This window comes from Apium graveolens, chromosome 10 (genome assembly GCF_009905375.1).
Source record: "Apium graveolens cultivar Ventura chromosome 10, ASM990537v1, whole genome shotgun sequence".
NCBI lineage: Eukaryota > Viridiplantae > Streptophyta > Magnoliopsida > Apiales > Apiaceae > Apium > Apium graveolens.
Genome location: NC_133656.1, coordinates 238,892,164 through 238,953,111, shown reverse-complemented (window position 1 = coordinate 238,953,111; position 60,948 = coordinate 238,892,164). Strand labels below are relative to the sequence as shown.

At 35.0% G+C, this 60,948-nt stretch overlaps 4 protein-coding genes, 1 long non-coding RNA gene and 1 pseudogene across 6 annotated transcripts; 4 read left to right on the top strand and 2 right to left on the bottom strand.

Moving 5' to 3' along the window:
* Nucleotides 1-318: 318 nt before the first annotated feature.
* LOC141691633 (uncharacterized) lies at nucleotides 319-3,176 on the bottom strand. The gene is made up of 2 exons (XR_012562780.1): nucleotides 1,612-3,176; nucleotides 319-1,264 (listed from the first exon to the last, which is right to left on the bottom strand). It is a non-coding gene; the product is annotated as an uncharacterized LOC141691633 (long non-coding RNA).
* Nucleotides 3,177-5,141: 1,965 nt separating this feature from the next.
* LOC141691611 (uncharacterized) lies at nucleotides 5,142-6,740 on the top strand. The gene is made up of 3 exons (XM_074496381.1): nucleotides 5,142-5,250; nucleotides 5,340-5,458; nucleotides 6,199-6,740. Exons 1-3 carry the CDS (start codon nucleotides 5,233-5,235, stop codon nucleotides 6,449-6,451), a joined length of 390 nt encoding a protein of 129 aa, XP_074352482.1. The 5' UTR covers nucleotides 5,142-5,232; the 3' UTR covers nucleotides 6,452-6,740.
* Nucleotides 6,741-7,608: 868 nt separating this feature from the next.
* On the top strand, nucleotides 7,609-16,349 carry LOC141691566 (RAF-like serine/threonine-protein kinase 20). 2 transcript variants are annotated; one of them, XM_074496297.1, is made up of 10 exons: nucleotides 7,610-7,787; nucleotides 8,523-8,579; nucleotides 8,876-11,364; nucleotides 11,432-11,503; nucleotides 12,533-12,685; nucleotides 13,616-13,779; nucleotides 13,989-14,136; nucleotides 14,284-14,406; nucleotides 14,791-14,878; nucleotides 16,037-16,349. In XM_074496297.1, the coding sequence occupies exons 3-10, from the start codon at nucleotides 8,980-8,982 to the stop codon at nucleotides 16,225-16,227; spliced, it is 3,324 nt and encodes a 1,107-aa protein (XP_074352398.1). In that variant the 5' UTR covers nucleotides 7,610-7,787; nucleotides 8,523-8,579; nucleotides 8,876-8,979; the 3' UTR covers nucleotides 16,228-16,349. The 2 variants fall into 2 exon arrangements, with proteins under 2 accessions (XP_074352397.1, XP_074352398.1); XM_074496296.1 differs by having other exon boundaries at nucleotides 7,609-7,787; nucleotides 8,523-11,364.
* A 481-nt stretch (nucleotides 16,350-16,830) lies between these two features.
* Nucleotides 16,831-19,041, bottom strand: LOC141691591 (GRAS family protein RAD1-like). Its single transcript, XM_074496361.1, has 2 exons — nucleotides 17,174-19,041; nucleotides 16,831-17,134 (listed from the first exon to the last, which is right to left on the bottom strand). The coding sequence occupies exon 1, from the start codon at nucleotides 18,941-18,943 to the stop codon at nucleotides 17,321-17,323; it is 1,623 nt and encodes a 540-aa protein (XP_074352462.1). The 5' UTR covers nucleotides 18,944-19,041; the 3' UTR covers nucleotides 16,831-17,134; nucleotides 17,174-17,320.
* A 29,083-nt stretch (nucleotides 19,042-48,124) lies between these two features.
* Nucleotides 48,125-49,315, top strand: LOC141691596 (uncharacterized). Its single transcript, XM_074496364.1, has one exon. It carries the CDS (start codon nucleotides 48,125-48,127, stop codon nucleotides 49,313-49,315), a length of 1,191 nt encoding a protein of 396 aa, XP_074352465.1.
* An 804-nt stretch (nucleotides 49,316-50,119) lies between these two features.
* LOC141691606 (nuclear transcription factor Y subunit C-2-like) lies at nucleotides 50,120-51,272 on the top strand (annotated as a pseudogene).
* Nucleotides 51,273-60,948: the final 9,676 nt, after the last annotated feature.

Here is a 60,948-nt window from a genome sequence, read left to right as displayed (position 1 = left end):
ACAGAACAAATCTGTGTAATTTGAATTAGAAGTAAAAGGATGAACATATTGATCAAGGTAATATGGAGGTTTAGAGATCCTGGTTGACTTTCTAACAAATGGTATGTTTGATGGTTGATTATTTGCAGAAAAAGTTTATTTACAGGAGACTGAGGAATACGAGAACGGGAAGTGGAGGAATCATGTATGACTGTATGATTATGATTATTGTCTAAAGAAGACATGTCAGAAACAGGTAATAGAAAGAATTGTGAAGATGAGATGTGAACAAAAGGAAAAATTTGTTCATGGAAAATTACATCCCTAGAGTAGCATATCTATTTAGTGATTAAATTCAGAAACTTGTAAGCCTTCTTACCAAAAGGATAACCTATAAACACACAAGGAACAACTCTTGGAGAAAATTTGTCTCTATGTGGTTTAGGTGTAGAGATGTAACTTAAGCAACCAAAAGCTCTTAAGTGAGAATATTGAGGTTTTGTATCAAACAACAATTCAAAAGGAGATTTGTAGTTTAGAAGTTTGGATGTATATCTATTGATAAGGTAAGTTGCTGTAAGTACACATTCACCCCAAAATTTTTTAGGCAAATTGGACTGGAATAATAAAGCCCTGGATGTTTCTAATAAGTGTTTATGCTTCCTCTCCACAACACCATTTTGTTGTGGAGTATAAGCACGTGATGTTTGATGTAAAATCCCTTTAGTTGAGAAGAAAACAGAAGCATCATTGCTAAAACCTAACTCAAGTGCATTATCTGTTCTTACTGATTTAACAGAACAATTAAATTGATTTTCCACCATGTGAATGAAAGTTTTGAGAAAAGTAAAGGCATTACTCTTATGAGTTAGAAGGTGTGTCCATGTAGCCCTAGTAAAATCATCCACTATAGTTAAAAAATATTTGTAATGATTGTAAGTGGATGTAGAATAAGGACCCAGATGTCTACATGTAAAAGTTGAAACTTATCAGTACTATGAATAGTACTATGAGGAAATGGCAAGTTGTGTTGCCTAGCTTTGGCACAAACAGTACAAGGAATGTCTTTAGCAGAATCATTACAGAGATTTAATGTTTTCAATTTGTGGAAAGGTAAATGCCCTATTCTGGCATGCCAAGACAAAACAGAAAGATTACATGAAGAAAAAGCAACATCAGAAGCATTGGAAGATGCTACAAAAAAAGTTGAGACAACTTGATCATGAGTTAGGTAAAGACCTATTTGTCCTTTACCAAGAACCAGTGGCCTCTTCAGAGATGAGCCCTGCAGACAACAAGTGTCATGAGTAAATTGTATAGTACAATTCAACTGAAGTGCTAATTTGCTAACAGAGAGCATATTGTAATTGAAGTTTGGTACATATAGAACATTTTCCAAAACAATTTGATCTGAAATAGGTACTGTACCCATTGATGATATAGGAATGACATTTCCATTTGGAAGGGAGATGTTAAGAGGTTGAGAAAGATTTTTGAAAGCAGTGAATAAGGACTTATTGTGACACATGTGATCATTTGCTCCACTATCTATAATCCAGACATTATCACTTAATTTTGATAAGGATGCAGCGGAATAAGCCATAATAATGCTAGTGTCATTAGAAAAATTACCAGCAAAGTTGGCTGATGAAGTGGAGGTAGATGGATCGGTCTGGTTTGTGGTCCTCAGTAAGTTCACAAGCTGGTTGTACATTTTTGGAGTCAAAACAGGAGAGACGGATCCTGTAAGCCGGGGCTGAGTTGTTGAGGGAGTATAATGCTGGGAAGAGACATTATTTTGGGAGAGCTCTACATTTGCTGCAAATCTTTTGCCTTTAGTAAACTTAAAATCACTTGGAAAACCATGAAGCCTATAGCACTTATCTACAAGATGGCCAGATTACTTGCAATAAGTGCATTGAAGACCAGATTTCTGTCTAACACTGAATTGCCTAGGCTTATACTGTGCAACTTGAGACTTATTGACATGGACATTCATTGATGTTGCATCAGTCATAAAGTGAGACGGTGCAGAGTGAATCTCTCTTTGAGTTTCTTCTTAAAGAAGGAGATTGTACACATGTCCTATAGTAGGCAGAGGAGAGTGCATCAAGATAGAGCCTCAAATAACTCCATAAGAATCATTTAAACCCATGAGAAATTGCAAGACACGTTGATTTTGCTGAAAATTTGACAGTTTTTGTGCAGCCCACAAGTACAGTTGCACGAACAAACTGGAACCAGACACAATGAATCTATGTCATCCCAAAGCATTTTCAGCTTTGTGAAATAATCTGCAATATTGCTATTGCCTTGATTGATTTCACCGAGTTCTTTGTGAAGGCCAAACAGTTGTACACTATTCGATACACGATAACGTTCCTCCAGTTCTTTTCCTCCAGTTCTTTCCGCATCTGATGAGCTAAGTTCGAGTAAATCACACTTCGACCAATCTGTTTAGAGAGAGCACCGAGTATCCAGGAGATCACCATATCGTTACATCATGACCACCTCTTGAAGGACGGTGAATTAGGTGCTGGTTTGACAATCGCGCCATCGACAAAACCAAGCTTATTGCGAGCAGATAGTGCTATGGTCATAGACCGCTTCCAATTACTAAAGCCAGTACCGTCAAAACAATCATTCACTAATTTCATATCAGGACTATCTGAGTTTTGCAAATAGAGAGGATTATCTTGATCAAAACGCACCAATTGTGACGTTTGATCTTGTTCTTCCGCTTGATTTTCAGTTGACATTGTAGAGATTGTAATCACAGAGTTGATATAAGAGAATTCGTATTGTACGCAATTTGTCAAACAGGTTGTAAGCAAAAGAACATTCTACACAGTGTCTTGATTCTACAAACTGAATGATTAGTTTGACCGAATAAAAGAAGAAGATACTTGATGTTTGCAGACGATGCTCGAAAAATCAACAAAAACACCGAATCTTGATGAAAAACACGCCGGAATCTTGATGAAAAACTCACCGGATTTAATCTCCGGTGAAATACGCCGTAAGCACATAATCGCCGATGAACACTCCATAAAATTGAAGAATATTTACAAAAAGATGATGCGAAAATGAAGAATACACTAATCGTCTTACTCCGATACCATGTTAATCTTGATCAAATAAAGAAGATGAACTATTGAAAGAGAGCTCACAAGTAAATACTGCCTCCGTCCCCGTACACGTTTCCTTTCGTACCGTTCACAGTAAGCAATTGAGTATTAATTTACGTCTAATCTATAATATCAAACATAGTCATGATTGATCTCGTTGAATTCGTATTTATCAGTACTTTAGTACAGTAAAATTTTTATATTTAATACTAATACGAATTTAAAGATATTACCGATCAAAAATATGCATTCGCAAACGTGTTCAACACAAAGAGAAAACGTTTTTAGGGACGGAGGGAGTAATAAAAAAATAATCAAAACTATTTACAAGCTGATTTATATACTTGGCTCTGTACATTCTGTTATATCCTAACTAACTTGCTTAGCTGGAAAAACTTAGCTGGAAATTAAATAAATAATTAGGTAATTCCAACAAACTACCATATTCATCACTTTTTTTAAATAATGAATTTTTTGCAATTAATAAATTATGACATAAAAATTGTCTTAAATTAGAAACAAACTACCATTAAAAGTATAGTTATTATGGCCTTTAACCACTTTCAATTATTTCATCAAATTTCAATAATTTTTTAAATAAAAAATTGTGTCACTTCATTTTTAATTTGATAAATAAAAATTGTAATTATATATAATAAATAATGAAATAAATTATGCATTTATATTATTTTAAATAATAGTTTTCTATGGGAACTCTGTCTAAGAAAACTTCATGGATTGTTACCCTAGTTATCATTACATTACAGACAGGCCCTTTTCTTAACTTCAATAATTTTCGATTGTAAAATACAGAAATTACGACGATATTTAACTTGAGATATTGTTACTTGTGATGAAACTGTTATTTATTATGACAAAGTTGATTCTCGTGAAATGAAAAATTGTACCTAAAGTTTGAGTAAAATAGAAAAAAAAATCCGTCATAATTTTTCAACATAAAAAATTACGTCAGAAACGGTTAAAAAATTACGTCAGAAACGGTCAATTTTATTCTCTCTTTTTTAGTTAGTCATACACTTCCTGAATCATCACAATTAAAAATTGTGTACTTGTAAAACTGATTAAATTTTAATTATAAAATTTTTAATGCACGCAAATTATTCAATTATTCATCATATATATTGTATTGACTATTTCTTCATGATCCGTTAAAGATTAATTTTGAGCGCGTTCATTTCAATTTTTTGTGCTAACATTTTAACTATTTGAATAATACCTTGAAATTATTTGACTCCAAAAAATTATTAAAGGCCAAAAGAGTAAAACATATAATTATGTTATCTTTAGTTGTGTTTTGCATATTTGTAAAGATAAAGTAATACAAAAATTAAATATTAATTTTTAATTGACTATAAATACATAATTTCTGGTTCCTATTTTTTTCTTCTTTAGTATTTCCTCCGTCCCAAAATACAAGTTTTTTTTTGACTTTTTACGCCTACTTCAAGATATATGTGCTTTTTTCTAAAAAAAAAATTCTTGAATTAAAATTTAATATGTATACTTTTATTCAGAAAAAAAAATTGAAAAATTATTTATAAAATTATTATTTTTATTCCCGTTAATTTTTTTTCTTTTTTTCGACTAATTTGCCTTATATGCCTTACAATTGAGTATCTGTTCTAACAAAATCTCGGGGGTGAGCGAGAATCGAAATCTCGGGGGTGAGGGGGAATTGTCTCGGGGGTGAGCGAGAATCCAAATCTCGGGGGTGAGCGAGAATCGAACCGAGAATCTGGGACGACAAGAGATAAGCCCTTAATCACTTGAACTATCTCATCGCGCTCTTATTCCCGTTAAAAATAAGTAATGCATGGAGTTGTATAATTAGTATTTTGGTAATAACTCCTTGCATGAGAGACAAATGCACTTCCTATAAACAAGGAGCCTCACTAATTCTAATGATTCTTAATAGCCCTTCTTCTTTTCCTATATACTAGCGTTATAAATCTTTCCTACATCTCCGTCCACCCAAATTATAGCCATCTTTTAATTTTTAGTATCTATAAATTGGTCATCTCTAGCTAGCTTTCATTTCATCTTGCCTGCTCTGACCATCAGATCCATAATAAATTTGTTCTCCAGTACACCCTAGAATAAAAACATGGCTTTCAGGGCAGCAGTAAGACATGCATGCATTGTTATTTTTATAACACACACATATGCAGTTGTTTTTATGGTTTGTTGTAATGTCTGAATGTGATTTTGCAGAGGTACTGGAGATCAGTGGTGGAACATGAGAATGCTAATAGGTTAATGATCCGCTCATTCGTCTCAACCGCTCCCAAAAACGCCAGCTCCGCCTCCACGGCTGTAAATAATGAACAAAAGTATGATAAAACCATCGTATTCGGGATTTATATTTTTCGTATATTGATATCTATAGTAAATTTAGCTACTCCGCCAAATTTTCCGTATATGTCCTTATTACCTTTTTCTCATATTTTGATATGAAACCGTCATCAATTTATATTTAGGGTTTATATTTTTTCATATATTGATATTTATTGTAAATTTGGCTCTTTCAACAAAATTTTCCTAAAAGTAGGGGTGACCCTGTCTATAGGCGAGCAAGACTTGCGCCTAGAATCCCAGAATCCCCGACACTCAAGGGCTTCAAAATTTTTTAAAGTAAATATATATAAATTTCAATGATATATGTATATTAGGACCCCATAAACTGATTTCGATTAGACCCCTCGAATCTCAGGGTCGGTCCTGCCTAAAAGACCTTATGTGTTATATCGTAAATGACCTTATTTGTTACGATATAAATATATTGATATGAATTCATCATCACTTTACACCCGGAGTTTATACTTTCTCTTATATTGATATTTATGTTAAATTTAGTCCATTTCTGCAAATATATCAGAAATGACCTTATTTGTTGCAATATACTATATATTTATGTGAAACCATCATTACTTCACAATTTGAGTTTATATTTTCTTGTATATTGATATCTATCATAAATTTGGCTCCTCCGTCAAATTTCTCTTAAACGAACTTATTTGTTGTATTTTAAATGACCAAATTTGTTGTATCGTAATTTTGTGATTGCACGCAGGAGCAAATGGAGCAGGTGGCTAACGCCGGAGATGGCGCCATTGGCAGCCATGATGGGAGTTGTAGGTCTTTTAGCGGGTCACACAGTATACAAAAACCTAGTTCATGCACCTTCTGTTAAACTGACAAAAACCAACAGAGGTTCTGTTTCTGAAGCTGATTATCCTGAAGAACAGACTACCTCCGGTGGCAAATTTGTCAGCACATCGTTTCTTCGCAAAGTCGGTCACATCCAGGATGCTAGCCGACACTGATCAGCAGCTGCGTGCATCTTGAGTAAATGATCATGATCATGATACCTCCATATATAATACAAAATATAAAAAAATATACATGAAATATAGTATGAAATTGTATAATACATGACTTGCATAGTTGTGCATTGTTTTGTTGATTTATCTTAATCTCTTAGGCTCTTGTTTGTGTAAGCTGGGGGCTTGTTATTGTCTTGTTGTAACAACATTGTTATAGGCAATATTTTTATGTACTTTGTATAAATGTACACTTCTTAATGAAACTTGTTGCTCCTACATCTTGTTTTCAGTTCTCTGTTTTCCCTCTGAATTGGAAAGTTCCCAGTGACTGTCTAAAGTTATTACTAAAACGCAATTATTAACACTATCCGGGTTAAGGCGACGAGATATATTGACTTATCTATTATTGTCGGTTTGATTGTCGCTCATTAACTCATGCAATTGATATTGTCTAAATTATTCCGCTAATATTGATGTACTCTGTGAACCCAAATTTCTCGATTTTTTTTATTATCCTTTTAGAATATTTTTAAAGTTTCCATCAATCTGAATATCTGATAAAGAAATCCACCACCAAACAATCAATAAATTTATCCAAGATCTTCCGTTGATTGTATAAGTTAAATTTACGATAAACATATTAATAAATTTTGGTAATGTTCAAAATCTATTTTTATTCTTATAGAAATAAAGATGCAAATGTCATGAAACTTTTAAAAGTCATGTGAGTATTTGAAAACATTTTAAATTAAGAAATGTTAGTATTCCTAAAAAAAGACACGTCAGTATTAAAAATTTATCACACAGTAAAAAAACTGTAAACCTAAATTTGAACTGAAATTGCTATAAAATAATAATATATGAATCATCCAAGTCCGAACCGTCTAAACTTTTGTTACCAATTTCAATTTTTCTCGTTTTCAAAATTTTTCGGACCGATAGCAAGTCAAAAAGAGTTTATTCAGTGCGCACCCAAAGATAACGGCTGCGGGTTATCTCCGATAAAAAAATAAAAAATAAATAAATAAAACGATAAAGTTTTGATACAGGAGTAATATAATTAAGCTGAAACAAGGGCAAAATTGGGTTTTCAAGAAATGCCAAAATTTGACTTCAAACCATGAGGTGATGAGGACACACTTGCAACTTGCAAGTTGTTGCAAACTCTCCAAATTCAAGTTTTTTACTGAAAACCAAACATAAGTGTAACAGTTTAACAAAGGAAGCTTCACTTAAACATACATAAGACATACTATATATTATAAACACATATACGTGTGTAATATTTATGAGATTCACTTGAGCAGATTTGACATTGGGAACTGCAACTGCTGTAGTAAGTCTTACTCTTCCCTCTACATTTTTTTTAATTTTTTGATATTTCTTAATGTGTTTATTTGATTATTTAATTGTGAAATTTATTAGATTATTACTGACTTAGATCTGTTTTTATTCATGTCTCATGGATTTTGCTCAGATTTTTAATTTTTATTTTGCTCAATGATAAATTACGTGTGTGTGTGTGTTAGTGTATTGCTTATGTTGTTCTATGATTTGGTAGTGTGAAGAGTGTTGAGGCTAGTGGTATGATGTTTGATAAGTTAGATTCGTTGCGATTTTGTTCAGTTTTGTTGTATATAGAGAGTATTATGATTATAAGGCTGTTGGATTTTTAAAAATGCTGTTGGATTTTTAAAAATGCTCTAGGTATGATAAGTTCGATTCGACGCAATTTTGTTCTGTTTTAATGTATACGAAGTACTAAATTTATACGACTACTGGAATTTTAAAAAAGCACTAGGTATGATAAGTTGGATTTGACGCAATTTTGTTCAATTTTTATGTACTGTATATAAAGTACAACAATGATAATAAGGCTATTGGATTTATAAAAATTCACTAGGTATTGACAAGCTAGGTATAGAGGTTTGTAAAAGAGTTTTAGAGTGAAAATATACAAAGAACTGGATGTTTGTTGATTAGCAAAGTGTGCAGCAGTCTGATACGATTTTGCTATCTTCGTAGTGTTACTGATTGCTGACATTGTTTTTTCTATGTCTATTTTGATTAGTTACACATGTTTTGAAGAGAGTTACTTGAAGATTGTGAACTCAAAGCAACTCTACAGGTCTGCGGATTATGATGTTGTTCTCTGTTTTCTTCTAGTCAGTAGCTTTGCCTTCAATTTATAGTTGTCACTGGCAATATTTTTTAATTATGCACTATAAATTCTAGTGACATCTTTAGATATGATAGCGCAATATCATGAGTAGGGTTTTTACATTTGTGGCCATTGACGTGGTGTGAGGTGTGTGTATGGTATGGAACATTCACAGAATTACAACCATGTTCCATACAATAACATGGATCCTGAGAAAAAAGAATTTGCAACTTCGTCTCAAGGATTTATTATGGACCCAACAGGTCATATAAATTCAAATTTGAGACCTCCAGAGCACAATTTTCCGGAAGCCAAACTTGTACATCATTACTCTATACAGACAGGTGAGGAGTTCGCTCTTGAATTTATGCGTGATCGAGTAAATCCAAGGACGCCATTTGTTCCATTAGCTGCTGGTGATTCGAGTCTTACAACAGTCCACTCAGAAGGCACTATAGGGAGTAGCCATATTGATTCTGAAACTGGTTCAGGAATATCCGCGCTTAACGTTGGAGAGCAGAGCTCCAAAAATTTTGAACATAGAAACTCATCTTTTTATGATGACCCGGGTAGTTATGGATCTGTGCCATCAGTCCCTCGTAATTCATCTGCTTACAGCAATAACCTAAACTCTCGTGAATATGCCTCTTCTGGAACATCTGACGACTCATCAAAAAAGATTAAGGTCCTCTGCAGCTTTGGTGGTAAGATCCTGCCTCGTCCTAAGGATGGAAAGCTCAGATATGTTGGGGGAGAAACACGCATTATTCGTATAAGCAAGGAAATCTCTTGGGAGGACATATGGCAGAAAAGTAGAGCAGTCTATAGGCAAACCCATACCATTAAATATCAGCTTCCTGGGGAGGATCTTGATGCTTTAGTTTCCATATCTTCAGATGAGGATTTACAGAATATGGTGGAGGAGTGTAATGTAATGGGAGATGGAGAGGGGCTGAAGAAACTCAGAATGTTTCTATTTTCAATGGATGACTTGGATGATACTCATTTTGGCCTGGCTAATCCCAGTGGTGATTCTGAAGTTCAGTATCTTGTTGCTATCAATGGGATGAGTTTTGGATCAAGACGGGACTTATCACTAGATGGGCTAGCAAGCTCGACGCCATATAATTTTGACGAGCCTGATGCACCAAATGTTGAAAAGTGTACAGGTAGAGTTGCAAATGAATTTGATGAAAATAATACTTCATACTTTAGAGACTATAGTGCCTCACCAATGGCAACTGAATCATCTCACCCAATTTCTTCAATCCCTTCCAATATTCATGAAACTCACTCACACACCCAGTTTTCTCAAGGCGCGCTGAAACATGGAGAAAATAAGCAGCACAACCTGCAATATGTTTATGAGCAGCATAGTTCTAATTTTACACCTGGAGATAGTTCCGTTCTGCTTCGGTCTCAAGTTAGTGGGCTACCAGAGGGACAGAGTTCTGGTGGTGCAGGTTTACAAGATTTACAAATACGAGGAAGAGGAGCAGAAGTGAAAGGTGATTATCCAGGTCCGCAAGACTACAAACATGAAAGTTCTTCAGAAAGCAAGAGAATGCACATAACATCAGTGCAGCCTACTTCTTTTCATGACACAAGTGATCCCGCAAAAGTACAACAGTCAAATGATAAAGAATTGTGCACCCCCAGTATCACAGTTGCTCCTACACAAGTGAACTCAGATTCTAGTCTTATTGATTTAAGCTATTTGGAGCCTCCTGTACAGAGCCACTTTCGTTCTGAACGATATCCACGAGAACAGGCAAAGTCTCTAAACAGGCCGACTAAGTCAGATGACTCCCTTGGTTCACAATTTCTTGTTACTCAATCGAATTCCGATCTTGGTAAGGATTCCAAGACGGAGTTTCTTGAAAATTCACAGGGCGAAAATTTGGATTCCTATACTGAGCAGTCCCTTTCAAGTGCAAAGCTTACAGATCCTAAAATCAGCGATAATGGCCTTGCAAAATCTAAAAGTTTGAAGGATGTAGCACAGGAGCCTGTTAATGAAAATGATGCTTTAATTGAAGATGAAGTCCTCACAACTGGCTATGAACCCAACTCCACCAAAGAGAACATAAGCGATTCTTTGGTTAATGAAAATACAATTGTTGACCGCCATGAGGATCCCCCATTAAGTCTACCAGATTATCCTTGGGATGACAGATCTAGAAGTGATATCTCTGCTTATGACCCTTATGGTAATTCAGGAGAAGCCTCAGCTACTATTTCCATACCCGAAAGGGGGGACATCTCTATCGATATTAATGACCGATTTCCTCGGGATTTCCTTTCAGATATATTCTCAAAAGCTATGCTTTCTGAGGATTCTTCTGGTACAGATCCGCTGCAGATAGATGGAACTTTGAGCCTGAACATGGCAAACCATGAGCCTGAACACTGGTCTTTCTTCCAGAAATTAGCGCCAGATGTGTTTGCTCAAAACGATGTTTCTCTTATGGATCAAGATCATCCTGGTTACTCATCCAGACTCCCAAAAGTTAAAGAAGATGCTTCTAAAACTTACAAAAATATCCTTTTAGCAAATAGTCAAATCCCTGCAAGCCAAATAAATTCGCCAAATAATCTGGGTGAAGATGATCATAGAGAATTACCCTATTCAATTGTAGAATCAGCGACAGCTTTGCATTCTGATTATAACACTTCACCGTTTGGACACGGTGAAGCTATGCGGTTTAATGACATGGCGGAAGACAGAAGAATGCCAGACTCTGAGTATGAGGTACATTTTATTGGTCATATAATATTTTTTTAGGTTTTCCGTCTCTCATAATCAATTGAATGTGTAGGGCGGGATCAGAAAAACTGGGTTACCTCCCGTAGATCCTTCTCTGGGGGATTTCGATATCAGTTCTTTGCAGGTACGGCATTCAGTTTTAAAGTTGTACCTGCTAATATTATGTGACAATTTTTCTTTGCTGTTTTTAATATTAGCCTCGTTCTTTCCTGCACTCCTAATAGATTACAAAATTTTAGAAGGAAAATAATATCAATGAACAAAAAAAAAACTCAAAAGTATAAGCACCTGTCTATATTTCTCTCAGGGAGGAATGTTCATCGGAAGTTAATGTAAGCTTCTTATTCTAATTTCTTATTATATTTATTAAAAGTAAATAAACAACTATATGATGTGCCTGCCTAGTTACAAAGTAGATTATAGCTTTCTTTAATTTGTGAACAATGGAGCTAATGGTGAATATGTAAACGTTGTAGCCAACTTGTTACTTTCATTTAGGTTGTTCAGTAGAATTAAAACAAAATTTACTTAATTCATCTAGAATAATTTGATGCAAATTATAGGTAATAACAATACTCTCAGTAAAACAAAATTACGAAAACTGTTCCTTGTGCTAATATACAAAACAGCACATACAAAATGTTGTGCATGCGAGCTATCCCATGTGCTATTCTGGTCGTGATCAGGTTTGAAGAAAATTACTAGACTGTATTATTGGCGGAAACTCTGATAAGGATATAGTTTATGCATTTTTTACTTGGAACATAGAACACTGCAGTAGTGAGTAGTCTATACCAAACCTTTTCTATCCTTAAATTATGTAAGGAATAAATTTCTGAATAGAATTGGATCTGCGGATCTGAAGAAGAATTGGCCGTGTCTATTTTCTATCCTTTCCGTCGATTTAATACCATAAAAATAATCACTTCCCTCTTGAGTGTCACCTGCATCCTTAAATTAATACAAATCTTCAGGAAACCATAGTCAGAACATAGAACTTCTGGGTCAACTCCTACCAAATGAATATTTTCAGTTCTTTTTTTTTCTACTTATGCTGTTTGATTCATGAACCTATTCAGCAGTTTCAGATTTTGGTATCTCTTAATTTTGTTTTCTTCAATATAATTAAAAGCACTTCCTTGTTGCCTGTCAGATCATTAAAAATGAAGACCTTGAGGAACTAAGGGAACTTGGTGCTGGCACATTTGGAACAGTATATCATGGAAAATGGAGAGGAACAGATGTTGCAATAAAGAGAATAAAGAAAAGCTGCTTTGCAGGTCGATCATCAGAGCAAGAAAGATTGGTAAACTGTCCTTGTCATCTTATCAGACTTTTATATATGTATACTTCATCTAATATTATATCTGTACTTTATTATGTTCTCTATTAATATATTTGGGAAAATCAAATTATAGGTCCCTCAACTATTAGCGTTTTATTCTCTAGGTCCCTGAACTATAATTCCGTATTTCACGTCACCTAACTTTTGAAATTTCTGATATAAGTCCTTCCGTTAAAAAGATTCTAACAGCGTTAGAATCTGAAAATTAGGGATTTTTCTGTTCATACGGATCAAAGCAATTTTGAAGGTGTTGATGATATCCAAATTTAAAGTTCAAGTAGTCAAAATGAAGCTTGAATTACCATCAACACTTATATGACACCAATTTTCCCAAATTTGGTTCGATTCAAAAAATCCTAAATTGGACCCTAAATTTGTGGTTCTTCATCGAATTTAGGGACCTAAATTTTTGATTTTTTGAATCGGACTTAGTTTGTGAAAATTGGTGTCGTATGCGTGTTGCTGGTGATTTAAGCTTCAATTTGACTACTTGAACTTTAAATTTGGATATTACTAACATATTCAAAATTGCTTTGATCCATATGAACATCAAGAACCCTAGTTTTCTGATTTTAACACTGTTAGAATCTTTTTAGCGAAAGGACTTATATCAGAAATTTTAAAAGTTAAGTGACCTGCAATACAAAATCTTTAATTTAGGTACCTAGACAATAAAACATCAATAGTTCAGGGACCTATAATTTAATTTTCGCTAATATATTTTTGTTTGTTTGTTTGTTTGGCTTTGATATGAATTTGGATGGGTAAATAGTTTAGTTTCTTGTACCCATTGGTCGCTCATTGGATTAGTAGTTGAGTATGTGATTGTGCATGTCTGCGCTGCGCCTTTGAACTAAAGTTAAAGTTTGACTATCAATTATGCTGTTTTAGACCATGGAGTTCTGGGGAGAAGCTGAAATATTGTCCAAACTTCACCATCCAAATGTGGTTGCCTTTTATGGTGTGGTGCAAGATGGACCAGGGGGGACATTAGCTACTGTGGGAGAGTACATGATTGATGGCTCTCTAAGGCATGTTTTACTTCGTAAAGACAGGTAGGTTTGCATCAGGTACTTTATACTTAAGTTCGTGGACCAGTTTTTTTTTGTGTTCAAATATGTATATCTGAGGAGTTTGACTTAGTTTCCTTTTGCTTGTTGATACTTGTTAGTTTCCTTTTGCTTGTTAATACGTGCTTCCCCCACTTATAACTTCAGATAGCCTATTCATTTCTGGCTTCATATTTTCCCTATTTAATTTGCAGGCATCTTGATCACCGAAGGAAACTCATCATTGCCATGGATGCAGCCTTTGGAATGGAGTACTTGCATTCAAAAAACATTGTGCATTTTGATTTGAAATGTGACAATTTACTGGTTAACTTTATAGATCCTTCCCGACCCATTTGCAAGGTTTTGTTTTTATTATTAATTTTGAATAAAATAATGATCTCGAGATGGATAATGCTTCCAATAGTATTTCATCTGATAGATATCAGTTCTGAAAGAGCATTATTATACTCTTATGGTAGCTTTTCTTATATTAAAACCCCTTTTCAGGTAGCAGATTTTGGCTTGTCGAAAATTAAGCGAAATACTTTGGTCTCTGGTGGAGTTCGGGGGACCCTGCCTTGGATGGCCCCAGAGTTGCTGAATGGGGGTAGCAATAAAGTTTCTGAAAAGGTATGTTACATACAAGTACAGTTAAGTAATTTAATTTCTGAGTGTTAAAAGCTGAAATAACAGAGAAAGAAGGTCAAGAAACTGATTGGCAATCAGCATTGGTGTAAATCATGTACCTTAGATTTCTAAAATTAATAGTATCGAAAAATCCCCATGTACTTCCTACTTCGTCCTTGTCAGTCATACAGTCTTCTCCCTACCAAATGAAAACCAAACAATTGACGGAATACAGGTTACAATATTGGCCAGTTCTTATAAGTCCACCATCCTCATACTGAAGTTGCATCCATGTCTTTGTTCGATTCACTACTTGAGTTAAAATTACCTTAATTAACTTTGTAGGCTTTCCACCTTGTTATTAATTTTCTTACCTTTCTTAAACAGGTTGATGTTTTCTCCTTTGGTATTGTCTTATGGGAGATTCTTACGTGCGAGGAACCTTATGCTAACATGCACTATGGTGCAATTATAGGTGTGCTTTCTTTCCCTGGTTTACCTCCTGAACTACAAAATCAGAATTCTGGATACTTCCATATACAACCAATCAGCCATTAACTGTTTGGTATACATATCGTGACTGTTTATTTGACTAGCTGGTATCCGAATTTGGTGCTGATGAGCTCCAGTAGCTAATCCTGGCAAAAATTGTTCCAGTTTGGCAAATACACATGTCCCTACTCCGTAAATGATCTGACAGTATATACTGTGACAACAGCCTTAGTCGATCCTCTCTCTTCTTGATATGGATTAAATAAAACCTAGGACCTGTACTTCTGATGTTATGTTGAGAAGTAGGATAGAGGCGAGTGAGGAATATAATTGCTTTAAATTTAGCCAAAAAAAATAAATAAGAAATAATGTATTTGAACATATTTGAATTTTAGCAACTCAATAATTTTACTTAAACGTAAGTTTAGATTGTAATTTGAAACGGGATAACACTCGGATTCCGACATAAATATCTCGTTTTTAAGCCAAGTGAATCATTTATTCAGTTGACATTGCACTTTAGATGTCATCATTTCTTGAATTTGTGTGGTGGTTCTCCTAGATATCTTTAAGTATAGCTCTAAGTTGGATTTTCGGATTGTTGAATCATTCATGTCTTCTATATGGTCTCAATGTGTAATACCTACAGATAATGAGGTAGCCCTTTATGGGAGGAGTTTGATAAGTAAATGGAAATTTTCCAAATTTGTACATAATAGTAATTGCATGCAGTGCAAAGCATATAGTTCTCAGTTAGCCAGGTTCACCTGTTTATATTTCGTAAAAAAATAATTCTACACTTGTTTACTGTTTGTCTTACTTTATTAATGCTGATCGAAATGTATGGTAACTTGACACAAAACCAGGAAATCTAACATAATCCCGTCAATGATACACTAACTATATTGATTGACCATTTCATAGTATTATACTACTAGCGAAGCAGTTTCCTTCTCTTATACTTAAGAATTTCATGTATGAACATGTTGATTTTACACCATTTCTAGCATTCTTTAGAGCAAAAGAAATGGTCTCATGTCAAATTTATCCTGCCTTGAAGCTACGTAGGTTTTACGTTAAAATATTACTCTTTTGTCGTTTAAATATATTATTTAGCCATTAATCTCTTTTTCTCATTCAGGAGGAATTGTGAATAACACACTGAGACCGGCTATTCCAAGCAACTGTGATTCTGAATGGAAAAGGCTCATGGAGCATTGTTGGTCTCCTAATCCCGTGGCCAGGCCATCTTTCACTGAAATCACCAATCGCCTACGCGTGATGACTAAAGCTTGTCAAACCAGAGGACAGGTTCATAAGGCATCTAATTAGTGAACTAATTTATTTTATTCATGTTTCTGCAATAGCTATCGCAAATTCGCAATGTTTTATACATTCATGGTACTAATGTAATGATTGTTCACATTTTATTCTAATGAGGGATTTTTTCGCAACTCTTCATAAAAACAATATACCATTTTTACCAGATAATCTAAATCTTTTTCTTTTCTTCTTATTTTAAAAAGCATTTTTCAGGGTGAATGACAAATTTAGCCTATTTTTATATAAAATTAACAAAAATGACTAATTTCTAAAAAGTTGGTCAACTTTAACCGATGAGATACTCAACTGTTATGGGGTATTCACTTTATATGAGATATCCAACTGCCAGTGGAGTATCCTATATATGAAATATCTTATACAAATTGGGATATCTAACGGACAGTGGAGTATTCATTCGGTCAAAATTGACCACTTTTTTCAGAATGACTATTTTTGTTAAATTTTTTAAAAAATTGGTTATTTTTGTCAGTTTTCAAGACATAAATAGGTAATTTACATCTACAATTACTAAAGCCCTTGATTATAATTACTAAAACACAGTTCCAAACGTAGTCGCATTTATAGCATAACCATGCATTCTAAAGGAAACAAAGCCTTCAATTCTGCTTAAAAATTCAATCAATTACATCATGCAGTCTTATCTTTCAATGATTCAACCACATCCCGTTCTAAATAGTACTTTGGAGATATATTTAAGACTGAAAACTTAACGGTCCTTTGATACTTGAACTCTCGACCTCTCACTAATAATATAAATTGCAGTGAAGATTCACCAAACACTGTCAGAAGCGTGTCCAAGTTCAAACTTGGTACACACCTATCAGCAAGGAACTTCCTCCTTGTGTGCAGGGCGAAGTTTTCCAAGAGCTCTCTTTCAGTACAGTTTTAAAATAGCCTCTACGAAGTAATCGTAAAAATTTTCTAACTGAGAAGCAACTAACAGAGAAAAGAACGTAAAGGATGCAAAATGTAAAAAAGAATATAAGAATTTTGAATTATACAGCATTTTCTGATGAGTTGCTCAGTGATCTATTGATCAGTTATAGTATCATCATTTTATTTTATCCTGCCTCAGGGTATATTAAGACGACGAAACACTGTGAGTTTTCCATGCAGATGCCAGCATTATAGGTCTCCCTTTCCATCCAAGCAGTAAACAATTTTTCTCAGTAGCTAGAGTATATCCATCACTCTCATAGAGAGATACCGTCGAGCTTGTTTGGTTGGTACACTTGATTCCTACACTCTGAAAACCAGCTCGGCTGAGTTGCCTTCTCCATTGATCTGCTCGATCATACCTTTGGATTCTATCAGCACCTTCATATGCCACGATGTTCCTTATTTCCTCTGCAAAGTATAGCTTCTCTATCTTCATCCTCTCGATGCTGTCTCGAGGAAGACTTGACTCAAGTGAATCAAAAACAGCTGAATAGTAGTGGAGGGATTCAAGGAATCTTCCTAAGAAGAAGGGTCCATTAAGGCTTGCATCTTGTTCCACAACTGTAAGAAGTGCTGGTTCTAGTTTCTTGATTGCTTGAAGGATTATCTTGAGGGAGCCTCTACTTTCTTTGACATATTTGTGCAATTGCATTATACTGTTTACAATCAAAGCTTCTCCTTCTTTGAGGTTGAGATTTTCTTTGGTTAGTAGTGATGGTGTTACGGCCTCATCAATCCTGCAGAATTCAACTGAAATTCCCAGAGATTCAGCTTCAACAATAGTGCCTTGCATCTGATTATCTTTCACATTGTGTTCACTGATGCCAGTGATTCTGATTAGTTTCGGAGGGCCTCCTAACCGGGAAGCTAATGTTCTCAGCAAGTAAGGCCATTGAAGTGTATGCTCCATTCCAAGATCTACAATATGCAAGAAATCCTTTCCCTCTGCTGCTTGGCAAATAGCATCATTTGCAGCCATGAATCCAAAATTTATGTAGGGAGTTGTTTGGTGAAGTAAAAAAAAAGCTTCTAGTTTCTCATCTCTGGTGATCAATGATTGATCCCCTAGACCATTTGTCAATATACCATTTGCTTTAACATAATTTAGAAGTGACAACCTTGATTCCAGTCCCATAGCAAAACAATAAGAGACTCTTTGCAACGAATCACCCCAAGGGCTTACGTGACTCCAGATTTGGCTTAGCGTTGTTTGTGCATGTTGAATGTCTCTGCAGCCAACAGCTTCTGCACACGCCAACAACAAATGCACTAGGTGAAGCCCCTGATCCACCCCATGGCATACCTCTTCAACAGCATCAGGCGTGTCCTCTGCTATTAGTCCGGGATCTTCACAGGAATTACTCATCACCAGCTCATCCTCTTCAACCATCATAGGAATGTAATCATAATCAACAGTCATTGTAAAATTCTCATGATCATCATGAAATTGCTCAAATGGCTCTTGTTTATTATTCAAGTGCTCATTTGTGTGACATTCAGTGTTGAAGAAACTGTCGACAAACAGTTCCTCCTCGTAAGCTTGCATTTCAGCACTAATACCATCAGAAGAAAGCCATAACTCAGCCTCATCTAATGTGTATGTTTCCTCCTCACACTCTTCTTGTTCTTGCTCAATTCGGGCAGGACAAAACTGTCGAATTGCAGAATCTTGGTTCAAACTTTTCGGAGAAGGAAAGGAGAGCCAAGTGTTCATGGCTTCCAATTCTTCTTCTAACATTTGATAGCTAGCTATATTAGATGACATTGACAGGCTATATAATCTTGTTCAGCCACCCCCTCTTATACATGACCTTTTCTAGGCTTCAATATAAAATGAAAAGTTTCCAGTTGTTTGCCTATCAGCAGCCCTTGGAATTTATAGCATTTTCACCTTTCACTATCACCACAGAAGTGATAGGAAAAGGAGTACCATACTTAGTCCAGCAACTTCATGCTAATGTCATGCATTAACGTGTACAATAAGCTTTGAGCGCGATGAGATAGTCTAAGTTGTTAAATCATATCCTTTGTTTGATCCTGGATTCGATAATCGCTCACCTAATACGTAATTTTTTACGTTACAAAAATACACAACAAAACGACCAACATTGCCAAACTTCACCATATTCTACCAAACAAAGCAAATATTAAGCAACTAAACATCATTTAGTACAGCTGTTAGTTTGCCAAATACAAAATATCAGATCTGAAAATTGTTAACTAACCAGTTCGTCTAAAACCTTAAGGTTGTAGAGGAAGACCCGAATATGATCTTATACTCTTTAACACTTGACGATACGTTTCGCTACAATTGACAACGACAAACACAACCAATACCAATATCCATACCAATAACAAATATTTAAAGTAGAGGAAAACCCGAACAAGATCTTATACTCTTTAACAAAAATAAGGCTGTAAATCAAATGGATTTCACCATGTTCATATTATAGACTAATTATCATCTGATTAATTATTTACAGTTATAGCTTGCCGGCCAAGAGGGAATTTAGAACTAGATGCAGGGATTAATTGGTTGATTGGTAGCAAAGCATCATTGATTAGCACAATCTTAATTAGTCCAACAATTTCATGTTGTCATTTGTTTGTTTGTCACCAAAATCTATGACTCTAGTTCCATCGGTCGGCCAACAAGCAATGAGACATTTCAAGCTGGCCTATGCCTCTCAGATCACTATTTAATACTCAACTTCTACGTGCTTATTACGCCCTCGTCCCAAAATACAAGCCCTTCGACTTTTTACGCGTATTTTAAGCTGAAAAAAGGTAGCTCTACAAATCATTTTTCAATTGTCTTTTTTCTGAATAAAATATACATATTAAATTTTAATTCAAAAAAAGAAATTTTAGAAAAAAGTATGCGGAGCTATGATTTTTAGACACTCTAAAGTACACGTAAAAAAATCAAATGAACTTATATTTTGGGACGGATGGAGTACATCTGTAATCTTTTTAAAATTTTCGTTATTCGTTCCAAAATAAGTGTCGTTCTAACTTTCTACACATATTTTAAGGCTAAAAAAGTGATATTTTTTGTACAAATAAGTATAGTTCTAACTTTCGGCACATATTTTAAGGCTAAATAGGTGATTCTTTTTTTTTTTAAAAACTTAATTTTCTTCTTCCAACTAAAAATAGAACATAACTTTATATTCAGAAAAAGAAAATTGGACAAATCGACTTCCGAAAGTAACTTGTTTAACTCTATATAATTCATGCATAAAGTTAAAACGATATGGATTTGCTTTGTATGCATTATATTATTTTTGCGAGTTTTGTCATGCTTATTTTACGAGAACAATGTGAAATAACAGTAGGAATTTTTGCTACCATAAATTTGAAGCACAGGACTTGTTTTGTTTTCAATAACATTGAAGAATCCATGTGGTAGGTGTGCCAGATGTAAGTTGGTTGAACAGATTTTGTAGGCAATCTAAGGAGCTGTATGCCAAGCTTTTAATATTACCAATTACACATTGCCAAAAACTGAGTCATTACAAGTAGATACAGAACTCATTTGTTTGTTGTATACATTTGTATTTTGTAGTAACAGTGAAAGAGTTTGGAATGAAATGAATCCTTCTTTTGATTAATTTCAACACTATACGTGTACTTTCATATTTCGTGTGTAACGAAAATTAAAGCATAAATCAGTAGTTTGTGTACAAAATTATCCTGTCTAAACTGGGGCGGGGGTTAACTAGGGGGACCAGAGTGAGCCCCGGTACCTCCCCAACTATCCAAATTAATGGAAATTTTAATGGAAGGGACGTCATGAAGCATAATTGTACTCTGATATCATTATTGGATATATTTTATCATTGAAAATATACATTCTGAGCACGACTGGATATTTCAAGTGTTTATGAGTTTAACCTCTGTCGTCTCAGATCCTGAGTCCTGAGTTCGATCCCCGCTCACCCCGAAAATTTCTAAGTAAGGTTCAGATTCTGAGTCCTGAGTTCGATCCCCGCTCACCCCGAAAATTTATGAGAACAGATACTCATTTATAAGGTTATAAGCCGTATTTGTAAAAAAAAATACATTCTAAAAGCACAATGGAAGGGACATCATCAATGAGCAAAAGTTTTCAGATTTTCCAATCCAATAACTAAACGGAAATGTTCTATGACAAATGTTGCTCTTTGGAACTGGTAGAAATATTTCAACAGTTCTAGAAAAGTAAAGACATGACATTACAGGCATGAGGCATCCCCGGTGCATTTAGAGTCCTCATCATTAGGTCCATCAAAGGTCCCGATGAACGCAGCCTTACCCTTATTTCAGATGAAAGGACCGTCTCCGAGGTAGTAGACAACAAGTAGACACTTAATGACAATTGCATCTAATTACAAAATCATTTGTTAGTACCTCCAAGACGATCAGTATACATGTATGTTTTTCTTTTATTTAACCGTAAAACATCCAATATCATTGTCGTATTTTTATACTTTTATTTGTAATCACCTTTTCTATACACTTTTAAAAAAAGAAAATTAATGATAAATTATAACTTTTGAATTAAAAAAAATCGCTCTAATAATTTGTAAAAATTTCATGTTCTTGTGCGTTAGAAAATGTATATTTGTAAATTTCCAGCACAATAATTACTTAAAAAAAGAAAATATATATTTGTCTTTCTAAATTTTTTGATATTTTATATTTAAATTATGTTGTATCACTAACATGAATTCTATTTTTTTTACTTTATTTTCTAATTAGTTTGACAGGTGAAAAGTTAGAACTATATATTCTATAATTCATCTCAAATAGGATGTTAAAACAATGTTAAGTATTAATTTTTATAGAGCATTTGTTATAGAGCTTTGTTGAGAAAATAAATATTCTAATTTTATAGTATTTAAAGTATGAGGTGTCTAAGACGCCGCCAAGTAATATTGAAATAAATTTTTGAATAAAACCTTTCATTTAGCATAATAATTGATGTATTTTAATGCTCTAATTTTCATTTTGTGCAACACTGTAATTTTAAATTTAACATATATTAAAATAACTAATGTTTAATATTTACATTTTTCAATTTTCCAAAATTTAAACTGCAGGGGCCGCCGTAATTTGACGGCAAGTAATATTGAATTATATTTTTTATATTAAATTTTTATAAAGATTAATGCGATTAGAGGAGTAATTGACAGAAATTGAGTTTGAGCTCATATATTTAATATGTTTAATATTTATATCCACATAAAAAATATTTATCAACTATAATAATCGTGTAAACAATATTTATAAACTAATATAACTGCATAAACAATATTTATCAACCGAAAAAATGAAATGGGAAGAAATATCAATGCCTCTCTCTCAATTGAATTAATAGATAACAAAATATTTACGTAGAATTGTATAATTTAAATTATTTAAAAAGATGAGAGATTGTAAACAATAATGATGAATTTTGTTCAACAGTGAGCTTCACTTTTTAAGAAAATATGACATTACTATGCATACTACACAAAATATCAATAAATTAATGTTAATTAAAATAAAAATGAAAATATTTTGTTTTTAATGAATAATAATTGTTGCTTAATACATTGTACATGGATAATATATTTATACAATTCGAATATTCCCTTTTTTCAAATGAAAGTGGCTTAAGTGATTTAAGTTTAAACAAAACATATCTCCATATTTTTTGAGTAAAAATATAAATGCTAAACTTTTATTCAAAAAAATTCTGAATAAAGATATATAATTATATAGACATGTGCATATTTTCAAATCTCGTGTCAAGTAGCTCTAAATACTCAGATTTGCTTGCAACTATAAGTAATGCATTTTTCAATTTCTTGGCTATTTTTCCAAAATTAACTAACATTAGAAAACTCAATAATAATAGCAAAGTCAATATTGAGTGATCATGTTGTACTAATTTTTGCATTGAGTTTTGTTTATGACATTGGTATGATACAAATGATCATGAAGATTGCGTGTGTTCAAGTCAGTTTTAAGGCCACAACTATTTCAATTTAATTTTAATAATTACCAAAATTTACTTATTTGTTAATTAACCAATTCTAAACTTAAGTTTACAAAAACACTAATCCAATATCGGACAAAAATTATGAAAATTTCAGAATTTTAGAAATAGCAACCACTATTTAGATTCTAACTACTTTTTAAATATAAAATTTTCCAAACTTTACAGGCATTTAGTTTAGAAGTCTAGAACCAATTATTTTTGTTTAGAATTTAAGTAATTTAAGTGATTATTCCTTAAAGGTCGCTGAGGCCTAAATTCAAAATAGGATAAGTTTGAGGTAATTTATAACTCTGTCGCGATAAGGATTAATATAGTGTGAAAAACTATCTACACTTATTTTCACTACCTATAAGATTTTCCTTTCATTGTGGATCTCAATTTTTTTTGATAATATGATTTATAGGCCTCCATTGAGTTGGCATCTGCAGAAAAGAAAATGTAGACGATTAATGACTATGACAATGAGAAACGTCTTAGAATATTCTAGGAAGCCTTTGGTTTGATTGAGAGATTTTTTTTCTAGGAAGCCTCTGGTTTGATTAATGTGATTTTTATTCGTTTACTGTTTACATAAGAATTTTATATTTACTTGAGACAGAGCAATCATCTTGTGACAATAGCATGTATGTGGATATCGAAAGCTATCTAGGACACCTACCATCTTAAGACTTTATTGATATTTCTAATATCGGGCTATTCTTTTAAATGTATAAGAGATGTGAATAATTCGTCAGAAAATAGCATTTATGTGGATACATTTGATGAATTGCATGCACCTAATCAGATTCACACCTTTTATTTTATGGTATGCTAGGAAATATATTTCGTGGAGAAGCTATCAATTAGCAATATCATATTTATACCTATATTATGTTGATTTTTTAGTTCTGAACATATTTCGCTTAGTTTAATCTTATGCATTATGATGTAAGAATATGTAAAAAAGTGTAGTCAGTTTTCCTTACTGTTTTAACTACTAGTCCATTATAGAAGTTTTTCTCTCCCTTCTGAGTGAGAGTTTTGTTTTCTCTTCGTTCATGCTTAAATCTAGAATGTGAATCGTGAGAGCTTCGTTATTATGGCTCGTTACAATGATTTAAACGATCAATTTAATGGGCTAGAGATAGATGATGAGGAGAATTCTGCGTTTGTCTTTGGGGATGAGGTTATAGAGGAGACAAATAAATATGATCTCTGTATGGTAGGGAGATTCTTAACGGAGAAACATATTAATATCAATGCTATGAAGACTAAAATGGCCGACGTTTGGAGACCGGCTATAGGGATCAACATTAAGGAGTTAGAACCTGGGATTTTTCTATTTCAATTTTATCATAAGGAGGACATGAATTGGGTCCTGAAAGGAGGGCCGTGGTCCTTCGATAATGCCATGTTGGTGATGGCTGAGATTCCGAATGGTGAGGATCCAGTAAATGTTCCACTATGGCATGTCAACATGTGGGTGCAGATTTTCGATCTTCCAACTGGGTTCATGTCAGAGGGAGTAGGCAAGCAATTGGGGAATTTTCTGGGTGAATTCTTGGAGTATGACAGCAAAAACAACTCTGGAATATGGAGAGAGTTTATGCGCATTAGGGTAAGATGGGACGTCAGGAAACCTCTAAAGCGCCGGAAGAAACTGATGAAGAAGAATGGTGGGGAAGGCATGGTCTCTTGTAAGTATGAAAGGCTCGGTGAATTCTATTTTACGTGTGGCTTGTTAACTCATACAGAAAGGTATTGTCACAAGTTTCTCAATGGTGCTAATAATGAAGTCAACAAAGAATGAGGAAGCTGGCTAAGAGCCGCACCTAGAAGGAATGGAGGTCCGGCGAAAATTCGGTGGTTGAGGGAGGAGGATGACAAAGGGTGGGAGGCGCGTCAGGGGCGGTACAGCTCATTTCCGAAATCAGGGGAAGTCAGTAGCGAGAAAGGTGGTAATAGCATGATTGTAGGAGATTTCAGCAGGCAAGAGAAGCATGATTTAAGGGATAATAATAATCCCTTAATTATAGATAGACAAGCTGGAGGATCTAGGAGGGAAAATTCAAATTCGAATGAATTAGATGGGCCGGATATTGAGGAGCTGGATGGGCTCCAAATTACGGAACGAAAAAGAATGAGGGGTGGCCCAGAAAGCTATGAAACTATGGACACTCCTGGTGGGCTTGGGTTTACTAATAAAAATAAAGATGTAGTACTTTCTGAATTGGATTGTGCAGCATCAAACAACTCTGAACTGGCTAAGCTTGCTCAGCAAGCTAGCCGGACGTTATGAATGCTATAAGTTGGAACTACAGGGGACTGGGGAATTCTCGTGCAGTTCGTGCTCTTAGGGACGTTGTCAAGTCCTATAATCCCAGTATAGTTTTTCTGATGGAAACACTTTTTTTTTTGAGGAAATTCGAACTTGCATTAGATAATAGAATCTAGCTCCAGAGAGCGAACAAGAAAATTAGGAGGAGTGACAACCCACTCTCCTACGTCTGTCATAGAATAAGCAGCCTGTGCTAAGACATGGGCTATGTTATTCGCAGAACGAAAAGCAAAACTAAATAGCACTTTATTAATGTGCTTACTCAAACCAATACAATCCATCACAATTGTATCAAATAAAGAATGCCCCGGATTTCCATTGCAGGTGGCAGCTAAAGCATAACAATCTGTTTCAAACTCACATTGCAGATATCCTCGATCAAACACCCAAGAGAGCGCCTCCTTTAGAGCTAAAGCTTCAGCTTCCCGGGGGCTCCACTTTCCTGGTAATTTCAGAACACGGGCTGCAACAAAACTTCCTTGATCGTCCCTGATCACTGCTGCGATGCCAATACCATCCATCATGAATACCGCTGCATCAATATTTATTTTTAGCCATCCGGGAGAAGGCTTCGACCAAACTCTGTCTCCAGTCTTTCCTCGAATAAGCAGGTTCTCTTCTCTCGCCTGTGCTTCTGTCCATTCCCGAAGTAAACATGAGGCTGTGTTGCGAACACCAAAGATAGACCCATTTACATGATTCCAGACCCACCTATTTCGACGGTGCCATAAACTCCAACATAACATGGATACCTGTAAACACTGGTCTTTAGAGCCCTGTTGAAACACCCGATCAAAAACCTCCTTAGGCGCTTCCTGGTCTGTACAATGCACCAGCGATTGTAAACCCACCGTTCGCCACAACGTCAGAGCAAAATCACAGAGGAAAATAGCATGCAAATTCGTTTCAGCTGCAGCATGGCACCACGGACATACTGGATTTACATCAACATATCTATTAAACAGCGCTGCATTAGTAGGGAGGCAACCTTTACACAACCGCCATATGACATGTGTCACCTTTCGAGGCAATTTCAATGCCCAGATTTTTCTCCACAAACTCTTGTACTCATCATCACATTCCCCTTGAATTAACCTATAACAGCTTTTGACAGTAAAGATCCCCTTGTCCTCCAAGAGCCAATACCACGAATCATGTTGAACATGCCTGGATAACGGGATGCTTTGAATTCGTTCGCAATCTGCTTCTTCAAATAAATCAGTAATAACCTCAAGATCCCACTCTGTACCCTCCATTGTCATCAAATTTCGAACTTTAATATTCTGCAGATGATCATAAACAGGTGTTCGAATATAACCATTTGATTGATCTGGTAACCATGGGTCCTGCCAGACCAAAGTATTCTCCCCATCCCCAATTCTCCGACGAGCTCCACCTTTTAACCATTCCAAGGATGCAACAATTCCCCTCCAAACATAGCTCGGGTTGTTCCCTAGATTAGCCTTTAACAGATCAGTTTGAGGGTAATATTTAGCCTTCATGACTGCACTAACTAGAGGATTTGCCTCCGTTAAGAGCCTCCAACCCTGTTTAGCTAGCATCGCAGCGTTGAACTTCTTTAACTCCTTCAGACCCAATCCCCCAAACTCCTTCGGCACACACAATTTCTTCCATGTGATCCACTTAACTCCCTTTCCTGTCGAGTTACCCCATAAGAATGCATTCATTTTCCGCTCTATCTCTTCACATATCGCATCCGGAATTAAGAAGAGACTCATCCAAAAGTTTGGTGTAGTTTGTGCTGCTGTTCCAACCAATGTTAATTTCCCAGCCTTTGACAATTCCTTATTGCTCCACGACTGCAATTTTTTCTGGATTTTATCACTTATAAACCCAAAGACCTCTTTTTTGCTCCTCCCCACATACATAGGCATGCCTAAATACTTGCCCGGTTTATCTTTTACATTCACTGCTAACATCTGACAGATTTCTGCTCTTACTGCATCACCAGTGTTCGGGCTAAAAACAATGTCTGATTTTCCAAAATTTATCTTTTGGCCTGACAGCCTCTCGTATCTCTGCAAAATATGTACCAAACTCTGAGCTTCAGTACTTCGGGCTTTGAAGAACAAATAACAATCATCTGCAAAGAGTAAGTGAGTTATACTCGGAGCTCCTCTTGCCACTTTACAGCCATGAATTAAACCACTTTCTTCACACTGGCGAAGTAACCCAGTTAAACCTTCAGTACAAATTATATATAAATACGGAGAGATTGGATCTCCTTGTCTAATTCCCCTAGTCGGCTGCACCTCACCAAAGACCTTTCCCTCTCTCACAAAGCTATACGAGACCGTCGTTACCAACTGCATAATACGAGCTATCCAAATCTGAGGGAACCCCATGTTTTGTAACATTAGCTCGAGATATCCCCACTCCAAACGATCGTATGCCTTAGAAATATCTATTTTCAATGCTGCTACCCCATCAGCCCCTTGGTTTTTCCGATGAATGTAGTGATTAATTTCAAAAGCTAGCATCGCATTATCTGTGAGAAGCCTACCTCCAATAAAAGCAGATTGATTAGGAGATATAATGGAGTTTAAGCATGGCTTCAGTCTGTTGGCAACTACTTTCGACACAATCCGCATAACCACATTGCACAAAGAAATAGGACGTAGATCCGCAACCTGTTTCGGGCATTTAATTTTAGGAATTAGACATACCAACGTTTTATTCACGTCCTCTGGCAACCTCCCATGTTCAAGAAATTCTCGACAGAACTTATACACATCCGCACTTACTATGCTCCAGTAGGTTTGGAAAAAACATGGGTTAAGGCCATCTATACCCGGTGCTTTTTCAGGATACATAGCAAACACTGCTTCTTTCACCTCTTGTTCAGTCACCTGTTGCAACAACGCATTACTTTGCTCCTCTGTAATTTTCTTGAACCGAATTCGCTCTGATAAATTTTCATCTGTGTTGTTCGCCAAGAAAATCTCATCAAAATATTGGACTATAATGCTTTGAATATCCTCCTCCGTATCACGCCAATTACCATCTGCATCCTTCAACCTGCGAATTTTATTATGCTCCTTTCTTGTAGATGCAAATCGATGAAAAAATCTAGTATTGTTATCACCATGTTTCAACCAATACTGCTTCGCCCTTTGGCTCCAAAATACCTCCTGTTTCTCCAATAATTTCAAGTAATTCCATTTCGCCTCATTATACATCTTCACGCCATGTGCATCCCGCCTAGATCTCATTCGTTGCATCTCTTTTCGATAAAAAACCAACTTCGATTTTAGGTATCTGATCGTACCTCCTCCCCATTCCTCCAACTTCAAGCAACACCTATTCAATTTATCCATCAGACTTTGATTTTCAGAATCAGTCCAGCACTGTTGTATGATATTGTGACACTCTGTTTCATGAATCCATACGTTCTCAAACCGAAAGCGACGACCTTTAGGCATGTACACTTGTCTATTTAGCTGCAAACTTAACGGTTTATGATCAGATGTCGAGACCTCATGCACCTGAACTACCGCATTTGGAAACAATTCAATCCATTCCTTATTGGCAAAACCTTTATCCAATCTCTCAACTACCCACTTATTTGTTCCTCTAAATCGTTCCCAAGTGAATTTCTCCCCTTCATATCCCAAGTCCACCAATTCACAATCACTTATCGCTTCTGAGAAACCACTTAGTAAGTTCCGTGGGTGAGCTTGACCTCCAACCTTCTCATCAGCTGTCATTAAGTCGTTAAAGTCGCCAATAATACACCATGGCAGCACCGAATCTGTAGCTAAATTTCTTAACATATCCCAGGCCTCAACTCGCCTCCCTCGCTCTGGAAAACCATAGTATCCAGTGTACCTCCATTTGCCCAGTACCTCATGATTAACTTCGAAGTCTATGAAGTTCTGACTACTATTGGTTACAGCAATACTCCCCTCATTCTTCCAGAGAAGTGCCAAGCCACCTCCCTTTCCCCGCGATTCAATAGCAAAGTGACCCACAAAACCAAGCTTATTTTTAATCTTCTCTACTCGATCTTTTTTACATTTTGTTTCGCTAAGAAAAATAATACTGGGCCGATAAAGATTATTCATTTCCTTCAGTAATCTAACTGCTTGTGGGTTGCCCAGCCCACAACAGTTCCATGCTATAAGGCTCATAATCCTAGGCGGGCCTGGGCTCCAGGACCCGCCATTTACAAGTTTAAATGGTCTGTCATTTGAATTTGGGTATTTATATCCTCCTGATTTTTCTCCTGCTCTTCCGCCACCTTATCCTCCACTCTTTTACGTTTTGGGTCGCATACAATCTTCTCTCTTTCCATATTATCACTTTCTATATTTTCGCTTGTAATACTTGATTCACCAGATGCCCTGAAATCTCTCCCCTTAATTGCCACACTTCCCTTATCCCCGTGATTTTCTCTAACCACCCCATCAACCTCCATGAATCTCGCTTCTTCCCGTTTGTCGTTCTGAACCACCGTCGGTGCCACCGGATTTGTCCACATGTTGCTATGATTCCCCGTATTTTTCAACCACTTAGCACCAGTGTTTAGTTTTGCAGCATTTTTTGGAGGAGCTCGCAGCCATACTCCATAAGCACGCTCCACAACCTTATCTGAGTTTGCATAGACAACACTGCAATCACGTTCAGAATGTCCCAAGATGCCACAAACGAAACAGAACGTCCCCAACCTTTCATATTTGAAGTTAACCCAACTCCAGCCATCCCCTTCCCTCTTTATTTTGACCCTTCTTCTTAGGGGTTTCTGCACATTTAAAGAAACTCGAATACGAACAAACAGTTTCCATATGCTATCCAAAGTATTGACATCCATTCTCACAAAATCACCAACCGACGCGCCAATGCTCCTCAATACGTTTTCAGACATCAGACCTCATGGAATGTCATACACTTGAATCCACATTTCCACATTCTGCAATGGCACTGTAATCGGATCCTCACCATCCCCCAACTGATGTAATATTAACATAGGATAATCAATGGGTAGTGGACAACATTGGTAGAGGAGGGGGTCTTGCTCTAATTTGGAAGAATAGTGTGAAGTGTACGGTGATTGGTTCTGGGAATAACTTTATCGATGTTAGTATAACAAACGCTAATGGCTCAGAATGGAGGATGACAGGGTTTTATGGTTTTCCAGAACGTGCTCGTAGAAAAGCATCTTGGGACCTGCTGAAACAACTATCTGGTAAGTCTGATCTTCCATGGATAGTGATGGGCGACTTCAATGATATGATAAACATCGAGGACAGGAAAGGACCTCATGATCATCCTCAGGCACTATTAGATGGGTTTAAACAAACCATTGAAGCATGTGGCCTAATAGAGTTGGATCTCATGGGAGGTAGCTTCACCTGGGAGAAGAGTAGAGGCACTCGTGACTGGGTGCGAGGGAGAATAGATAGGGCGTTTGCTTCTGGTGATTGGTGGAACCTGTTTCCTTTGTGTAAACTGACAGTGCATCATTGTGTCTACTCGGATCATGACCCAATCCAACTGGACATGTATAACACTGAGCATGCTAAGAAAAAATTCAGGTTTCGTTTTGAGAACGTTTGGTTAAGGGAACAAAAATTCCACGAGGAAGTTGCAGCTTACTGGAAGCACTTAAAACCAAGTCACTTTCTTCCTAAGCTTCTAGAGCTATCATCTTTTATGAATAAATGGGGGAGAAGATTCTTTAATAAGTTTCGACAGAAAATTATTGAGCAAAAGAAGCAAGTTTTAAAGTATGAGGACTGTGCAGATGATGACAGAACATGTAAGTACTTTACAGAGAAGAAAATTCTGGAAGATTTGATGCTTAGTGAGGAGTTATATTGGCAACAACGGGCCAAATCATTTTGGCTACAGGATGGTGACTCGAACTCAAAATATTTCCACGCTTATGCCACTAGTAGGCGTAAGAAAAGTCAAGTTTCGTATCTCAGGAATGATAGTGGGGAAGAAATCAGGGAGCACGAGGAGATGTGTGAGATTGTGATTAAGTATTTCAAGAAGATTTTTGGAGGGGAAGAGGATATTCAGAGGAATGTGATGGAAACAAGTGAGGTGGTTATAACAGATGTTCAGAATCGTAGCCTTATAGAGGAGCTTAACATGGAAGAACTTTCAGCTGCTATCAAGCAAATGCACCCGGATAAGAGTGCTGGTCCAGATGGACTTAATCCTGCATTCTATCAACACTTCTGGGGCTTATTTGGAAACGATGTCTTCCAGTGCTGTAAACAGTGGATAAACGAGTTGGCATTTCCTCTTGATTTAAATCATACAAATATTGTTTTAATCCCCAAAAAAGACAATACGGATGATATGAAAGATCTGCGACCCATAGCACTTTGTAATGTGCTATATAAGGTTTTAGCCAAGGTCCTAGCTAACCGGTTAAAAGGCATTTTGCCTGACATCATTACTGATAATCAATCGGCTTTTGTCCCTGGTAGAAATATCACGGACAATGTATTGGTAGCTTTTGAATTGTTGCACTACATGAAGCAAAAGAAAAAAGGAGCTGAAGGAGAGGTCGCCCTCAAGTTGGACGTTAGTAAAGCTTATGATAGAGTGGATTGAGGTTTTTTATTTCATCAAATGAGGAAGCTAGGGTTTGACAATAAATGGATTGCTTGGATATGTCTCTGTGTTACAACGGTGACATATTCTATTAGTTTCAATGGCTCTCAGCTTGGCCCCATTAATCCGTCCAGGGGACTTCGTTAAGGAGATCCGTTATCTCCGTATTTATTCTTGTTCTGTGTGGAGGGTCTCTCACATATGTTGAGTAAAACAGCTGAGGAAGGCAGTATAAATGGTTGCAAAATCTGTCCTCAATCTCCGGCCGTATTTCATTTACTTTTTGCGGACGACAGCTTCCTCTTTTGCAAAGCTACAGCAGAGGAGATGATGACAATAAAATCAATTCTTCAAAGGTACGAATTACAGTCAGGACATGCCATTAATCTCCAAAAATCTGGGATCTATTTCAGCTCTAATGTACGGCTGGACAAACAGGAAGAGCTGAAGAATATTGTGGGAGTATACAATGATCTGAGTTCAGGCAAGTATCTAGGGCTGCCGTCCTTAATAGGTCATTCGAAAAAGATGGTGTTCAACTATTTAAAGGATCGGTTGTGGAACAAAATACAGGGGTGGAGTGCAAAGTGCCTGTCAAAGGCAGGTAAAGCTATATTACTTCGTACAGTGGCTCAAGCTATTCCCTCTTACGCTATGTCGTGCTTTATGCTCCCAAAAACATTATGTAATGACCTTGAAAAAATGATGAATAGCTATTGGTGGGGCTCTCAAACTAATAACGGGAAAGGCATAAAATGGGCTTCTTGGACCAATATGAGTATGGCTAAAGAGAGTGGTGGTTTAGCTTTTCGTGATCTTCAAGGCTTTAACATCGCACGTCTCGGTAAGCAGTGTTGGAATCTTTTGAATAATCCTTGTTCTCTGGTAGCTCGGGTCTTTAAGGCTAGATATTATCCGGATACTAGCCTGTTTGCAGCGAGTCGAGGAGGGGGTGTTAGCTTTGTCTGGTCCGGGTTGTGGCAAGCTAAAGAGACTCTCAAAGATGGCTTTAGGTATGTGGTGGGGGATGGTAAAGAAATTAAGGTAGGAACGGATGCTTGGTTGAGGGGCAAGGAGGACTTCAAGATAGATGTGCAGTATCGCCATTTGATGAGTGAGTTGAAAGTTTGTGATCTTTTTATTCCTGGAAGCAGTGAGTGGGATGCAACAAAGGTAAATAACTTGTTCTCAAGTAATGATGCTAAATGTATTGTAGCTATACCTGTCCCTAGAAGTCGGGTTCAAGATCGTATAACTTGGAGCTATTCGTTGGATGGGAAATACAGCGCAAAATCGGGTTACAAGTTCTGGCAACAGCATTTTGGTAGGGGAAAAGAAATCGAAGAGAGAAAAGGTTGGGGTAGATTATGGCAGATTCAGGTTCCGCAGAAAATAAAAATGTTTCTATGGAGGATTTGTAGAAACTATATCCCTGTTCGTATATTGTTGAGAGGGAAAGGAGTCAATATTCCTATCTTATGCCCGGTTTGTGGAGTTGACGTTGAACATCTCCGACATATATTCCTTGAGTGCAGCTTTGCAGTAGGTTGTTGGAATGAGCTAGGCTTGGGATTTGACAACTCGCAGATCTTTTCTTGCTCGGAATGGTTACTTCAAAAGCTGGCAGTAGAACCTCTTGATAGGTTAGCTCAGATAGCAACAGTACTCTGGGGAATTTGGTCAGCAAGGAATTTGAAGGTATGGCATTCCAAGACCTTAACGACACAGTTGGCTATGCAATGGGGTATTCTACAGGTCAAACAATGAAGGGACAACCAACAGTTGAAACTAGATCGCCTCAGAACTGTTGTGAATACCGAGAAGAAGGTAAGACTAACATGGCAACCTCCAACTGTAGGTCGATTGAAAGTAAACGTGGATGCTCATGTGGTTGTAGGATCTCAGTGGTACTCTTGTGGGCTTGTTCTTAGAGATCATATGGGGAACTTCATGCGTGCTAAGACGCACAAATATGCAGGTGAGGTACTTGTGGTCGAAGCGGAAGCTAGTGCTGTTCTGGAAGCTATTGGGTGGATTAATGAGTTGGGATTACAGAATGTGGACATAGAAAGTGACTCCCTCATCACGGTCCACGCGATCAACAAAGAATCATAAAATTACTTAGAGGCCGGAATAGTGTTTCGTGAATGCTGTAATATGTTGAAAGCTCGTAAGGATGTTACGCTTTCATTTGCTAAAAAGCAAGCTAACAAGGTAGCTCATTTAGTTGCTAGAGTGCCTTGTAATGTTAGTTGCTTTATTGATTTTATAACTCCTCCACATTCTGTGTTGGAGCAACTTGTAAGAGAACGCTTATTTGAGTAATCTATAAAAAAACCAGTTTCAAAAAAAAAATGTAAAAAAGTGTTACATTTCTTTTCAGTAATTAACCCGCAACTGGAAGCAGTTTGAGTGTGTGATTATTTAGTTTCATTTTAACTTTTGTTTCGTATAACTTGATATCAAGTGATTTTTTTTAAGAGTGTTTGATATATTATGAAGGTTGATTTCAAACTTGATTTGCGTGGTGCTGCAAATAAGTTAATGCATTTGGTATTCTATCATAACACTGAAGGTGTTGCATAAAGTGGAAAAGAGGCGACTAAGACTATCTGGAGCTGCACTACAATTTAATCTATCAGTTAGAGTTTCATCACAAATTATCACCGGGCGAATAAAAACTTTATTGGGCCATTTCTCATATTTTTCTCAGTTCAATAACTTGCAGGTGATTGATCTATGTTACAATAGTCTATTTCATTTCATACTTGATCATCTTCTTCTTAATGCAGAACATTGCATATTATTTTGATTACAAAAAATATTCTCACTGGTCTAATCCCGAATATTTTTCCTTCATGTTCGACACTCCTGGAGAATTCCGGGTTGGAATGATTTCAGAACTGTGAGCATGAAAAAGAACAGTTTAAACGGAAAACTACCAAACTACATTAAATAATACTTATATCACAAGATTTTAGTGCAATCTTTTTTCTGGAAAACTTCTATGATCAAATTTTTTAAAATAATACTTATATCACCAGATTTTAAAATATTTATATAAAAATACAGACAAAGGAATAATTGACAAAAATTGATTTCGAGTTCATATTTTTTAAGCAATATATGTAGAAAAATATATATGTGAAAAAATATTGATTAACTGAAAAAATCGCTTAAACAATATTTATAAACTGAAAAAACCGTGTAAACAATATTTATTGACTGAAAAAATGAACGATACAAAATGAAACGGAAACAAAATATCAACACCTCTCTAAATTGAATTAATTATATATTAATAACAAAATATTTAAATAAAATTATATAATTTATTATTTTTAAAAAATAAATTTAATGAGCGCGCGTAGAGTGACTTGAGAATTCGATACCAGAATCGAATTTGGTAGAGTGACTTGAGAATTTAAAATATTTTTTTATGAAATTTATTTGAATACATACGTCTGTATATTATCTCCTTCTATATATTAAAAGATGACCAGGGGAAAATTGAGTCATTCTAATGGCCGGCAAATTACAAATTTGCCCTTTTTATTGGAAAATTATAAAAATGTCATTCTTATATAATTTATGTTAAAAATAGGTATAGCCACATTCTTACTTTGCAAATTAAGACATTTTAATGGCTGTCAAATTACAAATTTGCCCTTTAATGTTGGAAAATTATAAAAATTCCATCTTCATATAATTTATGTTAAAAATAAGTAAACATTGTATATACTAAGATTTGAACCGACCTCCTACTCAAACATTTCATATCACTACCATTGTGCTACATCACTTCTTGAGTTAACTTTAAAATTATTATTAGATAAACCACATTCTCTCTTTTTATCAACTCCGTTTTTATTACTTTAATTTTTGAGTAAATGAAATGTTGGTTTATATTATTTACGTGCCTCCTTGTTAGTTAGAGAGTGTGTTCTCATAGAGCTGAGATGTATGCCAGCTCAGCTTATCTCCAGCTCATCTCCAGCTCATTTCCAGCTAATATTTCTGCCAAAATCAGTTAGAGAATTAGTTACAGTTTGTGTGGTTTATATGATCAGATTGTTGTGATGTAAAAGTAAGTGACTGAAATAAATACAAGATTACAATTTTAGAGTTTATCTCTCTCTCTCTCTCTCTCTAAGTCTTTACAGATCATGTCAAGTATGAATATTATTAGATAGTTCATCTTCTTTACTGATTATCATGAAATCTAGAGTTGTAACATGGTATCAGAGCTACAAATAAGAGATTCTTTCACTGTGCAATTCAATCATACTCAATTGAAGCCATGGATGATAACTCAAGCTGGTGTTGATCTATCTGCAAACAAACAGTCTTAATCATTCTCAATTGAAGGTGTGAGTGTTAATTCATCATCAAAACTGTAAGTTGTTACCTGATACACTCAGATTCGATAAGATTCAATCAAATCCGTTTGATTCTTCATAAAAAGTTGTAGATTCATAATGTTTTGTTCGTATCTCTATACATAACTACTACCTTCTTAAACGATTTGAATAAATCATGTCTACAAGTGCGTCGTATTCATCTGCTACTTTAGGATCTACATCTTTATCCTCCTTGGCACTAGATTGTAATCATCCCTACTACCTGCATCCATATGATAATCCGGGAATGCAATTGACAACTATAGTGCTAAATGAGAATAATTACAATCAGTGGCAAAGATTGATGCAATTAGCTCTGTCATCTAAGCTAAAATTAGGTTTTGTTGACGGATCATATGCTAAACCAGCAGCAAATGCACCTTTGTTAATGCATCGGATGCGTTGCAATAATATGATCACATCTTGGATTCTCAATTCTGTGTCAGTTGATATCAGAAACAGTATTGTGTATATACAATCTGCAAGAGAGATCTGGTTAGATCTCGAGGTACGTTATGCTCAAACTAATGTTCCAAAACTTTTTCATCTCCGAAAGGAAATTTCTCATCTGTCTCAAGGCACGTTGTCAATTTCAGCCTATTTTATAAAGTTCAGGACAATCCATGATGAACTTGAATGCTTGATCGCAAAACCTAGGTGTATTTGTACTCATTGCACCTATGCCATAAATGTGAAACTGAATGAACTAGATCACAATATTCAGCTTACTAAGTTTTTGATGGGACTGAATGATGTCTTTACTGGTATCCGTGGACAAATTCTTATGATGAAGCCACTACCCACTTTAAGTCAGTGTTATGGTCTGTTGCTTCAAGAGGAGAGTCAAAGGGAGTGTCACACATCTGATAGTCAGTCTATTGGCAATATTGCTATGAGTGTTAAGATAAACACTGGTGTTAAATCACAGTTTAAAGGTGCAGCTAAGAAACAGGGAGACTCAGCTTTAATGTGTGATTTTTGTCACATGACAGGCCACCTTAGAACTACTTGCTTTTGTATTCATGGATACCCCCAGTGGCATAGGTTATTTGGAAAACCTAAGCCTAAGCCTAAGTTCCCTCAAACAAAAGGGTCTGTAGTAGCAAATGTTGTGCTACCAGAGGAGAATACTATATTGGTAGATAACTCTTTGGGAACTGCTGTTAATGCCTCTTCCAGTGATGGCTTGTATATGTCACAAGCTGACAAGTTGAATCTTTCTGATAGCCAGTGTAAGCAATTGATTCAGTTGCTACAGAAATCTTTATCTACTGGTGTTCCGTCAAATGACACTCCTGGCATAACTGAGAACACTGGTTCCTGGTTTCCACAACATTCAGTGAATAATGTTCATATGACAGTTACTTCTAAACATGTGGTACATCAGGTTCTTAGTCTGTCAAAAGAGTATAATCAGAGTAAGTGGATTCTTGATACCGGGGCCACTGATCATATCACACCATACTTACATCTCCTTCATGATGTTAAGTCTTGTAGTGCTACCCTCCAGTTACCAAATGGAACAACTACTTTAGTTAGTCATACTGGTAGTATCACTTTGAATGGCTCGATTGACTTGACAAGTGTATTGTGTGTTCCTACATTTAATTACAACTTACTATCCATTTCTAAGTTATTACAGGACACCAATTGTCAAGTAAATTTTTTGGCTGATGTGTGTTATCTTCAGGACTATACCAAGAAGACTGCTCTCGTTCTTGGTTAAGAGGAACATGGACTATATGTGCTTTCAGATGATGATTTTCCATCTAAAGCTAATAGTGTGGGTTCTGCTTCTTCTTCTCAGACTACGAGTGTGGACTCGACTTCTCCAACCTCAGACATCTTTGTTGCTCAGGTTGAAACTTTGGATTTGTGGCATGCTTGCTTAGGTCATATTCCAGCTATTGTTGTAAGCAAATTACCAATTAATTGTGCGAATAAAGTACTTAACACTTGTGATAGTTGTTTCTTTGCAAAACAGTCACAAATATCTTTTCCTACTAGTACTAGTGTTTGTTTGATATTGTTCATGCTGACCTATGGGGTCCTTATCGTTTTAAGACTCATGGTCAGTGCAATATGTTTTTAACTCTGGTGGAAGATAAATCAAGGTGTACCTGGGTCTATCTTGTTTCTGATAAATCTACTGTTCCTACTCTACTTCAAGAGTTTATCTTACTAGTTCAGAATCAATTTCGTACTACTATCAAGGTGCTTCGAACGGATAACGCAACTGAATTTATGAATCATACGCTCACTACTTGTTTGGCTAAGCATGGGATTATTCATCAATCCAGTTGTGTTTCTACGCCTCAACAAAATGGTTTAGTTGAGCGTAAACATCGACATTTACTTAATTGTGCTCGTGCTTTGCGGTTTCATGCTTCGTTACCCATTGTGTTTTGGGGTGACTGCTTATTGACTGCTGCATTTCTCATTAATCGTACACCAACAGCTGTTCTCAATGGTAAATCACCATATGAAGTTTTATTTGAGACCCCTCCTGAGTATGACAATCTTAAGATCTTTGGTTCATTGTGTTATGCCACGGTGGTACCACAACCTATTGATAAATTTGAGGCTCGTGCAATTAAGGGTGTCTTCTTGGGTTATCTATATGCCAAAAAGGGATATAATGTTTTAAATTTAGAAACGAGGAAAGTGTTTATTTCAAGGGATGTGCATTTTCTGGAAACAATCTTTTCATTTAGAGATATGGTTACTCAGGATCCTCATGTTCTGTTTCCTCCCTCATCACTGTTTGTGGAGGATGATCCTCTAACCTTTTGCTCATATGAAGTTACATCTTCTAGCTCTCAAGATAGTGTCCCTGGCCCTGTAGTTGATAGTTCTACGTCTCCAATACTGCTTCAGCCACCTGTTACTCGTCCCACTCGACAACGTGTGCTTCCTGCAAAATTTGCAGATTACTCAGGGTTACCAGATCATCTAGCAAATACATCTAATACAACTTCTCTGATTTTTGAACCGCATAATTTTAAACAAGCTGTTTTAGTGCCTGAGTGGTGTGAGGCTATGGGTGTTGAATTAGCCGCTCTCGAAGCTAATCACACATGGGAGTTGGTACCACTACCTCCACACAAGAAACCAGTGGGGTGTAAGTGGTTATACAAGGTGAAGTACCTTGCTGATGGTAAGATTGATCACTATAAAGCCTGTCTTGTTGCCAAGGGCTTTACACAAATGGCAAATATGGACTACTTTTAAACCTTCACACCCGTGGCTAAGATGACTTCATTTCGTCTTTTATTGGCAATTGCAGCTATGAAGGGTTGGATTTTAACACAACTTGATGTCACGAATGCATTTTTACATGGTCTTTTTGACGAGGAGGTGTATATGTCTTGTCCTCCAGGTTATAGCATCCCTGAATCTGTTTTGAAGCAATATCCTAATCAGAAGCTAGTTTGTCGTTTGCTTAAATCTCTTTATGAGCTTAAACAAGCTCCTTGTCAGTGGTTCATTGCTTTGTCGTATGCCCTTTTATCATTTGGATTCGTTCAAACAACTGGTGATCCTAGTTTGTTCATCTACTCTAAACATGGCTCAACACTCATCCTCCTTATCTACGTGGATGATATGATACTGACAGGGAATAATTCCGCGTTGCTAGCTCAAGTCAAAGACTTTCTGAGTACTAAATTTAAAATCAAAGATCTGGGTGATCTGCACTACTTTTGGGCATCCAAGTAGTTCGTACTGCAGCAGGAATTTTCATGAGTCGGTCAAAGTATGCTTCTGATATTCTGCGAGATTTTCAGGCTATTTGTACTAAGGGTTCACTAGTTCCTATGGAACAACATCACTATTTGCAGCAGTCTTCAGATACTCCCTATCTTAGTGATGTTATTGGTTATAGGAGACTAGTTGGCCGTTTAATATATTTGACTATTTCACGCCCTGATCTCTCATATACAGTGTAATATCTGGGATATACCGTGTAATTATTTTTTCCAATTAAATGATTATTATGTGTGTTCAGTATCTATTCTGTGAATTAATTGTTAAGTGTTATTTGTATTTGGATATTCAAAAATATTATTTATTGAGTATTTTAATTTTTATATGTCCAAAATAAAATATAGATAATTGTCATATCTTCCTAATTATTTTTATATTGATTTATGAATTTATAAGAATCATATGAAATTTATAAAATCTTTTTCCGAGTATTTAAAATCTATTTTATAAAAACGGGAACCAATCGACGTCAACCGTTGTTACGTTTTTGGAACCCGAAACTCTTCCAAGAACTCCTTCCTAACCTAATTGTAATATTCCGAGCATTTTCCATGTTTCGACTTTTTCGATCCGGCGTACGGTTTGTCATGCGCGGGTCCCGGCGCAACATTTTCGATACAATATTCGTTTCGGTAAATCAATAAAACCCATATTTTCGATAAACGGGAGCTTTTTATTAAACTATCACAATTATCACTTCGTAATACGTGTAACCAGGCGCTGAGACCAAGACCGCAATACAAATTGTACTGATTTGGATAATTATCCCGAAAACCGATACCATTTGGATCAGCTTTTACAAATAAACGTACCATTTTATATCTGGAATGATCCAACGGGATACTAATTTTCCGTAAAATAAATAGCCTTTTACCGTATTTTATTTCGTATCAAAATCATTTGCAGACAGATAAATATATAATTTTACAGAGAAAAATCCTATATTCATAAACTGTTTCAAGAATCAAACCAACTTTTGAAGGTGTTATTGATCTTTGTTTGAAAAGCTCGAGTACTGGATTTGAAGGTCTTGAGAAGCTCTATCAGAATCTGTAATCCATACAGCTGCAGAATCAAAGGTTTAATTTCTAAAAATTTATTTATTTTCGAATTATTTTTATGAAAAATATGAATTTTTGTTCGGATGATTGTTTGTATGATTTGATGATTGCATGTTGTAGAGCTTGTTTTCCTAATGATTTTGGTATATTATACGTCTGATTTGGAGTTCAATAACATGTTCAAATTTGAGTTTGATTTTCAAATTTTAAAATTAGGGTTTATAACCCGTATGAATGTTTTCAATTGAAATTTGGGGGTTTTTGATTCAGGGGTTATTAGCTGTTGATTTATAGTGGGTTGTGTTCCTTATGAAATTTGCAATCGATTGATATATAGCTCGTTAACAGAGGATGCTTGAATCGAAGGGAGTTGTGTTTTAAAGATTTACGATATTCGCCGGAAACCGGCGATGTTCTTGGCCAATTTCCGGCCAGAACAGGGATGATTAGAATGTTTTGATTGCATGAACAAGTTCCTGGTGTTGTGTAGTGTTGATCTGGAGGTGTTGGTGGGGTGAGGACGCCGGGATCGTCTTCTCCGGCCACCCCCGATTTTCCGGCGACTGGAACTGCAAAATTGCAGTTTATTCCCTGTAGTTTTGAAGATGGTGAAGTTTAGTCCCCGTAGTTTGCAAAGTTTTCAAAAATAGGATTCCTGTTTATAAAATATTTAAAAATCATATTTCCTATTTTTTTTATTATAAAAATTCATTTTTAATTTATGAAAATTCTAAAAAAATTATTATTTTAATTCCGAAAATTATTTTTAATTCAAAAATAAATCTGAATTAATTAGTTAATTAATTTCAGTTAATTTTTAATTGATTAATTGATCAATTAATTCGAAAATTAATTGATTAATTGATTTAATTAATTATTAATTGATTTTAATTAATTATTTAATTAGATTTAATTATGTAAAAATGATTTAAAAATTCCGAAAAATAGTTTCGAGCTTTAAAATATTATTCTAAATTATTTCCAAGGCTCGATAATTATTATAAAATTGTTTCGGAGCCAGAATTGGCCAGCCGAACCCTGTTTATTAACCCGAAATTGATCCAACGACCCGTTTTAATTCCGAAAAATGTTTTAAAAATCATTTTAAATACCCGAAAGCCTATTTATAACCCGAGACTTCTTTATAAATGATTTGTCATTGATTATGTGATGTATTATGTGTTATATGTGACTTGTTGATTGACTATCGGTCTATACATTCGGTGTTTACTTGGTTATTGCATAACTTTCAATCCATTAATCGGATTTGGGTGAAACGAAGGGTAGATAGAAGTATGTGTTGAATATAATCGTATGAGTTGATTATTGATAGAAGCTTATGATATGTGAGCAGAAGAGGCAAGACGTAGGAAAGGGAAACAGGTAGTTGAGGAGTAAGACGATTGTGATTGGAAGCGAGTGCAGGATAGTAAGCTAATACCAGGCAAGTGTTCTGAGCTTTCTCGAGATATTGTAGTACTCAATAGCCCTGTTGATATTGCAAGTGCTTTGAAGCACAGAAACCTAAACCCTGATTTCAGTTATTGTTCTTGAGCCATGAACCTTATTCTTTCTAAACCATTTACTATTGTATACCCAAACACGAACCACAAATCTACGATACTACTCCACAAGTACATACAAACTAAATACCAAACACTAAACTGAATTGCTTATATACTCAACCCATGATATCTTATGCTTTGAAAGACCAAATCCTTGAAACCTTGAAACGTTGATTCCTTTGTTATCCAATTCTTTCATTACCCAGCATTCAAGCTATAAAAGTACCTTGTTGATCCATACAAGGGTTGAAACTCTTTCATTGTTAAGTACTCACTGTTGTTAATGATTCTGATTATTGTTTATTATTGTTCATTCTGCTATTATGTTAGAATTGGATTGCTTTTATAAAATTGTGGACCAGATTCGTGGTCAGACCATTTAATGGTCAAGTTAGGCCAATGTGTGCCTTGGATCCAGTAGTTAGAGCAATGCTGTGTGCTTTACTCGGGGTTAGTGCGTGACTGATCAGCAACCTAACCTTGGTTTTTAAAATAAAAACATAGTATCCAATTCTAAATCATAATCCATTGTTCACTTGATATCATAACCATATTCACTTGATGATCATTATTCTCAGTTTTGTCATTGTGACTTGCTGAGCTAGTTAGCTCATTTGTGCGATGTTGTTTATATTCTTTCCAGTTAAAAAGGAACCAGTTGGTAGCGAGGATCCCCAGTCCAGTGCGAGAGCTAGGGATTAAGGCTGTTGGAGCTGAGCTAGTAGGCTTCTTTTGGAATAATTTAAAATTGTAAAAGTTTGTAATATGTTAATACTCAGTTTGAGTTTGAATGGTTGGGATTTGATCGGTATGTAATATATTAGTGTGTTTGGCTTGTGTGTATACTTTAACCTGTTGCGATCCGTGGTAGTTGGTAAGTAGGGTCATTGCATATTATTATTACTTTTAATATTATTATAAGCAGGTTATAAATAAAGTGTGTGTGTGGACCCCAAACTTCTGACCCGGGTTTGGAGGGCACCACATACAGTGCATGTTTTAGCTCAGTATATGCATTCCGCTCAAACTATACATTGGGATGCTGCTCTCAAATTGGTTCGTTATTTAGCCACCACTTCAAATCAAGGTCTGTTTTATGCTGCTAAAACCAATCCTGTGCTGACTGCTTTCTGTGATGCAGATTGGGGGGATGTCAAATCAATCGTCAGTCTATCACTGGTTTTTGTATAACTCTTGGTGGTACTGCTGTGTCCTGGAAATGCAAGAAACAGAACACTGTTTCTCGCTCTACTGCTGAGGCAGAGTATCGCAGCCTTGCAGACACGTGTTGTGAGATCACTTGGTTGGTGTCATTATTGTCTGAACTTCACATGACTGATCTTACTCCAGTTCCCCTTTTCTGTGATAACCAGTCAGCATTGTACATTGCTTCTAACCCAGTTTTTCACGAACGCACCAAGCATATAGAGATTGATTGCCATTTGGTTCGTCAAAAACTCAAGGCAGGACTCATTTCTCCACAGCACATTCACTCTGCTAATCAGCCTGCCGATCTATTTACAAAGGCTTTGGCTTCTTCTCAGATGCACAGTTTGTTGGCCAAGTTAGGTGTTTGCTCAACTATTCCCACACCTAACTTGAGGGGGGCTGTTAGTTAGAGAGTGTGTTCTCATAGAGCTGAGATGTATGCCAGCTCAGCTTATCTCCAGCTCATTTCCAGCTAATATTTCTGCCAAAATAAGTTAGAGAATTAGTTACAGTTTGTGTGGTTTATAAGATCAGATTGTTGTGATGTAAAAGTAAGTGACTGAAATAAATACAAGATTACAATTTTAGAGTTTATCTCTCTCTCTCTCTCTAAGTCTTTATAGATCATGTCAAGTATGAATATTATTAGAGAGTTCATCTTCTTTACTGATTATCATGAAATCTAGAGTTCTAACACTCCTCTTTATTTTTATTTTTTTAGTTTTATTATAAAATTTTAAAAATGACAGCACCTCATATTTGTTTCACTCACCTCATATTCATTTTCAATTTGTTTCACTCACTTCACATTTTTAAATTCTCTTAATCAACCCCGATTTGTTTTATATAAATATATATATATAAATATATATATATATATCAGGATGAGGTATATATTTTATATATATTATTAAATAAAGTTTTAAAAAAATAGTATTTAAACAAATTATAATAATTTTAGAATAATCTATAATTTTATTGATCTATTTTTTTACATTATAATGTAATATTTATTTTTAATTTGTCATTCTTCTACATTATAAATCAGTTTTAATATGATTTGATATTAAAAATATGAGAAATTATCAGTGTTCCCCATGGGAATCCCTGTTCTGGCAAAGATGAATAATGAAAAAAATCACCGTTTCGGATTCAAAGTGTATTCGGGGATCAGGAGCGGGGATAATAATCCCCGACCCCGAAATGACCCGATGCATATCGCTACAAAAAATTTCAAATATTTTTGTTATAATGATATATAGTTTTGATTTTTTATTTATTAGGATCATATAGCTTTCAATAAATATTTAATCTCAAAATTCTCGGGATAAGTTAAAATCGAACTGTACGATAAAAAATAACTATCACCACTAAAGTTATCTAATACCGCTCTAATAGTATGTATGAAAATAAAAAGAAGTAAGACAATCCAGTGAAAAATTAAAATAATTATTTATCATATTAAAAAATTATTCCTATATAGGTGCAAACTCGTTCTAGATAATATTTCAATATATATAGAGGCCCGTGTCTCGCAGGGGCTTTTACGCTAGTTTGAATTATAGCTAATCCCTTTCTCATTTGGCATGGTACATGTAAAATTATTCTTGAATCAAACATTTATTTTGTAAATAGGAAAATAAATGCTCTTATATGTCCTAATATTTAAGTAATTATAAAATATTAATGAAAAATGTTTATATAATTATCCGCTAGAAAGTATTTATTTACAAATTCTTTCTAAATTAAGAGAATGAAAAAAATTAAATTCCAGGTCCTGAACTATTGACGCTTTATTGTGTAAGTCCCTAGAGTAAAGATTTTGTATTGCGGATCACTTGTCTTTTGAAATTTCTGATATAAGTCCTTTCGTTGAAAAAATTATAATGGCGTTAGAATCAGAAATTTAGGGTTCTTGATGTTCATGCAGATCAAATCAATTGTGAAGGTGTTAGTGATATCCAAATTTAAAGTTCAAGTAGTCAAATTGAAACTTGAATCACCAGCAACACAAATATGACACCAACTAGGTCCGATTTAAAATTTCATAAATTTAGTTCCCTAAATATGATCGAAACCAAAAATTTAGGGTCTAATTTAGGGTTTTTTGAATTGGACTTAATTTGGGATAATTGTTGTGATATAAGTGTTGATGGTGATTCAAACTTCAATTTGACTACTTTGAACTTTAAATTTGGATATCAGCGACACCTTCAAAACTGCTTTGATCCGTATAAATATCAGGAACCCTGATTATAAGGCCGTTAGAATCTTTTTAACGCAAGGACTTAAATCAAAATTTTAAAAAGTTAGCTAACATGAAATACAGAATTTTTTTAGTTCAGGAATCTAGGCAGTAAAACGCTAATAATTAAGATATCTAGCCCGCAAGGGTTGGCTCGGTTGGTTAAAGAGGGGATAACTATCCTCTTGGTCACAGATTCGAATCCCACGGAAGGAGAATTTATGATTATGACTCATGAGTCAGAGTCTGTCGCTTAAATGCGGTTTACATTGGTTCACGTGGTTTGTAGGCTATTACGTGAGCCCGTAGGGTTTACCCGGTGCGCACTCGAAGTGTAGCGGCTGCGGGTTACGTACGATAAAAAAAATAAAAAAATAAAAAATAATAATTCAGGTATTTATTGTTTGATATTCCCTTAAAAGAATTGATCAATTCTTGATAATATGTCTGGTCAATATAATATTTATACAAAACTTAATTTTATTTTTTACGGTAGAGTGGTTTTTTTATAAAATGCGAGAATTTTTATTATATATGTGATATTTTATTATAGCCGCTTGAATTTTTGAATGACATTATTAAAAAATATTTTTATGATAAATTTTCAAAAATTATGGACCAAAATTGGTGTCCGGAAAAGTTTAAAGTTTGTCTTATTTATCGAAACTTTTTTATAAATTAAATCCAATTATACTACCTAATTTTGTTTTTATCAATATTAATAACATGAATATGCATTTGAAAATTAATTTTGTCTTGGTATATGTTTACACATTGCATCTAGTTTTTTATTAATTTTTATTAGACGAGAAATAATTTAATAATATAAGATAAAATTAGAGTATTCTTATTTTATTTCTAGGTATTTTACTAATTTTATGATGATAAAAATAATAAAAAGTTAAATGTAAATGTAAATTTGTATTAATTCAAATTAAATTAATATATTAATTGAGCTAAAATTTATATGTTATACACGTCAAATTCACACAAGTACATTATATAAATTCAAAGAAAGTTATTTTAATTTATAATAGGATAAAAAAATATGTCAGTTACACATTATAACCGTTGCATGCTATATTATGAGCAAGACACGTAGTTTTCTGCGTGAAATTCTAAGAAGACACGTATGTTTTTTTAAGTTTTACACTATATTACATGTTAAATTATGAACAAGACAGGTAGGTTTTAAAATTTTACACGTATATTACGTGTTATTTCATGTACGGTCCATTCTTTTTATTTAAGAAACACATACCTTGTTCTTTCAAAAAATATATACAGCTTTAATGGTTTAGTTTCAGATGATATGTAGCTTTTAATGGTCTAGTTTCTTTATACACAAATTGTCAGGTATGTTTATAGATCGACAAACACTTATATGGTCACGTAGTAATACCGATATTTGCTAAATTTCTATGTTATTTAGAAGATCATACTTTGAGTTTACTTAATTTCTTTTTAATATGAAAAGCTTGTGCTGCAGTAATTAAACAAATTTCGTATGAGTTGATTACTACTACTATGCCTGAATGCTAACAAGTTTCAAGTTGATGATCGGTCGAGCTCACTATTTTATGTAGAACATTTTCAAAATTTTATGCAACACTTCTTACAATTTAACAAATAAACTTCTGGTATATTTATAATTGAAAGAAAAAAGAGATTTTAGTAGTAGTTTTGTTTAAAGTCACTGGGATACAAGTTTCACATTATTCATGATATGACAGGAGATACAAGTGAAAACTTAGGAACCTGATTAATCATGGATGAATCTGAGGAGATCCCGCAACAAGAAAACATAAGTACTGGAAGTGCAGATCAAATGGCCAATGTTCCACCTCCCTTTACTGATACACCTGATGCTGTCGCTACCAACGTTAGTGTTCCAGTGATTTCGACAATGCAACCTCCACCTGTCTCCTCGTCTGATCAGCATCAGCTGGCAAATCAAGAAGCTCAAGCTCAGCATCTGCAATATGTACGAGAACGGCTTAGGCAATATTGGGCTAACCAAATGCAAGAAATGAAACCAGAGGACTTTAAGACGCATAGCCTCCCAATTTCTCCGATAAAAAGGATAATGAAAGCCGATAAAGATGTTAAAATGATAGCGAAGGAGACTGCAGCTGTGTTTGCTAAAGCTTGCGAGATGTTTATACTTGATTTGACTTCACAGGCTTGGATCAACACTGAAGCAGATGGAAGAAGGATAGTTCAAAACAAAGATCTTGCTGCAGCAATTAGTAAGACAGATCTGTATGATTTTCTCGAAGACGTGATTCCAAGAGATCAGTTAAAGGAACAAATTTCCAAGGCCACAAACTCAAGGCAACAAGTTGCTCAACAGCATGGAGTTGGATCATCAAACGCTGGAGGTCAGCAACCTCCAGCTTTTATGCCTTTGTATCAGTCAGGACCACAGAACCAGCAATCCTTTGTGCTCGGGCCTCACGCTCAGTATCAGCAGAACCAGCAGCCATCTACACCTTGGCCTCAGGCTCAGTACCAGCAGATTCAACAGCAGCAGCCATCCACACCTTGGCCTCAGGCTCAGTACCAGCAGATTCAACAGCAGCAGCCATCCACACCTTGGCCTCAGGCTCAGTACCAGCAGATTCAACAGCGGCCATCTATGCCTTGGCCTCAGACTCCGTCTCAGCAGAACCATCAGCCATCCACACCTTGGCATCAGGCTCAGTACCAGCAGATTCAGCAACAGCTATCTATGCCTTGGCCTCAGACTCCGTCTCAGCAGAACCATCAGCAACCATTTATGCCTTGGCTTCAGGATGAGGATGAGATAATCCCGGACCAGGAGGATACACTGCAAGCGTTTCTGTCTTCGCCTCAGGATGAGGATGTGTTAATCCCGGACCAGGAGAATCCAGGGCAAGCGTTTCCTTCTTCCCCTCAGGATGAGCTGCTCCCGGACCAGCATCTAAACAATAATTAATAAACGATAATTAATAATGTCAGGACTTAATATGGAATAATAAATCTACTTTGCGTGGGAAAGTAGAGTTAGACAGAAACTGTGTTCCTAATATGGTTGGAGTTGTTTAAGTTCATATGTTATTCCCTGCAATTTCCTTTGTTGTCATCTGTACTGTTACCATTGTGTAACTTGTATTTGTACCGATACATCAGTAAAACGTGAAATTCTGTCGTTCATCTTCTTTTATGGGATAATATTTTACAAAACTGAAATTATTTTTAAAAAATTAATGTCAGTTTTTCTTTAGAAACTGCAAAAGTGATGCAACAATACAGCCCTTTGTGTTCCACGTAGTTCACAAGAGCGCTCCACGTATGTGTATACGTGGAGGCGTAAAACAAGTTTGAGTGACACGTGCTACTCATGCAGCTACTATTTATTTCTTGCTCTCTTCTCCTCCATCTTCAGAACTTGAACTCACTTCCCTTCATTTATCTTCCAGTGTTTCTTTGTTACTGGTATACTTTTCTATTTCTTCTCTTTTCTTTGAACAATATCTTTAAATTGACTTTGAATTTGTTAACTATAGTAGTTTGAATTGTATCTAGGGTCTATTTATGATGTATGTGTACTTTACTTGATTCCATTTTATGTGCATATGCTCAAAAATTGACGAGAGATCCATATCAGACCAGACAGGATCTCCCGTAAACTCGACTCGACTCGACTCGTTGCGGCTGTGTTAATGTTAATATGGTTGCGTTAACGTTTAACGTGTGTTGATTAATGTTTTTATACTTGTGACAATACTCATTATTATCTCAATCTTGACAACAGTTTTAAGGCTTCACTATGGACCAATCGGAACAAAGTCAGGAACAGCAGCATCAGCATGTCAGTAACGGTGCTGGTCAAATCTCCGATGGTACCTCAGGCACCCTTTGTACCTACCAGCTCTCTTAATAATATTCCGGTCTCAATGCCCACTTGTCCTCGAGGAGCATTTCCATCTCAACACCAGCTCGCGGATGCTCAGCGTTTACAACAACAGCAGCAGCGGATCAAATCATTCTGGGACGAGCAAATGAAAGAAGCTGAGCAAGCAACTGACTTCAAGAACCATGTGCTCCCTCTTGCACGTATCAAGAAAATAATGAAAGCTGACGAAGATGTGAGAATGATATCCTCTGAGGCTCCTGTGGTATTCGCAAAGGCATGTGAAATGTTCATCTCGGAGCTAACTATGCGTGCTTGGATGCACACTGAGGAGAGCAAAAGGAAAACACTGCAGAAGAATGATGTTGCTGCTGCAATATCTGGAAACGAGACATTTGATTTTCTTGTTGATATTTTGCCAAGAGATGAGGTGAGAGATGAATCTCATGGTTCAGCTAGTGAGCCCGTTCCGTATTACTATCAGCAACAAAATCAGATGCAGCAGCTTCCACAGCCTGCGGATTTCGTGCCTTGGCCTCAGCAGCAGCAGCAGCAGCAGCAGCAGCAGCAGAACCAGCAGCAGCAGCAACAGAACCAGCAGCAGAATCAGGGTAACAATATTGACAGGTTTTGAGGGGAATTTGCTGCAGCAGCATCACACATGAAGAGTTATCTTTAGAATTGAGTAATGTGTGCTAGAGGAAGGCCGTTTACAGTGTTAGAGAAAGGCCATTTACCAGCTGGTCCAGTGCTTTCTCATCTAGAACATCTAGTATACCCTTTTACTTTTTAATTCTTATAATATCAAATATTAATTAAATCATTTCGACTTTTAATAGGACATGTTTTCAATAACATTGAAGAATCCATGTGGTAGGTGTGCCAGATGTTGTTCAATAACATTGAAGATCTAAGGAGCTTATATTACCAATTACACATTGCCAAAAACTGAGTCATTACAATTAGATGCAGAACTCATTTGTTTGTTGTATGCATTTGTATTTTGAAGTAATAGTGAAAGAGTTTGGAATGAAATGAATCCTTCTTTTGATAAATTTGAACACTATATGTGTACTTTCATATTCTAGAGCATAAATCAGTTGTTTGTGTACCAAAAAGAAGTTTAAAATAATTTTGATCGCCTGTTCAAGTTGGAAACCTTAAACCTAGTGAACTTACTGGGGCTGATATCAAGCATAATTCATGTAATCTGATATCATTAATAGATATTGGAAGGTATACTTGCATGTCATTGGAAATATACATTCGGAGAGCACGGTTGGACATCTCAAGTGGTTATGAGTTTATCCTCTGTCGTCCTAGATCCTGGGTTAGATCCTCGTTCACCCCGAAATTTTTTGAGAACAGATACTCATTTATAAGGTTATAAGCCGTGATTGTCAAAAAAAAATATATACATTCTAAAAGCACAATGGAAGGGACATCATCACTGAGCAAAACTTTTCAGAATTTCCGATCCAATAACTTAATGGTGAAAAGGCATGCCATTACAAGGATACCCAGTGCATTTAGCGTCCTCATCATTAGGTCCAGCAAGGGACCCGATGAACGCAGCATTACCCTTATTTCATATGAAAGGACTGTTTCTGAGGTAGTAGATAGCAAGTAGACACTTGATGACAACTGCATCTAATTACAAAATCATATGTTAGTACCTCCAAGACGATCACAGGCATGGAATAACTCAATGTTAGTTATTCTATCCATTTTGGGTTAAATATCAAAGTAGTCACTGAAGTCAATGTCATATATCACTTCCTTCACTAATCTTAACGGGGTATCATTTTGATCACTAAAGTCACATAAATATCAAATAGATAACTTTAAAAATGCGATTATAAAGTAAATATTATCATCTGTTATGTTCTACACATTTTTCTTCAACGCTACTATAACCAAATGAAAAGTTGTGAACTCTAGTATTTTAGATAATATATTTAGATTTTAAAAAAATTATTTACTATTTATTTTAAATTTTTATAGTTATTTTATCTTACTTAATTAAAAATAAATAGTAAATAAAAGTTTTAAAATCTAGATATATTATCTAAAATACTAGAGTTATCTATTTATATAATATTTATTTTTTCGTCACATTTTTGGAGTTATCTATTTGATAATTATACGACTTTAGTGATCAAAATGATACCCCGTTAAGATCAGTGAAGGAATTGATATATCACTTTCACTTCAGTGACCAATTTGAAATTTAACCCTATCGATTTTTTAGGTTTAGTCATCTGACTGCTCTTTTTCCGGAAAAAATGACTTCGTCTATCAGCAGAATCTGTTTATCTTAGTCAGGACAAATCTTTGCAATGACTTGGCCAAATCTCTCCAAGACTGTATTCAGATGAGTAAAGCTTTTTGATCTGATGTAAGAAGGTAAGGACAATCACTTCGACAACAACAACCAGACCACATTTTACAGATTCCTCAAGAAAGTTGGAAAATGACTATGTATAACATTGAAAAATTAACCATAAAATTCGGTATCTATTGCAAAAACCATTTACGGGAAGCAAGAACAGATGGATCCTGCTCTTCTATAGAAAATAGGTGCATCTGCTGAATGGTGAGCTCGCATGTTCTCTATCTGTACAAGTGCTTCTTTATATTTCTTATTGACAAATAAGACTGCCACGGATGATTGTGTTGTAAGTCACATTGTCTAGCAAACAACTGCTAACTTCCATTTTCAAAATAATTCATTTGCTTCCTCATAAAACCCTTCCTCACAAAGTCCTCTGATCAGTACATTGTGTATTACAACATCGGGCTGCACACCTTTTTGTTCATCAAAAATATTTCTGGCCTCGTCAAGCTTTTTATTCTTGCAGAGACCATCAATGAGGATAGTATAAATTTGAATATCATGAATTATACCGAAATATACCATGTATAAGGGTGTTGTAGTATGTACTTCAGGTTTCAGACCTGCTGCAGGCATTTTTTGAAAGAGCTCGATAGCTTTGTCTACTTTCTGACTCTTACAATAGCCATTCATTAAAAAGATGAAGGTATAACAATTTGGCGCTATCCAGTAAATTGAACAAAATCCATCCATCAGTAAATTGTAGGTCACAACATCAGGAAATACACCTATCCGAATCATTGTTTTTATTTCAACCACCTGCTCTGCATCATTTGGCATCCGCACTTTGCAGTATGTATCAACCAATATACTGTAGGTATAAATATCAGCGAGATTTTCCTAATTACTATCTCACTTAATAATCGCTCAGTATCATCATCCCATCGACTCAAGTTACAAACATCTTGTATTAACAGGTTATAGGTTCTAACATTTGGTATATGAGGCCTAAAGCTTGATCGACTAAAGCATGATCAACTAGGCCGTCTTTGCACAAAGAATCAATAACCATGTTATAAGTTACCGTATCAGGTTTACAACCTTTCTTCTCCATATTTCTACATAACTTAACAGCCCTAATACTATTTAAAGTTTTGCAGAGACCGTCGATAATAATTTTCCCGCCAGTCTGAGCTCTCATACCATCTCAAGAAATCGATCACTCTAAACCCTAAAAGGTCTAGGATTACATTTAGCGGACAAGCGAGAATGTGAATGAAATGTAGGACAATAAACACTATATTACCTAGTGCAGCTGAAGAATGTGGTAAAAATAGAAGAGAGAATGTAGTAAAAATAGTTAAAACTCTTCTCATTGTATTTTTCAAGCCTCGTGTGTAGACAATGTCAAACTGACTTATAGATGATATTAACACATCAAGATTCAAGAACCAGGAGAAAATATGAGAGACAAGGAATAGGGAAGGAGAAAATATTATTTCACTTGTCCTGACCATGATATGATCAATCTTATCCTTATAACACCTCGCACATAGGTATCAGACAAAAGGTATTAAATAGTTATCTAACAACTTCAAAATAAGACAAATCTAGAAATGCATATGGTCCCCTACACTGCTGAATAAATAGCAAACTACAGTTGCATATGAAAAGAAATAATAAGAGCCAATTTCTTCAATGCTCCCCCTCAAGCTGAGGACGCATTCTGCAGAGTGTATCACAGCTTGCCACCATGGTGAAGGTGAGCTTTTACGGGAAGAATTTTAGTGAGGATATCTGCTACTTGATCACCAGATGGTGTGTATGCAGTTGTGATCATTCCTTCCTTCGATTACTCCCTGACATAGTGGCAATCAATGTCCACATGTTTTGTTTTTTCATGATTTATTGTATTAGCTGCTATTGCAAGAGCATCTTTATTGTCACATTTGAGCACAATTGGTGGAAGATGTGTAATCCAAGGTCTTTTAAAAGAGAAGAGAGCCACTTGGCTTCACAGGTGGTCAATGCCATAGACCTGTATTCAGCTTCCATGAGACTGGTGACTAACCTAAAAAAATGCAATATCCAGAAGTAGATCTCCTAGTGACAGGACAACTTGCCCAATCACTGTCACAATATGCAGTTAATTGAGCAGAAGAGCTAGAGGCTAGCAGAATCCCTTGAGATGGTGTACCAATTAGATATCTAAGGAGTCTCTTTGCAGCTTGAAGATGAGTAGTAGTAGGCTGGTGCATGTACTGAGATAGGAGTTGAACTAAGAAGGTAATGTCTGGCCTGGTAATGGTCAGATAGAGAAGCTTGCCTAGAAGCCTTTGATAAACAGTAGGATCAGTAAGCATGTCCCCCTTTGCAGGTGTCAATTTCATATTAATATCCATCGGGAGTTGCAAAGGTTTTTTTCCAGTCATACCAAACTCGGCAATGATATCATTAGTATACTTTTTTTGACACAAGAATATACCATCTGCAGTCCTTGAGATCTCAATGCCAAGAAAATACCTGAGATCCCCCAAGTCTTTCATATGAAAGTTCTGAGCTAACATGGTTTTGAGCTTAGAGATAGTGTCCATACTGTTGCCACAAATGAGGAGATCATCCACATATACAAGAATCACAGTGATAGTGCTTGCAGAATGAATAAAAAACAGACTATGATCATGGTTGGACTGATTATATCCCTTATTGAGCAGTGTAGAGGATAATTTTCCAAACCACAATCTTGGTGCTTGCTTAAGGCCATATAAGGATTTTTTTAACTTGCAGACAAGACACTACTAGAAAACCTTCAATAGACATCGGCTAAAAACCGATGTTAAAGGTTTTCCTGACCAATGTCTATGCGGGTGTAGAGAAAGGTACCCCCATATGACATCGGTTGTGGACTGATGTCTGGTAACAGCTTTAACATCGGTTCCAAATAGAAACCCGATGTCTATTCTCTATTTGTTAACAAAAACTACATTAAAACATTTTCTATATAGCTTTCATATGATCTAATTATAAACTGTGACATTTAATTTACAAGATAAAAATTAGCATTAACATCATTTTTAAACATTAAACTGATGTCAAAGTTACATTTTTACATCGCCTGTAAATGAAAACCGATGTTAGAGGTTTGATTAGACATCGGTTCCTTAACTAGATCTGATATATTTGGGACCAGTAACATCAGTTTTCGGAAAATTTATATCTCAGCTGATGTCTATTGACTATACATTATCCTCTCCTAATTGTATTAAATGCACCAAAAAATACCAAATGCTAAATTTAAAACATATTCCAAAATAAAAATCTACCAAAAAAATAAAGACAAGACTAAATCGAAATCGTAATTTTTTTTTATTATTATCAAACCTCCAGCAATCCAACAAACTCCTTAAGTTGTCAAATATAGAGACTATCTACGTACATTATCTAATCCATCCAATTGGCCAACTATACTCATCATATCTAAACTAGATAGTAAAACTATAAAACAAAGTCAAAACTAAACATTTTACGGAACACTACAAAAAGACCAACACCTCCTAGAAAAAGACCAACACCTCCTAAGCAGATGTGACAAGAATATTTTTATGTGAAGTACTTCCATAGAGCTTTATTACAGCATATGTAGTCATGTATAGTCAGAGTCTGGTAAGCTGCAAAATATGCAACAGGTCTGCTAGAAGCTTCGATGTATATAGCCAAGAGTCTCCGTACAAACATCAAGATCCTTGCTATCGTAGGATTTTCGAATCTTGCGGGACCCCTGTGAACATTTAACGGAAATAGAAAACATTAGTTAAAAAATTATGCTACTAATACTAAAAAGGTACTTAATAACGATACAAAAAATAGAGGAAAAACAAATCAAACTCCAGTACATAAAATACATAATTTATTTAGTACAGATATCACAAATAATTACACAAGAAAAAAAGGTATCCTGATGCCAATATCTAGCCGGTTCTTTTGGAAAGCCTATATTCCTATGGTCCTTAGGCTTGAGGTACTCAGATGGGGACTACAAGACAACAAAAGGCAAACTAAAGATACAGCTTAAGCTTTATCTGACAACCAGTGATATCCAATCACTAAACAGAATTGTATGAGCAACAAGAGAACTGCAAGATATCTAGGAAGATATCTAGGAAATACTGAAACCAAAACCCAAGAGTGACCGGGAAGATATCTAGGAAATACTGAGTCCAGGATATGGAAGATATCCGTGCATTACATCTCAGAATGTATCATTCTTGACAAGTTGCTAGAAAATTAAGGTAAATTATACCTCTCTCAATGAAAATATCTGTCAAAGTTCCATCTGCGTATTCTCGGAGTTCCTGTTTGCTTAATGTACTATTTATATCTTTATCAAGGGTGAAGAACAAATCTGTAAAACTAATATAAAGAATATAAGAAAAAGAAGTACTAAGATAAAAGTATTTATTAGAACATAATTTAGTCAAACGATGGAGCAATTCACGAAGAGAAATATGATGTCCAACATCACCCAGCTTTGTGATTTTAAAACAACAATATAATGTAAAGTTGCACAAATAATTTCTCCTCGTGCACTCCCTGTAAGACTTAAGATGCCTGAAGAAGTTGAATATTTCCTCTCTCCCTGCAGATAGTAGTTAAATCTAAGATTGTTGTTTCAGTTTGTAGACATATTAAGGTTATGTAAATAAACTTGCCCTACATGTAAAGGAACACGGAAAAGAATCAGACCTTTAGAGCTGTCTGCTTTCGTAGAATATCATTCGACTTGAACATAAAGGTCGCAACCCAGATTGTAAGAAGGAAGCCTACGACACATTTGAATAATATCGAAACCAATAGATTATTGAAACAATTATGTATATACGCAACAAATAAATTTTTGGTTGTGAAGACTTATTGGTGTAAGAAACATGTGAAACTCAATGGTGTCATTCTGAGAATATATATGTCAATAAAATGGCATACGAGAGTACAAGACCAATCATAATTGACATTATGAATTGGTTTAAACAGGAACTACGAATTCAAATCACAAGACTAGCTATAGCAAATCAAGGAACCACCGTCTTAAAGAAAGAAATGATTCAATCTCAACATTAGGCATTGAGGTAATCACTTAATGACACTAGTAATTGTCCGAGAACAATATATAACTTATCATAATACAGAAAAAAAATAATTCAAGGGGTACATTTGATGAACCGATCTTAGATAGAAACATTAAGAATATATATTCTAAGAACGAGAACTTATCATAATGGGTAACTTAGTTTTTCATGAGAAACATCAAAATCACTGAAGTATATAACTAGTTGGTTCACCACGAACATATTTCATTCACCTATAAAACCTCATACCACTACACCATAATGTCACATATGCTTTTTATCATACAGGCAATATGTAAGTGTACTAAATGAATATTATATTTAACTTTAAAAATAGTTACTTGAATTCCGTAAAAGAAAAGATAGTTACTTGAATATTTGTACAGTTAATTTTAAAAAATAAAATTCTGGATAAAAAATTGGACATAGTACATAAATGAATTATTATCTTATTTATTAATCTTTTGTTAGTTTGAAAATGTATCTCATATATTTTTAACATATTTATTTATATAAAGAAATTAAAATGTACATATTTAAGTTTTAAAGATAATATTGAAAATAGAATCACTTATATATAAATAATCTATAATGGTATTACATATTTAGATGAGTTCGAATTATAATGAGTCAAAGCATTTTATTTTATTCCAATTTGAAATTAGAACTTGGCCCATTCTTCAAAAAATACTCGAAATTTGACTAAATGACCCGGCCGAAAAACATCGTCACATTCTACTTTTAGTAATTTTATATTACAAGTTCGGCGAGAATATCTTACCAATAATATGAATTTTTTTAATATCTCATATTAATATAAATTAATGTGTTTGAGGTGTTTATTAGATCAAGTCAATTGATTATTTATAATAAAATTACTAACTTCACTGGTAGCGCATTATTATTTTTGGGACTTGTCCCGATTTTAAAAATATTCAAAATTTGATATGCGATCTCAGGATATTTTTTAAAACTACGATGATATATTAAATCGATTTATTTTTCATTTTTCACTTTTAAAAAAACTAGCTTTTTAAAAAGAATTCTTCTAGATAAATAATATTTATTGATCAAGATAATATTGTACAAATATTTTGAATTATTCAAATAAAAGTTATATCTATACTATATTGTAACATTTGATTCAATACATTTTATACTATTTAAAGAAAAATATATATTGTTCAATAATAAGAATGAATTAACCTGTTCAACTGATATTTATAAAATTTTATCAAATTGAAAAATATTTAATTTTAGGAGAATAGTATACAATGTTATCAAATTATTATATGAAGAAATATTAGAATAGTAATGAAAGGAACTTAAAAATGGTTTAAATAACGATATAATTATAATTTTTCCTTCGAATCCTTGAAAAAAAATCATGAATATCAATAATAAGTCTTTATAATATATAATTTATTTTTATGTTACAACCATGATTGATACTTAGTTGCGTAAAAACTAGATATAGATTGTTTGTCGGTGATAATATGAATACCATGTATAAATTATTGCAATTTATTTATTACATAATTTTAATATTTGAATAATTATAAATGCATATTATTTAAGTAATCATTTGTTTCACTAGATGTTAATAGTGATTATACATGTACATAAATCAGATATTTAGCATAAAAATAATTGAAGTCATCGTAATTTACTAAGAAATGTAACATACTACAATTTACATGCTGACACACAAACACATAACTTAATGTTACTTTGATAACCGTAGTGTAAATAAAAAACTAACATTTTTCTATGCATACATACGTTGAATTTCAAAAACTAACCCTTTTCATTAAAATCAACTTTTATATTAACAATAATGTAAATTTTACATTATTATATATTATGATTGCAAGTCATCCTGACTTCAATTATGCATTTTTTTATCATAGGTAACCCGCAGCCGCTACCCTTAACCAAGGTAAACCGCATTTAAGAGACAGACTCTGACTCAGGAGGCATAATAATAAATTCTCCTCCCGTGGGATTCGAATCTGTGACCAAGAGAATAGTTATCCCTCTTTAACCAACTGAGCCAACCCTTTGGGCACATTTTTTATTTTTTTAAATTGAGTAAGTTAATTGTAAGTTAGTAGTGAACTCAGTAATAATATCGACCAGTAGACATAGTTTATTTAAATAAAATTCAAAATTTTTGGTAACTCTGTATTCAACATAAATGTTATTTTTTAACTTTTTATTTGTAAACATACTAACGACATTCTACAGATTAAGTATAATCGTTTCGTTTTAAACGTACACTGACTACCCTATTTATATTCATTCATTAAATACAAATTATACAACACAAACAAGAATATATATATATATATTGTTTAATGAGTTATATTTGAAATATTGTGTAATTTGGTATTGTCTTTTATGAAAATAATACGCATTGATAAACAATCAACTTGTATTTGATATATATTAGACATTGTACAACATTTACAAATAATAAAATAATTAAGAATATTATAATTAGATGATGCATAAAAAAATTTAGAAAATGACCCGTGCCTCGCACGGGTTATTATACTAGTTATAGTAATACCGCAACTGAATCTTATATTATTCAACAACTAATAACTATTCAGTTAAACCTAGACATGGGTAAAAATAAGAAAGGTTTGAAGGTCATATACTCTTTTTTGATGTTGTAAAGTCCATTTGCTGCCTATAGGGACTAGTATCACACTGCCTATAGGGTAGTTTAAATACTAGTATCACACTGCCTACTCAACAATAATAGGAGGTTTAGTTCTGGATTCTAACATTACCTATACATATAATACCTAATTTATACAATCAAGCAGATTCATATAAATTTTAAACATAAATAACACTTTAATAAACAAAATCTACACAAATAAATTAAAATTAACAATAAAATAATTACCAGTTGGAGCTTTCGAGCAAACGAATCTTTATTCGTCTACTACCTATATCAAAAGTAAGAAAAAAATAAGTCAAAAAATCCTCAATCGGGATTCAAAGATAATTAGGGTTTACATTCTTACTCAATTCACTTTAAACAAAGCATTACCCACTTCAAGTCAAACAAAGCGTCGGAGTTGAGAGCTCCGAGATTCAATTGATTTTCGAAATTCAATTGAGTTTCAAATAACTTCAGTTGAATTTTAAGCTTATTAGTCAAGATAAGAATGGTTGACTGTATGCCATGTGTATGCTGATGTGGCATAACAGTCTTTCCCGCCAAAAAAAGTTTGTCAGTAGGC

Bases quoted from the DNA above. Each gene is read 5' to 3' on its own strand.
- LOC141691611 (XM_074496381.1), top strand. The intron at 5,459-6,198 runs GTATGATAAAAC...GATTGCACGCAG, and splicing joins GCTGTAAATAATGAACAAAA to GAGCAAATGGAGCAGGTGGC.
- LOC141691566 (XM_074496296.1), top strand. From the start codon at position 8,773: ATGGAACATTCACAGAATTACAACCATGTTCCATACAATAACATGGAT. The intron at 14,407-14,790 runs GTATGTTACATA...TTTCTTAAACAG, and splicing joins GCAATAAAGTTTCTGAAAAG to GTTGATGTTTTCTCCTTTGG. The intron at 14,879-16,036 runs GTGTGCTTTCTT...TTTCTCATTCAG, and splicing joins GCACTATGGTGCAATTATAG to GAGGAATTGTGAATAACACA.
- LOC141691591 (XM_074496361.1), bottom strand. From the start codon at position 18,943: ATGTCATCTAATATAGCTAGCTATCAAATGTTAGAAGAAGAATTGGAA.
- LOC141691596 (XM_074496364.1), top strand. From the start codon at position 48,125: ATGGATGAATCTGAGGAGATCCCGCAACAAGAAAACATAAGTACTGGA.